The following is a 70,707-nucleotide window of genomic DNA, read 5'->3' as shown; positions in this document are numbered from 1 at the left end:
GGAGCAGAAACTGGAAAGAAATCTATAAGGCTTCCAACACAATGGCCCTTGGGGTGACCTCCTCCGTACCTTGCCTTCCCCTTCCGAACATCCTCCTTATGGCCAGAGTCAAATGGCATCAGGGGCAGAGCCAGACATGGAACAGACCATCCAGAGCGCCAAGCATCAACCTGAAGAGGTAAACAACACAGAGGGGAACGACGGACCAGACGGGTAAAGGGCAGATCCAAGGGGAGGCTACCTGTTAAATTCAAAGATGGGGTGAAACTGGGACATCTTTGCAATGATGTTGATTGGGATTTTTGGTTTGTCGGTTTTGCTTTGTTTTGGAAAGAACACAATCTCTTATTGCTCAGGCTGGCCATGAACCCATTATGCAGTAAAGGCTGGCCTTGAACTCTTGGCCCACCTGCCTCCCCATTCTGAGTGCTTGGATTACACAATGATTACACAATAGCACTACCATGCCCAGCTATTAACTGCTCTAGACCTCAGTAACCTGAGATCGGTGGGGGTCCAGGGAGGTAGTTCAATCAGTAAAGAGCATGCTATACAGACAGGAGCTCTACCTCTAGAACCCATGTTTTAAAAAAAAGATGGGTATAGTGGTGCACACGTGTAATCCCAGCACTGGGGAGGTGGAGATGGGTGGAGATGGGCATTTGCAGCCCACCCAGCCTAGCCTAACTAATAGAATAAGCTCCGCAGGCATGTGCATACACATCTCCCCAAACATGTATACATGCAGACAGGTTGGGGGTGAGGAGATGTCTGAGCTGGACAATGGCATGATGCACATGAGTATCTGAGTTTGTGTCCTCAGCAGCCATGCAAAAACCAGACAGAGTATAGTGTGTGCCTGTAACCCCAGGGTTAAGGGATAGAGTAAGAGAGGTGGGTTCTAGGGACTGGCAAGTAACAGCCAGTCTAGACAGGAGAAAAGCCATGAGCTCCAGGTTCAGTGAGAAATGTCTCAGATATTTTTGGTGGAGGTTTTTGAGTGACTGTCTCCCCAACTCTCTAGCCTACTTGCTTCCTCAGGGGTGCCTTTCTCTTTATTTTTTTAAAAATATTTTTAAATGATTTAGTAATTTTATTTTATGCATGTGACTGTTTTAACTGTGTGAACATCTGTATACCACGTGTGTGCCCATGGCCTGTGGAGGTTGGAAGGTGTCAAATCTGCTGGTATTGGAGTTACAGATGGTTATGAATCACCACGTGATTTCCCAGTTCTCTTCAAGAACAACAAGTGCTCTTTTTCTTTCTTAAGAAACTGTGCCTATAAAATACGGTGGGGGCACTGGAGAGATGGCTCAGTGGTTAAAGTCACGGCTTTCTCTTGGTGGCAGTTAATAACTGTCTGTAATTCCAGTCTCAGGGGATCAGACATTCTTTTCTGGATTCTGTGGGTACTGTATACATATGGTTCACAGACATACACGCACACAGAATCCCCATGCACACACTCACATGCATACAGACTCCACATAAAATTTTATTTATTTTTTCTTTTTTTTTAATATTTTTATTACATATTTTCCTCAATTACATTTCCAATACTATCCCAAAAGTCCCCCATAGTGCCCCCCACTTCCCTACCCACCCATTCCCATTCTTTTGGCCCTGGCATTCCCCTATATTGGGGCATATAAAGTTTGCAAGTCCAATGGGCCTCTCTTTCCATTGATGGCCGACTAGGCCATCTTTCGATACATATGCAGCTAGAGACAAGAGCTCCAGGGTTCTGGTTAGTACATCATGTTGTTCCAACAATAGGGTTGCAGATCCCTTTAGCTCCTTGGGTACTTTCTCTAGCTTCTCCATTGGGAGCCCTGTGATACATCCAATAGCTGACTGTGAACATCCACTCCTGTGTTTGCTAGGCCCCGGCATCGTCTCACAAGAGACAGCTATATTTGGGTCCTTTCAGCAAAATCTTGCTAGTGTATGCAATGGTGTCAGCGTTTAGAAGCTGATTATGGGACGGATCCCTCACATAAAATTTTAAACGAGACATGGTGGCACATGCCTTTAAACCCAGCACTCAGGAGGCAGAGGCGGGTGAATCTCCGTGTGTTCAAAGCCAGCCTGTTCTGCATAGTGAGTTCCAGGTCAGAGCTCTCTAGAGAGACAGTGTCTCAAAAGTAAAGATACAAACATTTTTTTTTTTTTTAAACAATGGGCTTCAATAGAGGAGGACAGAGATGCTGACACTCGGCTTCCATGCATCAGCACATGCACGGGCAAACATGGTGAGCATGCACGCATATAACACACACAAGTCAGGTGAGACACGGCAGGTCTTTCGCTGGAAGCACAGATGGTTTGGGCAAAGGGAAGTTTTCCATGGACAGGGGTGGAGGGCTGTCTCCAAGCACATTTACCTCCTTGCCTCGCTCTTCTAATTTAGCAGGAAACCTTTGGGCCTCTGGGTAAGCGGTATTGAGGCAGTGAGACCTGGTAGGTGGAGCTGCTTGGAAGAGGCGTGCTCTCTTCAGTCCTGGGTGTACAACTAACTAGACTCGATTTCTGTGTCACAAGTCACTGGCTGCAATTTTCCTCTATAAACAGTGGACTAAGCCCTACTTAAGGCTGTAGCATAGTATGATGTTTGTGATAGAATTGCCCTGCTTGATCTCTGGGCTTTGTTTCATTCTCCTTTCTGTTGCTGGGATCAAATGCCCTAGCCAAAAAGCAGGTTAGGGGAGAAAAGGTTTATTTGGACTTACATTTCCAGGGGGGTGGGGGTGGGGGGCCTAGAGTCCACCATGACGGAGAAGGGGAGGTCACGGTGGCAAGAACAGAAAGCTGACCGATCACATTGCATCTAAACAGGAAACAGAGAACAGGAAGTGAAGCCTGGCTATAAAACCTCAAAGCTCTTCCCCCCTCTTCCCACCAAAGTAAAGTACTTTCTCCAACAAGACAGCCTTCTAAAGGTTCCATAGCCTTCCCAAATAGCACCACTAGCCAGGGGCCATGCATTCAAACAAATAAGCCTCTGGGGCATATATTATATATTATCATATATCATATATCAATTATATTCAAGCCACAAAAGACCTCCTTACACAATCTGAAAACCATCTCAAGAATTTCTAGATGATACCAGAGGTCTAGAAAACCCCTTATTCCTCCAAGCTACCTCCTGCTGGAGCTCTCCATTATGATGCTCGTATACCTGTAACAAGTACTGCCCACTGCAGGTGACTAATAATAGATCTAAGCCAGGTCCTTGAGCCAGCAGTCTAGGGTTCATGGAGGTTAATGAATGAACAAGCTACACAGGTGGGATTTTCAAGAAGGAAATGACAAAACCCCATGTCTCCAACAACCTTATTCTTGAGCTGCATCTGTGGCATGGGATCCCTGGATGCTGGCCTGAAAATCACGGCCCGGGTAAGAGAAGCAGATGCCAGGGTTGCAGCCCACATCTAGTGAATCTAAATCTTTGGGATTATCTTGGAAATGCTGCATCTTAATTAAGCGCCGCCCCAAGGAAATCTCCTTTCCTCTGAGTTTGAGCACCATTAGCTACCACCACCCTGCTACCCCTAAAAGTTCCCCATCCTTGAAGAGACGCACCAGAAGTGATGGGGTGATCCAGGTGTTGTCTTCTATGCCTTTAGCATTCTCCCTTTGAAGTTTGTGGAGCTCCAGATCTGGGACGACCAGGAACGCGTCCTACGGTTGAGGACAGTCACCGAGAAAATCTACTATCTGAAGCTCCATCCCGACCATCCTGAGACTGTTTTCCACTTTTGGATCCGCCTGGTTCAAATTCTGCATAAGGGTCTGTCCATCACCACCAAGGACCCTACCATCCTTGTCACTCACTGCCTGGTACCCAAGAGCCTTTGCAGCCCAGGTGGAAAGACTGAGGTAAGAAGTCCCCATTGCTAGTCTTCAGCCAAGATCAGATTTGGAGGAGGGTGACCTCTGAACAGCTGCTGCTGAGTGTCCTGTGTAGGTGCCCTCAGGTTTAACTCTGCTCCACACACAGTAGCACTTATAAGCACAGCACAGCCCTTGCTAAGTACATGTGCTTCCGTAAATATACACAGCCATGCAAACATCAGCTCTGACTACAGTTCAGTGGAAATGGACAAGAGACACGAGCTCTACCTTTGCCTTTGGGGCTTTTTTTTTTTTTTTTGGTTTGGTTTTTTGAGATAGGGTTTCCTATAGTCCAAGCCGGCCTCGAACTCATTATGTAGCCAAAGCTGACCTTGAAATCTTGAGCCTCCTTTTTCCAGCTGCCAAGTACCAGGCCTACAGACAGGTATGTTCTACCAAGCCAGACCAAAAGAGACTTTTCTGGAGTGTGTGTGTGTGTGTGTGTGTGTGTGTGTGTGTGTGTAGTGGTTGTATGCATTGTGAGGAACATGCAGAGGCCAGAGGAGGACTCCACGTATATTCCTCTACTGCTCTTTGCCTTATTCCTCTGAGATAGAGTATTTCGCTGAACCTGGAGCTTTGGGGATTTTTGCTAGGCTTGTAGCCAGCAAACCCCAGCCATCCTCCGGTCTGCTGGCCCACATCCACCCCAGTGCTAGGGTTAGCAGTGTGCCCGGCAGTGATGGCTCTCTTCAAGGATGCTAGGGATCTGAACTCGGATCCTGACTCTTTAACAAGCACATTTAATGGCCCAGCCATCTCCCTACCCATGAGAAGAGTGTTTGGTTTTTTCATTTTCTATTCTTACCTCTTTTCTGTCTCTATAAAGCCATCTTAGACATTCTGTCGTTTGCTTATTGTTGTTTTTGTAACAATGGGGTCTTAGGTAGCCAAAACTGCTTTTAAATCCCCTGCCTCAGGTGGTCTTAGTGTTGGAATCATAGGACCACCTCCCCTTTGTCTGTGTGTCTACGTGTGTGTATGTCTGTGTGTGTACATGTGTGTGTCTGTGTGTGTGTGCATGTGTCTGTGTGTCTGTGTGTCTGTGTGCATGTGTGTGTCTGTTTGTGTGTGTGTGCATGTGTGTGTCTGTGTCTGTGTCTGTGTGCATGTGTGTGTCTGTTTGTGTGTGTGTGTGTGTGCATATGTGTGTCTGTATCTGTGTGTGTCTGTGTGTGCATTGTGTGTGTGTGTCTGTGTCTGTGTGCGTGTGTGTGTGTGTGTCTGTGTGTGTGTGTCTGTGTGCATAAGTGCACACAAGCTTTGGCACACATGTAGTGGTCAGAGCACAACCTCAGGCATGGATCCTCATCATCTACCTTGTTTGAGACAGCGTCCCTTGTTATTCTCTGTGCACCCCAGGCTTTTTGTGCACCCTCAACTTTTGGGGAATTCTCTTGTCTCTGGTTCCCATCTCACCTTAGGAGTTCTGGAATTTCATCCATGAGTTACTGCATCTGATTTTATATGGCTTCTGGGGCATCGAGCACCTTACTTAACACCCTTTTGTTAGATGTATTTCTACATAATCCACTGTTGTTGGTAATTGTAGGAGTTTTGTTGTGAAACATGATCTGACTCTAAAATCCAGGATGGCCAACAACTCCAGATCCTCCTGCATTAGCCTCCAGTGATTAGATTGCAGACACATATTACCATGCGTGGCTTTAGAACTGTGTGAGGTGTTTTGTTTCAGATGCCAAGAAATCAGGCATGTTCAACAATGGAGATTGGCAAACAGCTTAAGAAAGGTTTTGGGGTGTTTGGGGGGGTGGAGTCTTCAGAGAAACCATGAGAAAACCCAAAGTGTTGGGCCATGTACATAGACTTTTGGTATACAAAAAACAAATAAAACAACAACAGATAAACAAGAAAAGAAGAGGTTACACTTTCTGAGGTAGAATTCAGAAAAGTGAGTGTGCGCAACAGTGAAGTTCTGCAAGCAGCTGTGTCAGGAGGGCGCGTCTAGGAAGTAAAGGGACATTATTCATTAGTGGGATAATTATTCTCCCAATCTCCTTTATATGGCTTCAGGTGAATCCAATTTCCTGACAGGTGGATTCCTGGTCAGGGCATTCATAGGCCCCATTGGGGAAGATCCTTAGGACTCACTGTCCAGCAGAATCAATGAGAACCAGGTTCAGTGGGCAAGCCTGTCTTAGAGTATGGAGTAGAAAATGATAGAGGAAAACACTCATGTGTTCTCATGTGTGTGCATGTGGGCCTATGCACACATACACATAAACAGCTACAAATGCTCTACACATCCACAAAGCAACTGCATATAGGGCTTTTCTTAAAGGAATTGGTGTTTTAAACATTAGCTTCTCATAAGGTATATGTTTAAGTATAAAAACAAGTAGCACTCGCTGTTAAAATTCATATTAACAAGGTAAGCATTCTAAATCTACATTGGCAAGTATGCAATGAGGGCCTTACCTCCAACACACCAATGAGTATTTATACCAAATACTGACAAAGAAAACTGCTTCCTTGAGAGACTTGTATGGCTGCCTATTGGGAGAGTTTGGGTCCCAATGTTTTAGAGTCTAGATAAAGCTTGGTGTTAAGAAAATGCAGAGAGCCCAAGGCTTAACCTCCTGTTGTGTTTGTTTGGGTTTTTTTTTTTTTCTCCATATAGTTAGTGCAGAAGAAATCAAAAGGCCTGCAGCCCAGTGAGAGCCTCACACGTCTGATGGCCCAAGTGGAGAGCGAGACCCTCTCCCAGATCTTTTCCGACTTGCATCAGCAGAAACAGTACAGGTACATGATTTAACTCAGGTTAGCCCATACCACCCTTTTCTGTAGCCCAGGAGGTCCCAGAGGTAAGACCCTCAGTGCAAGAGCACGGTTAGGGATGTGATATACTGTCACACAGTACCTGGTGTCATTGCCATAGTCTTTGTCTCCACACAGCAGGCCAGGCGGTCCTGACTCCAGAAGAGTTATAAAGGAAAATACTTCTTCAGTAATGAAAATGAGTAACAGACATGGATGAATGAAAGCTAAATACTAATCCAGTAACTGATTCTATAGAGCAAAACCACATAACCCCGTAACCACGTAACCCCTTAACCACGTAACCCCGTAACCACGTAGCCACATAGCCACATAGCCACATAACCGTGGCTTTAAACCCTGCTGTATACTGGTTTCATTTCCTCTGACTGGGCCTCTGTCTGGACTTTATAAAGATCCTAAGGTTGTTCCTCCTTGGATGCTCAAGGGTTCAGGCCTGTCTTCTCCGTTCCTGAAGAAACATCCTGTGCCTTTGATGATGCACTATGATATGAGAGACAGGAAGCCAGGTGGTGACTCACGTCCGTCATTCCAGCACTGAAGGGTCCGAGACAAGCCGATTGTTTCGAAGTTGAGCATAGCCCAGGCTGCAGAATGGGTTCCAGACTAGCCTGGGCTACATACAGAGAAGGAAAACCAAAAATAAATTAGTAAACGTCACTAGGAGAGAAAAACAAAGTGACAAAAAGAAGTGTCTCTGTTTTGTTTTAGGATAGGTCTCACGTAGCCCAGGCTGGCCTCAAAGTCCCTATGTAGTTAAGAATGATCTTAACTCCTGACCCTTCTGCCTCCACCTCCCAAGTGGAAACATAAGACAGCTTGTGTCACCATTCCAGGCTATGGAAGGGATATACACCGCCCCCCTCCACCCTGACTCCAGTTTACTGGGGATTGATTGTAGGGCTCAACCTTCCTAGATTTTGCCACTCAGCTATAGCTCAACCCAAGAGGAGCGATTTTTGTTCTAACAGGTACCAGTTAGAACAGCACAGGGTAAACTGACTGGGGTAGTACACTGAAAACCAAGAGAGCTCAGAAGCACTCAGGGTGGGGGTTGAAGGCTCAGAGACCAGTGCCTCGGCTTTCAGTTCTATAGTACTTAAAAGATAATAGTACCAGTCTCACCTGGGTACTGTCGGGATTAAACATGGGCTTAGCATGCATTTCGTCAGGTTGGGAAGGAGATGTGAATGGGATCTCAACAGATCTTAGTGTGCATTACTGACTGTCTCAGGAAAGGTTTAACAGCCAAAGATCGTCACTGTATAATAACATACCAGAAAACTGCAATTAAGAAAGGTTTACCACCCATGGAAGGAGTTACAGAGACAAAGTTTGGAGCTGAGACAAAAGGATGGACCATCTAGAGACTGCCATATCCAGGGATCCATCCCATAATTAGCCTCCAAACACTGACACCATTGCATACACTAGCAAGATTTTGCTGAAAGGACCCAGATATAGCTGTCTCTTATGAGACGATGCCGGGGCCTAGCAAACACAGAAGTGGATGCTCACAGTCAGCTATTGGATGGATCACAGGGCCCCCAATGGAGGAGCTAGAGAAAGTATCCAAGGAGCTAAAGAGATCTGCAACCCTGTAGGTGCAACAACATTATGAACTAACCAGTACCCCGGAGCTCTTGTCTCTAGCTGCATATGTATCAAAAGATGGCCTAGTCGGCCATCACTGGAAAGAGAGACCCATTGGACATGCAAACTTTATATGCCCCAGTACAGGGGAACGCCAGGGCGAAAAAGTGGGAATGGGTGGGTAGGGAAGTGGGGGGGAGTGTATTGGGGACTTTTGGGATAGCATTGGAAATGTAATTGAGGAAAATACGTAATAAAAAAATTTTTTTAAAAAAGGAAAAAAAAAGAAAGGTTTACGTAGAATGTCACATTCTGGACTGGTGCTGAGTTCTAACAGAAGAAAGGTATATTGAAATAAGGGTTTGACTGTTTCAAAAAAATCACTGGCTTTGTAGTGCAAGCTGGTCTGAAACCTTAAGTAACTAGAGAGATGACCTTGAACTCTAGATCCCCTTAAATGCTAGAATTACAGGCATGTGGCATAGTACCTGGCTTCTCTGTTTTGTTTTTGAAATAGGGTCTCACCATGTTGGCAATGCTGGCTCAGAATTCAGGAAATCCCTCCCTGCCTGAGACATAACCACAATCCACAGCTAACTTCCTATGTAAAGGACACTGTATTAGCTATATTATCGTTATGATAAAATGCCGTAACCAAGACAATTCATATAAAATGAGGTTTACTTGAGCTTATGGCTGCAGAGGACTAGGAGGCCACCATAGCTGGGAGACACAGCAGCTCGTGGCAGGAACCGGAAGCTGAGAGCTCACACTTCCAAACATAAATACAGAGCAGAATCTAGCCAAATTTCACAGAGCTTTTAACACCAAAGCCTGCACCCTGTGACAAACTTCCTCCTACAAGGTTGTACCATTTAAACCTCTCCAAACAGAGCAACAACTAGTGACTGAGTGTTCAGACACTCATCTGTAGGTGTGTGCGCGCACATGTATATTTCTCATTCAAACCACCACAGACCCTTTCGGATATATCTCATGCTGATTTACTGACTGTAATTCAGTCCCATGGCCCAAAACAGCTGAGAACCACACTCTACTTAAAACACAAGCTCAGACAAAATTAAGTGTTCTCAGTCTGAGATGGAGGTACCTGCCTGTACCCAGCACTCACTCAGGTGACTGGGGCAGGAGGGTTCCTGGGAGTTTGAGGCCAACCTAGGCTAACCTGCCTCAAAACAATACCCCAACAAAATTAGGTGCTATATCCCTAGAGTACGTGTGCAGCAGGGTTACGGGGGAATCTGCCACCAATAGCTGGGTCTGCCACCAATATCTGGCTTTTATTCTGGAAGATTAGAGGGAGCTAAGCCCCATTAGAGAAATGAGATCTAGCCAGAAGGAAGGGGTGGGGTTGCAGAGCCAGGCTGTTTGAAAAAAAAAAACAAATAACTGAGACTTTGCCCAGAGAAGGAAACTTAGGGACGGAGCAAGAAGGCCATTGAGTAAGAGAAAATGTAGAAGCAGGCAGAGGCCAGGCGGAGCAGAGCCTGAGAAGCCACATGGAGGGTTTTAGAATTCTAGTGGAAGGGAGCCTTATTTGCATTTTACATATGAAGGCGCTGTGATCTGATTTACATCTGGAAAAATCACTGCAGCTGTGGCCATGACTGTAGCCTGGAAGGGTAGCAGCAGAGACTCAGAAAGACCAGATGAGCAGCTAAACTGGTCCAGACTGGCATGTGCATCACGCAATGGGTCAGGGAGGTTGGAGTGAAAGAGAGCATCCCTTCTGCTTCCCTGTTCCCCCAGTGGCTGCTTTGCTTGGTTTCCCAACACAAACCCCCATGTGATGATGTTCTCACCCTGGCCCTTTCCAGGCTGGCTGCAGTTATCAGGTTTCGCTCCTTAGCAGCCTCACACCACGGAACAGTAGACTGCACACATGGCTGAGATACAAGGTGCAAGATAAGGCCACACCCCTCCTCAGACAAATCAGCGCCCTGGGCTCTGTTCTCTACCCATCTCCATCACTTCCTCTTTCCCTTTTCTCTTCTGGAAACATAATGTGCATCACATCCAACCAGTGCAGCCACAGCTAGCCAATTTCTATCTGTCTCTAAATCTTCTGCATTGGGAAAAGTTTCTTTTTAAAAAAAGAATTATTTTACGTATATGAATACACTGTATCTGTCTTCAGACACACCAGAAGAAGGCATCAGATCCCATCAGATCCCATTACAGTTGAGAGCTACCATGTGGTGGCTGGGAATTGAACTCAGGACTTTTGGAAGAACATTCAGTGCTCTTAACCACTGAGCCGTCTCTCCAGCCCCCAGGGCAAGTCTTAACTAGGGATAAGCTTTGAAAAATTACTTCAGAGCTGAGCGTGTCGCTCAGTGGATAGAACCCTTGTCCTAATATACACAGAGCCTGGAGTTAATCTCCAGCACTGCATAAAGCAAACATGGTGGTGCATGCTGTAATTCCAGCACTCAGGAGGCAGGAGGGTGAGACATTTAAAGTCATCCATGGCTACATAGTGAGTTTGAGGCCAGCCTCAGATACAAAAGACCATAGCTCCAAAAATGAAGATATAAAAGATTATCAACAACAGCAAACTGAGTTCAGTGTTTTTCTCCTTAACTTTTGATCTTTGTTTCCTTGACCCTGAAATGACTGGAGTTCCAGCAGGAGCGAAAAGATGCACATCAACAAGACCAGCTCAGGTAAGGAAGGATGCAGGGTGTGTGCTGGGAGACATAGCTGCTGTGTCATAGGATTCCCCACAATGCATCCTCTGGCCTTCTGGATGCCACCAGGAGTACCATAATATCTCCATGCCATAGTTGGCATCTCTCTGGGCTTTTTGACCACCAAAGGCAATTTGGTACCAAGTCCCAACCATTTATTTATTTGAGATGTTTCTATACTCTTCATTTCCAGTTCCACAGAATGACCCCAGCCAGACCTTTCCCTTACATTGCAGTATTCATTTGTGGATTCACGGATTTAGTCAAAGGTGATCACTGGAGGTTCTTCAAGTGCCGGTCGTACATACCACCTTTTCTCAAAGGGATGGTCATGTGGGGACAGAGCAAGAGCTCCTTTCTAGGCCCCATTCAAAGTTTATGCTGGAGTGACAGGGGCATATGAATGTCCTTCACTCCTTCTAGGACATTGGCTCAAGAAGGTTGGTGTCTAAGCAGAGCCATCTATGATAGGATCAGGGCAGAGTGTGAGAAAACGAGACGTTCTAGAAGGAGCAGCTGCCAAATTCTAGCGTAGCCCAGGTCCTGTGGATGTGGTCCTTCATCAGCTTCCCATCTCTGTCGCCTCACCTGACCACATGCTCTCTGTCACGTATCTACTCCGGCCACATCGGTTGCAGTCAGATTCCAACCATGCTTTCTCATGCCTTAGCCATCCCTCACTCACTTCCTTCCCCGAGGAGCCCCTCTAAGCCCCCTCTCCATCCTAGACCGCATGCTCCTGCCAAGACTTAACTGTCCCCAATGACCTCTCACACTATACTCTGGTTCTCTTATAGGTTAAGGCTTTTTTCTTAATGAATGCTAAATTGCCTCCAAGTCATCTAGAGAAGCAAACACAGCACTCGGGACACCATGGGAGTTCAATAAATATCTAGATCTAAGACCATTGACAAGTTAATTCTCATTCTGGCTCAGGAGGTAGTCAAATCATGATGGCTAAATACTAATCCAGTATAGGAGGAATAAACAGATAAAGGTCTGAGGTCGGAGGGAACGTGGGGGAGAGGAGTGGTTGACTCTTACTTTATGGAAATTAAACAAATGCTAGCAGGATTGGAGAGATGGTTCACCAGTTAGGAACGCTCGCTGTTCTTGCAAGAGAACCTGGGTTCAATTCCCAACTCATATGACAGCTGACAAATGAATGTGACTCTAGTCCTGGGGGATCTGATGTCCTCTTCTGGCCTCCAGGAGCACCGGGCAAGCATGTGGTACACAGACACACATGTAGGCAAAATAGTTATCACATAAAATATAATAAGAAAATCTAAAAAACTTCTGGCAACTGACCCCGTTTTCAACATTAAAAAGACAATCAAGAGTGGCAGAGACAGCGGCAACAAAAACAGTGGCTATTTTAGTCAAGCTTTGGTTAATTGCTGCCATGTAGGCACAAAGCCTGGTATTACTGGTCTTGATTTTCTTCAAGAGTCATCCCAAATCTGAATTTTTTTTTCGAGACAGGGTTTCTCAGTGGAGCCCTGGCTGTCCTGGAACTCACTCTGTAGACCAGGCTGGCCTTGAACTCAGAAATCCATCTGCCTCTGCCTCCCAAGTGCTGGGATTAAAGGCGTGCGGCACCACGTCCGGCTCCAAATGTGAATTTTCAAATCCACACTGCTCACTTTCTCCCGATCTGTGACTGCTTTCTCACAGGCCTTGATCTTTGACATAATGTCAACAACATTTTCTGGTTTTATGTAACATTCGAGCACGTTCACAAATGCACACGCTTTAAACTATTCCGTGAGGTTAGGGGTGAGGAGAGCCGAATGCTCAAGATTATTCTAATGACTGCTGGGGCTGGAGAGAAAAGCTTTAGAATTTCAGGACAGCCACCCAGGGATGCATAGCTGGCATTCCTAGTACTCAGAGAGCTGAGTTGGGAGAAAGGCCTCAAGTTTGAGGCTGGCTTGGTCTATAGAGCAAGTTACAGGATAGCCCTGGGCTACATCGTAAGATCCTTAACACGAAAAAGAATTTCAGGGTATCTAATGTTGGGATGTTCTTAGATTGATTTTAATGAGCCACACTGGGATGTTCTCTGGATCCTGTTTTCTTCCTGGGTCAAGCACTGGCCTGCAAAGGGAAATGATATGCTAGGCTCTTGGGACTCTTGCTGTCTCCTACTGAAATTCATTGGAATTTCTTGATAGAAGGGAGAGGGGGGAGGTGGAGATAACTCAGTAAAGTTCTTGTCTTGGAAGAATGAGGAGCTGAGTTTGACCTCCAGAACCAGTGGGCGGAAGAGATTGTCTCAGTGGTTAAGACTCGTGGTCCAGAGTCTGTCTGGTCCCAGCATCCTCTTGGGGTAGCTCACAACTACCTGTAACCCCAGCTCCAGAGCCCACGGGAGACCTGATGCCTCTGGTTTCTGAGAACCTTCATTCACACAGGCACAGACACAGACACATATACTCAGACACTCACGGCTAGACATTGTAGTGCATGCCTGTAATCCCAGCTCCTGAGAGGCAAAGACAGGAGGAACTGGGAGCTCAAAATCGACCTAGGCTGTGCAAGAGCTCAGAGCTCGCCTGGGGACGGGGATGGGGGAGGAGGGGGGGATGGGGTGTGTGTGTGTGTGTTCAGTCTAGACAACCAGAGGCTCAAAGCTAACCCATGTGCCCCCGTTATCAGGGACACAAGCTGACCCTTGGTCTTGTTAAGATGTTGCTTCTAATTCATTTGACCTCGGCACAGGGCCTTGAGCACATATATTTCTAATTTGATCCCAATTAATGCCAAGGTTTTGGTTACATTCTGAAAATCAAGGGGCAAAGGGTCTAAGAACAGGCTCTGGCTTTGCTCCTCTGGTTTCAAGGCCATTGTCACTTCAGTTGACTGAGTATCCTTAGGGAGACTTATTCAGGTAACCTGCCCCAACTATGTCATTTCTCCATTTACTGAGACTATTTTGTTCAACATCATGTTGTGTTGTGATCAAGAACATGGGCTCTGGAGCCAGGTTGGTTGGCTTTGCATGTTGACTCTGTCTGTCTCTCCATAATGTGGCCATTGGTAAGTTAGCCAGCCTCTGTGGGTCTCAGAGTCCTTATCTGTAAAATGGGGATTGTGGGACAGTTGCCTTTATTTACACTGTTGATGGCAACGATAAAAGGAGCCTGGCATATAATGGCTTTCTCTGCCAAAACTGTTGGCTATTAGCTTCCAGAGAGTGCTGTGAGCGAGAGTGCAAATAAATTCCTTTTCTTAACTAGAGAAAGCTACTCCCTGTGAAGACAGTATCCCCTGTACGTGTGATCTCAACTGGAGGGATGCATTCATGTTCGGAGAATGGGAAAGAGAGAACCCTTCTGGGCCACAGCCCCTCTCACTCCTCAGTACTCTGGCTGCCTCCAGCAGGCCACGGCTGTCCCTAACTGGAGGTATGGTGGTGATGGGGTTGATCTGGTGGCCTTCCTGGGACAGGCTGGAGTTCAAGTTCAGAATCAGGACCCTGTCCTAGGGTCCTCGGAGTGATTCCAAATGCCAGGGGCAGGGGATGAGGCCACAATGACCTCAGCTCTACTCATCTCCCTTGTCTTTGCCTCCGATGATACTGAGTGAAACTCTGTTGGCGTGGTATCTATAAAAACTCCAGAGTCCCCACAAGTGCACCAAAGGACAGACTGTTAAACTGGTGATCTTGGAATGAGAGCCTGTTTTTCTTGCTGTGTGGGGAGGCATAGGTGGATCCTCCTCGAGTTCTGGAGTTCCCGTGGTCCTTCCCATCCTTCTCCTTCCCTGTAGCTCTTGGTGTCTTTCTAACTGATGGTGGTGGAGTACCAAGATGGAAAGGAGCTATCTGGTTGGGCTGGATAAGGGCAAACTTTCCCAAGGTCCTGGCCTTTCTCTTTCCACGCTCCAAGCCTCCCCATCCTGCATTCATTCAACAAGTATTGTGAAGTACCTTCCATGCACTGTGTCTAACAGACAACTAAGTTGTCCCAAGGAAGGTGGGATAATGTGTGTTTTTCTAATTCATAAAAATAAAAAGATTTATTTATTGTATTTATTTTTTTAAAAGCTTTATTTTTAAAGTAATTTTTAAATGAACATACAAAGCGATGGTTTGTTTTGTTGTGGCATTTTTCTGGTTTTCAGTTAGTAACTGTGCAAGCAGTCACTACGCCATTTCACAGGTAGGTGTCATTACACTTTGTTCTCCTGTACCCCAGCCCCCTGCCCTATTCCCACTGCCCCTTTCTTGCTGGTCCCCTTCTCTTTCCCAAATAGGCGCTATTCTGCTTTTCTGTCCCCTGCATCCCATTGCCTCTGTCCTCTCTCTCCTCAGGATGTCTTCCTGCCTTCCCATGATCTCTTTTTCTACTTTCATGATCTACATCCACCACACACATGATCCCACATGCACGTACACCCACACACAACTAAATAAATGAAAAGTTAACATATAAATAAGCACAAACACCGCCTCCGTGGTTTCTCTAAGGTGTCAGTGAGCCACAGCCAAATACAGTCCAAAAACTAAATGGAGATTCACTATTGGAGAGAGGAATCCCAGCCACATAGCTTTTGTTAGAACACAATTGTTTGTTTAATACCTAGGCACATTGATAATATCATATCATGCCTATGAATTAAACTTTATCTGACTCATATATTAGAAGACATGACATTTATATAGTTTGGAGTTATCTGCAGTTTTTAAAAGCCCTACAGACAAAAGCGCCATTATCGTGTCTATGCATTCACAGAAGAGGTTTTCAGGTAACCTATGTGATATTGACTACTTTTCTCTCTGGCACTCACAGGAAACTCTATATGATGCTTCCTTCCCCATTGGGGAGAGTTTATGCGGCCCGCACCAGCACTTCTCTTCAGCATTCAGTTTCTGGGGGGCTCTATTTGAACAAAGGAGAGCAGGAAGTTGCTACTAGGAGCAAACCAGAGTTATCTCAGCAGCACTGACAAGAGCGCCTCCTCATCCCGTGTGTTCTCACCACCGCCTCAGAATACAGCAACCTGCACCCTTGGCCCGGGCGATCAGTCAGGTCGATTGGGGTGCACTGTCCAAAAGTCTGGAGCCTGGAGAAGAGCGATGCAATGCGGCGGCGAGGGAAAGCAAGCCCGGAGGAGCAGGGATACGGAAGCTGGTGGAGGGAGTTGGAGAAGACAGGCAGAAAGAAAAGAAGTAACACAAGGAAACAGAAGAGACCTGGGAGAAAAGCTGAAGAGAACTAGACAGGAAGTACATCTCTGAGAGATGCCCCGCCAAGCGTCTATTTATCTAATTTAAAAAGTAAAGCCATAAACCAAGGAGAGAAGTGTGGTTTCTTCTCTGCTCACATCGCTCTGGTACAACTTCATTCTTCCTCTGCCTGGCTCCCAGTTCAGGCTCTTCAACCTCGCCCTGGGTTGGAAGCTGAGGAACTATCTCTTGTTTGGGTTTTGAAATAGGGGCTCACATATCCCACCTCATGGATGCTGGGGTTACAGGCATTTTCAACCACTTCCGGTTTCTGTGGCGCTGGGGACCAAACGCAGGGCCTCATGCATACTAGGCAAACACTCACCGGCTGAGTTATATCACCAGCCCCACTTAGGAACAATTATTATAGGAACCCGGAAGATGAAGAATTAAGGTAGGGAGACTTTTCCTTTTGTTGTTCAAACTAACTAGGTTTGCGACTGTCTTCATCGTACAAACCTTTTGGGTTGACAGCCCCTGAAACATGGACACACGTGGTTGATGAGCTGCTCATTAAATTAGCCAGTCGGCGTCAAACTCATTGTTATCTCAGCATCCTCGCTACAGTAAAATACTGAATTTTACTTCTCCTTGCTTTTAAAAATCTTGTCTGTCTAACCTGCTCCTTCAGATCCAAATGTAAGCACTGTGACAGAATTTAAACCCCTTTGCTTACGGCCGCATTCACAGTGCCCAGAGCAGTGCCTGGTACACAGAAAACACTTCATCTATTTGTGGAGGGTGTAATTGTACCGCAGAGTAAGGACACATCAGCCTTTGCAGTTCAGAGCACCGTGCCCGCCCACAGCAGACCCTAAGCTCTGTTTTCAGAAGTAGAATCGACTGGTATGTCCTGAGTGTAGTTGGTGGCATCATTGCTTAAGGGTGTCACTCCTAAGCCTACTTTCTGATTCCGGGCTTCTTGTTGGCCCCAACTTTGCTTCTCAGAATGCATTTCTGTTCTCCATAAGCTGCCTCCTGGACAGACTCCTAAGTGTCTTCTCCAGCCTATGAATTCTTTCTGCCGCCTTTACTCAGGTACCATGCTCTACTCCTCTCCCTACTCCTCAGGCATCAGGACCATTGGGAGATTTTATGCTGCTGTACTGAATAGTGAGCTCGGGGCCTTGTGTGTGCTAGGCAAGCACTCTACCACTGAGCTACACAGAGCCACAGCCCAGATATTTGAGTGTCGCCTTAATTTTTTCATTGCTAACTCTAAAACATTTAATTTTTTATTTGCTCGCTCTCTCTTTCTCTCCCTCTCCCTTCCTCCCTCTCCCTTTTTCTCTATCTCCCTCTCCCCTCCCCCATGTGTGTGTGTGTGTGTGTGTGTGTGTGTACTTGTGCATGTTACAGCACATAAGCACTTGCAGACACTGTTTCTCTTCTTCCTTATGTGAATTCCAGAGACTGAACTCCAGTCATCAGGCTTGGCAGAAAACACCTCTACCCATTGAACCATCTTGTCAACCCTCTATTTTTTAAATTATATATGAAATTGTATATATGTATATAGTTTTAAGTGATATGTACAGGTTGTGTTCCTTTTTATTATTTGTTTTTGAGAAAGGGTGTTATGTATCTCAGTTTGGCTTCAGACTTGCTATATAGCAGAGAATGATCTTGATTTCTGAGCCTCCTGCCTCTACACACAGGCATGTGCCTTCACACCTGATTTGTACATCACTAGGGCTTGAACCCAGGGTTTTGTGGATGCTAGATGTGTTCTGCTGACTAAGCTGTATCTCCTTCCCGTTGTTCTTACTTTGAAAACCTCTCTCATATGCACGGTTTATTTTCATTTTCTTTCTCTTCCTAGGTCGGGCCATTATTCACAGGGAATCTCCAGTATTCACTATCTCTCCAGCTTTCATTGACATACTTCCAGGGTATGATTCCCTCCCCCACCTGGAAGTCTTTCCATTCACCCCAGATAGGGCAACAGCACACCAAAGAACCAAAGAATTGGGTCCACCCAAATCTAGCTTGGTGAACCATTGGATTTTTTGAGGTTACTCACAGGAACATGAGTGAGGGGTTACCACAACACAGACCACTAATACTGGTGATCACACCACAAAGGAGTCCCCAACCCCCAGCAAACCATAACTTTGTGTCTGGATGTCTTAGAGGTTTACTGCTATGAACAGACACCATGACCAAGGCAACTCTTTTTTTTTTTTTTTTTTTTTAAATTTTTCGAGACAGGGTTTCTCTGTGTAGCCCTGGCTGTCCTGGCACCCACTTCGTAGACCAGGCTGCCTCTGCCTCCCGAGTGCTGGGATTAAAGGCATGCGCCACCACGCCCGGCTGACCAAGGCAACTCTTATAAGGACATTTAATTGGGGCTGGCTTACGGGTTCAGAGGTTCAGTCCATTATCATCAAGGCGCAAACATGGCAGCATCCAGGCAGGCATGGTGCAGGAAGAGCTGAGAGTCCTACATCTTCATCTGAAGACTGATAACAGAAAACTTGCTCCCAGGCAACTGAGACAAGGGTATTAAAGACCACACCCACAAGGCCACGCCCACTCCAACAAGGCCACACCTCCCAACAGTGCTGCTTCCTGCACCAAGCATATACAAACCATCACACTGGGTGTTGAAATGTGAGCCCTTCCTTCTGCAAGGGAATGTTAGTGGACCCAACATGGGAGGGTCTTCCAGGAGTAATAGCAGCTATTCTGGCTTCTGGTATCATGTCCAGAAGACAGAATTCCACAGCATATCTTTACTCTGGGCTGCAGTTTCTTGAGATTGGGGTGATGTCCTACTCGTTTTGGGTTTAACAGTACCTCATACTGTGCCTCTCCTCAAGAAGGCGTTCTTTAGGATTTTGAAATAGCATGTCCTGTGGTAGCGTGCTTGCAGTTGGCCTTTATGTGAAAATGTGTTCCTTTCAATTTCACTCTGCCCTTCATGGCGGCACACTTCCTGCTACCTTCAGCTCAGATTCCTCAGGTGAAGAATTTCCAATCCTTATCCAAACTTGTCAGCCATGATTTCCCCGAGTGTCTGCCATCTTGCCCTTCTCTCCCTACTTGGCCTCCTCCACATGTACCTTCTGCTGTCCCCACACCCAAGACTCTTCTATCGCTTACGACCTCCTTAGTCTAGCCCGAGTCTCATCCCAGGAAGCTCTCCCTCAGAGATGGCCAATACCCTTTTCTTTTGCCATCAAAACTTCCCAGAAGGAAGCTGCCCTCTTCAAACTGAACCTTCTACACAGCTGATTAACCCATTAGAATATCACGTATAATTGCAAGTCCAGAAATAAGTTATTTTGGGCCAGTTTTAGCCTTTTTAATAGCCATTCATTTAGTGGTGGCTTGCTGCTCTCCTGTATACCCGACCTAACGGCTTCCTGGTCATTAGGTAAACCATATGGACTGTAGAAACCTCACTAGTTTCCTTTGGAATATAGTAACTTAGCAGACCTCTAGCTTTCACAAAACAAAAGCCGAGAGCATCATCAGATGGCATCTGAGACCTACAACAGAGGTTTCCCTCCCTGTTCAACAGTATCCCCTGTTCCTGAAAAGGAAGGAAGAAATGTCCTCAAAAAGCCACGTGTAAGGGTTTCATTACCCAGTGTCTTGAGCACAGACCCATTTCTGTAAACCCTGAGATAATCTGGGGTAACCCTGAGCTACAGAGGGAAAACATAGTCTCAGGGTAAAATGTGAGAAAATTAATCCCCAAAGCAGAGCATAACCCTAATCCAAAACACACATCCCTGAGCTAGCACACCAAGGTTTGAGACTTTGCAGGGGAAGCAATGTTTCCAATAAGAAGGAAGCGCTGCAAGCTCACCCACCATCCAACACTGCAGCAAGCTTTATGTGCAATCATTACAAACTTTCAACTACCGAATGTTAGGAAAACTTGGGAGAGCTAACCAACAATAATTAGCTTTACAGGTCTCTCGATGAGAAACATTTAATACTATACATGTATTTTTGCAATAAAAACCAAAGACGACAACAGATATAACAAGATATAGTCAACAAGAGATAATGAGTGGGAAGCCTGCTTTAATTGGATCAATTTCTATCCTAGATTACCTGTTGCTAGGATAAACACTGACCAAACCAACTTGGGGGAGAAAGGGGCTTATTTGACTAGAAGTTACAGTCTATCATGGCATGAAACCAAGGCAGGAACTCAAGGCAGGAACCTGGGGACAGGAACTGAAGCAGAGAGACGGCGGAACACTGCTCACAAAGTTTGCTCAGCTACATAAACTGCTCAGGTTCACCTGCCTAGGGGAGACTTGGGTTCTCCTACATCAATTACCAGCTTAAAAAATCCTACATACATTCCCAAAGGCCAGTTTGGTGGCGGCAATATCTTACCTTGTGCCCAAGTGACTCTGGATTGTGTCAAGTTGATAGCTGAAGCTAACTCTGACACCATACATATGCTCTCTGTATTTTAGATACAGCCTCCTGTGTTTTTATTGAAAATTATCTGATTTTAAATTGTTCTCTAAATTTAATTAAAATACCAAAATAATAGGATGAGTACAAATATATTCAGTGAGAGAAGGAGGTATAACAGTTATAAGTAAGAGATGATACACTTTTGAGCCAATGGGTTTTAAAAATGCTTTGGTTGAGAGTGAACTTTGTATGGTCAGATAAAGATTGCCCAAAAATGGAAATGAAGGAGAATAATTTTAGAAGGTTGAATTATATTGTAGAAATATTGTGAAAATAAAACTTAAAGTGGAGATGACTATAACTAAGTTGAGTATAATATAAAGTTTACTAAAAATTTAAGGTCAAAATTCAATGACCTGAGATAAATTAATGCTGGACTCTGTTTGCAACAGCAAGGTTTCCTTAAGTATTGATGCAATCTTACTAATGTTTTTTTTAAATGCCTTCAAAAAGCAAGGACTGTGTTTTTATTGTTTTACTAAATGATTAGATCTTACTTTTATGTCTTTAGCTTTCCTACTGGACAAAGCCTTTGCTAGTTAGATAGCCATCACCTTAACAGTTACTTGGGGCATTCCTACTAACCTATATCATAAACATAGAAGTCATTTTAAGGCGAGATGGTTGACAAGGTGGCTCAGTGGGTAAGAGCACTGACTGCTCTTCCGAAGGTCCTGAGTTCAAATCCCACATGATAGTTCACAACCACCAGTAATGAGATCTGACGCCCTCTTCTGGTGGGTCTGAAGACAGCTACAGTGAATTTATTTATAATAATAAATACATCTTTGGGCCTGAGGGAGCGAGCCAACTGGAGCTAGTAGAAGTCCTAAACTCAATTCCCAACAACCACATAATGGTTCACAACCATCTGTACAGCTACTCATATACATAAAATAAATAATAAATCTTTCTTAAAAAGAATTAATTTTAACAAACAAATATTTAAATTTATTTATAAAACCTGGTTTATTAGATTAAAAATAGCACCAGAAAACTATCAAAAATTAAAGTTTTGACTTTCTCCTAAAGATTTACCCATTTTAGAAAACATTTCTTATAAAATAATTACTTGGTTTCAACAAAATGGCTGTCTAGGCAAGACCTAAACAGTGACACCAGTTTATATGCCAACATGGGGCTCCATCCCTAGATGAAGAACTGCCAGCAAATGACAATTGCCTTTAGAGGGAAGATTGGTCTTCCCCAGGAATTAACTACCAAAATAATAATCCAAAGCCAAGTGGTAATCCCTAAAAATACACATACAAGCAACATTAAACAGCCTTAGGTAGTGTTCTTAGGAAATAGCTGTGTCTTAAAACTTTATGATTTATACCAAAGGAATCGTAAAGATCAAGACAATGTCATGTGTCTTTTTCTAATTGTGGATGTCAGCCTTGGATTTTCAGATATGTATGTTTCATTTGGAATACCCTTAGAAATCAGTGCATCTTTTAACACTTGTCGGACAGGCTTCTATTTGCAATAGATGCTGATAATAGAGACCCACAGCTGGCCAGGGTGCTAAGAATAAGAGACTGACGAATTCTCAGCCCTAAAGAGAATATATATATATATATATATATATATATATATATATATATATCCTCCACCCACTTCCATAGTTCAGGAATCATTTCAGAACAGGGTGGAAAGAGTGTGAGAGCTACAGGCAGAAGGCAACTACAGGGAAACAGGGTTTTCTGGACACACCAGGGAAGCTGCATTTATGAGCTCCCAGAGGTTGCTCCCAACAGGCATACAACCTGTGCAAACCCAATCCAGGCCAACTCCCAATATGGAGACAGTTTTCTCTAAGAGCATAGCCCCTGATAAGTTGACCATGAGCCAGTGAAGACTGCACATTCAAGATATTTAGGCAGCACAAATGGGTCTTGAGAGGGTCTAAAAGAACTCAAATTCCAGTGGGCAGGGAAGGAGGAGGTTTGGGAAGAGTTAAAGGTGGAGGTTAAACATGATTAAAACATACAGAACTCTCAAAGGACTAATGAAAAGTGTTTAAAGTACTTGACATTCTATTAAAAAAATAAGTAAAAAGTATTTGATCCATCTCTATTAAAGAAAAGTGTCTTAGTTAGGGTTTCTATTCCTGCACAAACATCATGACCAAGAAGTAAGTTGGGGAGGAAAGGGTTTATTCGGCTTACACTTCCATACTGCTGTTAATCACCAAAGGAAGTCAGGACTGGAACTCAAGCAGGTCAGAAAGCAGGAGCTGATGCAGAGGCCATGGAGGGATGTTCTTTACTGGCTTGCTTCCCCTGGCTTGCTCAGCCTGCTCTCTTATAGAACCCAAGACTGCCAGCCCAGAGATGGTCCCACCCACAAGGGGCCTTTCCCCCTTGATCACTAATTGAGAAATTGCCTTACAGCTGGATCTCATGGAGGCATTTCCTCAACTGAAGCTCCTTTCTCTGTGATAACTCTAGCTGTGTCAAGTTGACACAAAACTAGCCAGTACAAAAAGCATATACTTTTTTAAAATAAAGAACCTTTAACCATGGTAGCCAAAAATTCAAAATTAGTTACAGAGTCTTCCTCAGAGAATAAGGAAACAAGATGATTCATCAACTGAAAGAAAGAAAAAAAAATCACAGCAAAGACTATATTCTGACGGGCGGAGGAAACATGTACCCAGGCGTATCTACAACCTCAACAGCTAGCCCAGAAGGCATGAATTTTGGGTTACATTTCTAAGATGAAACATGTTAAACTTCATCTGAGAACACGTCTGTATGGGCTTCAGAAATGCTGGATAACCCTCCTCTTTAAGTCCAGTGACAACTGAGTATCTATCTTAAGTAACTTTTCTCTTTTTGTTTCTTAAATCCTTTTATAATTAGGTATTTTCAGAAATTGTCTATGATACTTAATATTTTGCTTGGTATACAACTAAATAATAAATAGTGTTAATTTTGGTTTTAGTGAACTTACAAAATCATTATTAATCTTTTTGTATTGGTTTATTTGAATCCCCACCTTACTCAAAACTAGTTTTCATGTTTAAAAAAAATCAAGTGTGGCCTGGAGAGCTGGCTTGGTGGTTAAGAGCATTTCTTCTTGCAGAAAATTAACTGAGTCCAACCAATTAAACTCTGTAAAAGGCTATAATATGCTCAGAAGTTGAACAAAGTAACTTTACCTCCATTTACTTTAGCTAGAGGCAATTGAAGATGTGGTTAACTCTTTCCATTCATTTATACAGCAGACATACACCTCTAATAACTACAACATCCTTTAAGTTTATGCCTTAAGTGCTGAAGTCTCTTCATTAAATGAGTCTCTAAAGTATTCTACATTACAATAAGCTGGGCTTTTTAAATTAAATGATATTTATATTTTGCTAATAAAAAGGAAATAGACAAAACTACAGCGACTTCTTATAGAGTCTCATTTCCATTTCTGCCATTAAAATAAAAAGTAAGATTTAGTTACGCCTACAAGGACCTTAACATTCTGATTTCTTTTGGGGGAATGGGAGTAGGCTTAACATTGAACCCCGGGCCTTCATTTTACTATTGTGCTACACCCGCTGGTTAAAATTGTGATTTCTAACAAGTTTAGTCTCTTCTATCATTGTTGTTAATATTTTGTACATAAAACATATAATCTTATTAAGAGAAAATTTATAGGAATATTATATTGTTAACTAATTTATTTTACAACGTGGCTTTCTACTTACTTTCCCCAACTAAATCTGGTTTAATACCAATATAATACAACAGATCTGGCCAATAGCCAGATAAGAGCTATGATAAATTAAATGTTGATGATCAGTCTTTCCTAGAGTTAGAGTTAGCCACTATATATAATCGAAATTATAGTTATAAAGTCAAGCTGGCCAAAACCAAAACAAACAATTAAAAAATAATAGATTTGTTTTAAAACTCCAATTATAAATAATACGGTTCACAGGATACAAGTAACTGTAAACACAGGGATAAATATATAGTCAATCTAGGGTTGGTTGATCTTTTGTTTTTTGTTTTTAATTTTTGGTTGTTTAAATGCCCATTTCCTTCACTAGCTACTTTTATGCCACTGGGCCAGACAATGTTCTTGATTATTATGTGTGTGTGTGTGTTACTCTTAATATATGTCACATTGCGACAAATACAGAGGACTTAAAAATAGATCTGGGATATAATGGCCAGTAGATTTTGATGATATGATCCAGAAGTTGTTGTCTTAACAGCTTTAGCAGGCTATTTCCCTCTCTTGAAGATTGCCCTCAGCCTCATCTACACCAGATGCTTGGAAGTGTTTCCTAGCAACATGGAACATTAATAATATTCAGTAAAGTACTATGTGTCCCTGCACCATGCACAAAATACAGTGCTTGGTCGACAGGGAAACAGTGGATGAGGATGCAAAGAAAGCAGCTGCACTTTCAAACTGAACCTTCTTCAAGTCTTACTGGCTGATTAGACCCTCAGTGATGTGGTAAAGTCAGAACATTGCTAGTACATAGCCAAAATATTTCGGAACACATTTAACCTACTTAATGTTGATTTATTTAAGAACCTTTTACTTCTCTGTAACTGACCTAACAGCTTTATTAGGCAAGTCATGTGGACTGTAGAAACAAAACACTAATTTCCTTTGGAATGTATGGTTTAGCAGACTACTAGCTTTCACAACTCAAGAGCTAAGCATCATCAGATAATTTACCTGAGGGTTATAAGGAAGGTTTTTTTCACTTTGCTATAACCCATTCTCTGATGTTCCCACCAATGTATTTGAAAAGTAATTTTCTTTGTTCTATTACTATAAAAACTTCATCAAACTGTTACTACATTGGTACATGAAATCTGGGTTCCTAGTCATGGTCACTCACATTTGGCTCCATAATAAACTTTCTTTGAGATGAGAGTTGTATTTTGAGTTGGTGGTTTGGATGTCCCAAACAATAGTTGCACACTTTCCTTATCTTAGGGCAAACTTATTTGCTTTATTGTCTTTCATGAACTTAGTATTTGTTTTGACTGGACTTAAACTCTAGAGGCTTTGCGTGCTATTCATTTCATACATGTTGAAAATAAAGTAGCTCTCAATGAATACATGCTTTAATTTCATGGCATTGAGTAGGTGATGGGTCTAAGGTTATATAGTTCAGTGGTAGAATGGACAACTAGAATCCTGCACAGAGTCTGGGTTCAAATTCCCCTGTCCCCGGCCCCCTCCAAAAACAAAACAAAACAAAAACACCAAATCGCTAATTTCCTATGTTTCTTTTAAATCAAGGGCCTTCAACGCAACGGGTTTCTTCTATTCAGTTCACTTAGTATTGCTGAGAATTACCTTGGACCTGGACTGTAAGCTGGGAGCTCCTGATATGTAAGTCAGGCAGATCCTATTTTGGCACTTGGTCTAATCGAAGACATAAGGACAAGCACCGTTATTTAACAATATCTGGCTGCGTACTGAAAATGCAAACTGCCAGGAAAGCAAATATGTATTATCAGTTTACTGACCAGGAAAGATTCCTAGAACTAACACCTTAACTGAGCACTGGCAACTTCACGACTACAGCTTCCACTAAGACATTCCAGGATATGTTTCATGACTGATGGCTTTCAGTAGCTGAAAAATCCAGAAAACATACTTCAGGCAGAGGAAGCCGCTTTGTGGACAAAGACCACATGGGTGTGAAATGTAAGGCTGTTAGGGGAAGGCCGGGATCATGATGGTTTGGGCAGAGATGCGAAAGAGCATGGTGGGTGAGAATCGAAGCTGAAAGGTGCGTGTTGGCGGGGCGGAGAGCTGCTCAGTAGATCTGACTCTCTAGAGCCAGAAGTTGGGCTCGTTCACGGTGGGTGGTGACGTTACAACGGGATTATTCCGGCTCCAGGGGCTTGGTGGCAGGAAGAAAACCATCGGAATTACACTTGAAGCCTAGGGAATCAGGGTTGCCTGCCTAAAATGAGGTCGTGGTGGTCAGTGGGCCAAGGTCAGCAAGGCGCGCCCACACACCCAAGAGCAAGGAGCAGGGACTCAGCGTCCCCACGGGCTGGGCAACCCGAGCTGGGCGGGAATCCGGTCCACGCAACTCGGCGCGCTCGCGGGGACGTGGCGATTTCCAGCCAATCCCGGCCACTCGATTGTGAGACCAATGGTCGCACGAAGAAGCCATACGTCAGCAGTGATCGTGCCTGGGATTGGTGTGAAGACCCCCGACAAGTCGGATGGGGGCGGGGCCACTAACCACTTCCGGTTGGGCGGTGCTTGTGCGCGGGAGCTCACTCCCTGGGTGAGCCGCGGCCACGGTATCCTGCGGCGTGGAGCTCCCGGGAAAGGTAAGTTCTATGGTGCTGGGTGGGTCCTGGTTCGCTCTTATTCTGTCCGTCGGCCCTGTTCCCCATTCGTAGTGGGTGTCCTCACTCCGGTCTCAGTGCACCCTGATGGGCCCGAGGCTCCACTCTGGCCCTCAGAGTGCGGTCCCCGACTTGCTGTCCCGCAGCTCTGCGGAAAGGGTTGTAGCTCCCGGGCCCTGCGCCCTCCTGGGCACCGTTTTTGTGCCTGGTTTCGCGCGTCCTTGTTCTCCTCCCGGGTTCCCTCCACTCAGTGTCCCTGTGACCAGAGGGTCACTTTTGTTTGTTTCCTGAAGGTCGGAGAGAATTGGGTAGAGAGTTTTAGTATCCGCTCCCTGCCACCTCGCCCGACTCTTTGGAGATGCCACCCCGCCCCAAGGCCACATCCCGAGAATTGAGTTACAAGTGCCAAGAAAGAAAGAGTTAGCTGTCTTACAGGGTGTAGGAACATGGAGAACAAAACGATTGAAAACATAATGTCATTATTTTTAAAACTTCTTGTTAATTAGAAAGGAACGTCGCAGTTTTCTATGTTTGGCTGAATATTGTCATTAATGGAAATAGTTTTCACGTGTTAATTAGGGAGTTAATTACCTTTAAATAATCACGGGTTTTTTGCTTGTCATTCCCAAGTGTTCTGATTTTTGACATGCTGTATGCATTTTGTAAAGTTCCTTTGGCATGAGTGGGAAAGATCAGTGGATCTGCTAAAACTTTTGGTTCTTTGATCGAAATTCCTAAGCGTTCACAGCCTTGGAACAGGATTTTTTGAGAATTGCATTCACTTCCTGTCATGAACCATCAAGTCAACATTAATAAGTTGGGAATGATAGTGCTCCAGTTTAATTTAACTTGAAGGTAGAGGAACCTGGAGTGGCTGATAAATTATTCTTTGCTATACCTGAAAGCTGACCCAGGAGAAGTATTATATTTGACCTCATTCAGTTAGATTTAAGTATCGAGCAATAGTCACTGCTAAAGAACTTGTGTTCTTCCGTCCAAATGTGGGACCAGAGAGAACCTATTACTTGTGTGTAAGATACCTATTACTATGTCTGTCTAGTCCTACTATGAGTTTGACAGTGTTTCAGGGGTCTCCAACAGGATATTTTGAAGATTCAAAAGGAATCATGAGCTCACAAAAAATATAAAGTATGTGTGTATTCTTCTCGATGTCATTCTCATTGTTGGGCGCCATTCATATAGTGATATGTTAATTGATGTGTTATATCATTGCTTCAGTACAGGAGACTAATATGTTAGTATTAGCTCAATTTTTTTTGTAACATAGTTGTGCCAGGGATGTTTCGGGAATAGCCAGGAATAGTCATGGGAAATGCTTGATTAAGATCCTGGATTCTTTCTAAGTTCGAGGCCAGCCTGGTCTACAGAGTGAGTTCCAGGACAGCCAGGGCTATACAGAGAAACCCTGTCTCGAAAAACCAAAAAAAAAAAAAAAAAAAAAAAATCCTGGATTCTTGCCAGGCATGGTGGCACACGCCTTTAATCCCCAGCACTTGGGAGGCAGAAGCAGTCGAATCTCTGAGTTCAAGGCCAGCCTGGTCTACAGAGTGAGTTCCAGGACAGCCAGGGATACACAAGAGAAACTCTGTCTCGAAAAATCAAAAAAAAAAAAAAAAAAGGATCCTGGATTCTTTCTATATAAACTTGTTTTTTCTCCCTGTGGCTTTGATGTTGTTTTGCATGTGAGAAAGTCTCACTGGATATCCTTGGCTGACCTGGAACTCATTATATAGAGCAGACTGGCCTCAAACTCACAGGAGATCAGCCCATCTCTACCTCCTATATACTGAGAAGATTAAAGGAATGCACCACCACACCCAGCTTTTCTATGAACTTTAAATATAAATGCCGTTAGGCTGTAACACATTAGAATTAAACAGATGAAATAACATTTATTTATGGGGACAGGTAAGCCCTACCTTGGCATGCTTGTGGAAGTCAGAGAGATGGTTCGTGAAAGTTCATTCTCACATTCCACCATATAGATTCTTGGGTCCAACTCAAGTTGTTGAGTTTGGTGGCAAATGCCTTTACTGGCTGAACCATCTTGCAAGCCCCTAAAATACATATTTGCCTATACCTGGCTTTTGGCCAGATCCAGTAATAAAATTGGAAGTTGGAAAGCACATCAAAGCCAAATTGCTGCCACTTATCCCCCAATTGATCCAATAAAATGTGTTGGTTTCTAAAAAGTAGAAGACTTTACCTTAGGAGCTATAGAGAGACATTTTTTTTTTATGTACATGAGTACACTGTAGCTGCCTTCAGATATACCAGAAGAGGGCATTGGATCCCATTACAGATGATTGTGAGACACCATGTGGTTGCTGGGAATTGAACTCAGGACCTTTGGAAGAGCAGCAGTCAGTGCTCTTAACTGCTGAGCCATCTCTCCAGCCCTAGGGAGATAATTTATTTAACTTATGTAGCAATTGTTTCAGAACTGCAGAATCTGGTGGGTGTGGTAGCTCGTGCCTGGAATGCTAGCATTTAGAAAGCCCACTTGGGAGAACTGACTTGAGGCAGAGGTCATTGAGCAGCACTTGGAGTTCTGGGCCACTATGAGCCTCAGTGAGACCCTCTGCCTCCACTCCACCCCACCCGCACAAACCCGGGAAAGGGAAATGTCTTAGCCACTGAGGGTGTTTGCTGCCAAGCTTGACAGCCTGGATTTCAGATTCAGGGCATAAATGGTGCAAGGTGAGAGTTGTTCTCTGAAGGCAGAGGCAGGTGGAGTTTGAGGCCAGCCTGGTCTACAAAGTGAGTTCCAGGATAGCCAGGCTATACAGAGAAACCCTGTCTCGAACCCCCCCCCCCCCAAAAAAAAAAAAAAAAAAAAAAAGAAAAGAAAGGAAAGGAAGGAAGGAAGAAAATCAGTGCAAACTTCTTCCAACTGGCGTTATCAACCATGGTAGCTAGGTCTTTTCATCCAAGATCTTGTTTGATTGCTTCCCCCCCCCCAAGATATTAAAATGATTTAGGCTTCTGACACTGAAGGAAGATTGGGCTAAAATAATTACACATTCTCTTATGCATATTAAACATACATATACAGCAGAATCCAATACTAGACACCAAAGCTTTTTTATCCCTGATGTTTTGCTAGAATAAGTTGGCCAGTGAGTCATATACTAAAATTTCATCCCAGAGAACCTTTCCTACACACACAATTTCTAGAACCTTTTTCTTGTAGTTTTTTTTTTTCTTGAGGTGTTATTGTTTGAGATTTGTTTTTATTTTATATTTATGGGTATTTTGCCTGCATATGTCTGTGCACCATATATTGCAGTTCCTAAAGAGGACAGAAGAGGGCATGGTTTCTTCTGGAACTGGACTTCCAGATAGTTATTAGCCACCTTGTGGGTACTGAGAATGGAAGCCAGAGCCTCTGAAAGAGCAGTCAGTTCACTTAAACACTGGCCCATCCCTCCAGCCCCATAAGTAGGTTGATTGTATGGCTAGAGATTTTTAGTTTGTATTTAATTGCTTTGGTTGTAGGACTGATGATACTCAGCCCTCTTGTATTTCTTCCACTTGATTTATTAGAATGTATTGGTAAACTAGAGTTTACCAAATTGACTGCACTAGACAAGTGCGAAATGATTTGTCATCATCATGCCTTTCAAGACCTGGAGAATGATTTGACTTGTGTGTGACAGTCTATCAGTGGTTCTTCTACTAACGGCTGCACTTGAAGAATGCCAGTAACAAGGCCACCTTTATTTCTAGATTTTACATCCCAAGTCTCAGTGTAGTTAAGATAATGCTATCAAGTTATTACCCTTGATTTCCATTAAATAAAGTAGACCTTTAAGCACAGAGTCCTCTGCTCCAGGCTGGAGAAGTGCCTTTCTGCTGGGTGTCCTAACTCAGAAAACTGGAATTTTACCACCACACCCATTTCTCCCACTTGCTAGCATTGAGCAATGGGTCTTTGATCAACCAGAGTCATTGTGGAATCTCTTAGAATCAATATTTCTGAAGGGACGAATTTAATATAGCGTCTAAGTTGTCAGAAAGGATGGGTGAGGTCAAGGAAACTTTTTTTTTTTTGAAACAGGGTGTATATAGTCACCTATATGAAATGTAACACTTCCAATCATGTCTTAGTTTCTACTAACCACATTTTAAATGTTTATTAGTCCATGTAGCAAGTGGTCACCATACTAGCTAGACCTTTTGGGTTTGTTTCAGGGCTTAATCTTAGCCAAAGCCCAGGCTTGCCTAGAGGGTATGATTTAACTGGTTTTTTTGTTGTTGTTGTTGTTTGGTTGGTTGGGTTTTTTTGTTGTTGTTTGTTTTTTGTTTTTTGTAACTCTGGCCCTTTCCACCTCCTTGTTCCTTTTGAGGCAGGCTCATTGACTGAACCTGCAGAAACCCCACCCATTCTCCTGTCTTCACTTCCCACAGTGCTGGGCTTTTGAGATGGTAGAGATTTTAGCTCAGGCCCACATGCTGACCCTGCAGGCATCCTTGCCCGCTAAGCCATCTTCCTTATAGAACTTTTAACAAACAAACAAACATTATTCGGAGTACAAGTTTCTTGTCTATTGCCGAGAAGACTGGGTAGGGCCCTTGGCTTTGCCAGTTGGCTGGTCCTGGTTAGGAGCTTTATTTAGTGATAAGACAGAAAACCAGATTTCAAAGCGGCTACAGATGGTGAGGAAACAGAATCCGGCAGCTGTACAGAGAATGTGGGTGAAGATAAGCCTGAAGTCATGGCTGTCTGGGGAAAGACTGGTTAGTGTTTGGGAAAGTCAGAAGAGAGTGTCATATTCCTTGGGATTGGAGTTACAGACCAAGGTAGCCACCCTGTGGGTACCGAGGATGAAACCTTCCTCCTCTAGAAGAGCAGCAAGTGCTCTTAACTCCAGTCTTTCCTTGTTCTTTTAGGGTTGGTTGGTTGGTTTGGGGTTTTCAATTTGTTTGGGGGTTTTGTTTGTTTTTGGTTTGGGTTTTTGTTGTTTGGTTTGTTTTGGTTTTTTGTTGTTGTTTGTTTTTTTGAGACTGGGTAGCCCTGGCTATCTTGGAATTCACTATATAGACCATGCTAGCCTCAAACTCTCAGAGATCCTCTTCTCTCTGCCTCCCCAGTGCTAGGATTTAAAGCATGTGCACCATGCCTGGCCACTTCTTTTATTTTTAAGGACTTTTATATAAGCATGGTCACCATTGGCTGTGCTAAACATTTTCTTAGTTTTTGTAATCCAGGGGGGACTCTATAAAGCCAAATTAATGGTTTAAATTCATTAAGCTACTATTTGAGGATGGGGGAAAATGGACATATTGAGGCTTATAATACATTGACATTTAGTTTCCACATCCCTAACACAGCTCTCTTCCTTTGTTCTCTTCCCAAAACTTTGAAGCAGATCCAGATAGAGGTGTTTTGGGGGTGCAATTTGATTAACAGCTTCTCAATTAAATGCTTTGCTGAGAGAATTTTCTGGTTGGATAAGTATTTGCATATACATGTGAATGCTTAGACTAGTTAGTTTCACTAGTGATGTCCCTAGGAAAGGAAAACCATTTGTTGCTGAGGTTTAATCTTTAGATTTGGACAGAATGGGCTGGAGAGATGGCTCCGTGGTTAAGAGCACTGACTGCTCTTCCAGAGGTCCTGAGTTCAATTCCCAGCAACTACTTGGTGGCTCACAACCATCTGTAGTAAGATCTGATGCCCTCTTCTGATGTGTTTGAAGACAGCTACAGTGTATTTATATATAATAAATAAATAGATCCTAAAAAAAAGATTAGGGCAGAGTGATAGATTTAGCCTTCAGAAGATGTAGTGACCCTGACTACTGTAACTTGCGGATGTAGTAACAAATTGCAACAAACCAAGTGGTAGTTTGGTTTTGTTTTAATTACTACTTGTGTGAGTAATATGGGTATGAACTTGTGCAGGTCAGAGGACAGCTTCGTGTGGAGTCAGTTCTTTCTCTCACCTTAAAGTGGGTTCTGGGGATCAGATTCCAGGCTTTAAACAAGAGTCACTTACAAGATGGCTCAGCGGGTAAGAGCACTGACTGCTCTTCCAAAGGTCCTAAGTTCAAATCCCAGCAACCACATGGTGGCTCACAACCACCCATAATAAGATCTAAAGCCTTCTTCTGGTGCATCTGAAGAGAGCTACAGTGTACCTGTTTATAATAATAAATCTTTAAAAAAGAAAAAAAAAAAGAGGCACTTTACCCTTGAGCCATCTCACCTGTCCCTGACTGGTTTTTTTAAACTGAAATTTATATCCTCTGGCAGTTGAGAAGGCTAAAAGTTCGGCACAGATATTGGTCGGGCCATCTTCTCTTTGAAAGGTCTTCCCTTTCTCCTCAAGTCCGGTAGCTGTCAACAGTGTTTGGCAGTCCCTGGCTCACACATGTATCACTTCAATCTCTGCCTGTCACAGCACAGCCTTCTAATTCTGCGTCCAGATTTCCTGTTTTGTAGGACACCCATCTTTGGACCCGCACTAAAGAGTATGACTTCATTTTATCTTGATTACATCTACAAGGACTATATTTCCAAATAAAGGCACATTCAGAGATACCAGGGATTAGGCATAATAGAGGAAGAATAAGAAGTATTGTGAAATTGCTAAAAAAAACTTATGTTCCCTGATAGAATGGGAGCAGACATTCAGCATTTCCACAATGAAAAGATTAATTAAAATATGAAAGCTCAGGGCTGGAGAGATGACTCAGTGGTTAAAAGCCCTGACTGTTCTTCCAGAGGTCCTGGGTTCAATTCCCAGCAACCACATGACAACTCACACTGTCTTTAACTCTAGTTCCAGGGGACCCCACACCCACACACAGACATGCATGCAAGCAGAATACCAATGCATATGTTAGATGTATAATAAATGTAATAAAAAGTATGAAAGCCCAGGAAAATTATTCCTTTTGTTTAATGTTAAGATTTTGCTGTTGGGCTGGTGAGATGGCTCAGCGGGTAAGAGCACCCGACTGCTCTTCTGAAGGTCCAGAGTTCAAATCCCAGCAACCACATGGTGGCTCACAACCATCCGTAACGAGATCTGGCGCCCTCTTCTTCTGGAGTGTCTGAAGACAGCTACAGTGTACTTACATATAAAAAATAAATAAATCTTTAAAAAAAAAAAAAAAAGATTTTGCTGTTGTTCCTTGAGACTTTAGCCTCTCTAGTAATAGTATAAGTTATTTATAAAGTATATGAAATTGGTTTTTGTTATTTTTATTTTGTCTTGGTTTTCAAGACAGGGTTTCTCTGTGTTACAGCCCTGGCTGTCTTGGAACTCACTCTGTAGACCAGGTTGGCCTGAACTCACAGAGATCCACCTGCCTCTGCCTCCCAAATGCTAAGTTAAAGGCATTTGCTACCATGCCTGGCATGAAACAGGTTTTTAACTGTTAACACAGAGACTTTGTCTCTGGGATTTACCCATTTTTCAGTAGTGTTCCAGCCTTGTGCTTATTAGATTCACCTGTGATTATGATCTGAGAATCAGGTGGGGATGGGAGTTGGGGGGTCAGGTCTGTGTTCATGGCAACACACAGACACATGTAACACATAGCCCGGGAATCTGAACTTTGTATAGTGCCTGGGGTCCTTGTGCCTGAGCAGGTCTGGGAGCTGCAACTGTGCAGATAGATAATGTTGTTGTTACTTGTGAATGGACATTCAGATGGGTTGGTGACTCAAGATTAGGCTATATGAGAGACCTGGTGCTATGGGGCAAGGCAGCCACTGTGAATGTGAGTGGTTCCTGCTCCAGTGGTTCTGAGTCACCAGAGAAGCTTTGGAAGCCACCAAAGCCTGGATTCAACTGGAGAGATTCTGGAGGGGTGGGACTCTTAACTCTTCTAGGTGATATTCTAATATTCAGCTGTTTGAAGACCAGATCACTGACAAAAGTACAAAAGCAAAGGGCCTACATCTTGTCCTTTCAGTTTTGTTGGCATTTTGAATACAAAGATCAAATTTTTTTAGTGTTCCTTGAAGAAAAACACTAAAGTTGTTATTTGAACTATAACTTTGTAATTAGCCCAGAGTCGTAAAGGAAACAGTCCCTCTACAGTAACTGGAGGTCTGATGACCTACTGTGCTTACCTTATGGATTCAGTAATGTACTTGGGTAACATAAAAGACTTAGATATAAAGACATCAAGTTAATAATTTAATGGAGACATTTTTTGGTTTCTTCCATGTTATCAGGCATACTGCGTTCTTCGTTAACTACCTCTCCTTTTCCTTTATGGTAGGTTATCATGGACCTGCGTCAGTTTCTTATGTGCCTGTCCCTGTGCACAGCCTTTGCTTTGAGCAAGCCTACAGAAAAGAAGGACCGAGTACACCATGAGCCTCAGCTCAGCGATAAAGTTCACAATGATGCTCAGAATTTTGACTATGACCATGATGCCTTCTTGGGTGCAGAAGAGGCAAAGAGTTTTGATCAGCTGACACCAGAAGAGAGCAAGGAAAGGCTTGGGTAAGATGTCTGTTCTTGACCAAGGAAGGGGTCCAGAGGGTTGAGAAACATCAAAAAACTTTTTTTTTTCTTTTCCTTTCTGGTTCAGTCACTAATAAATCTGTGCCGAGCTCTGTCTTCTGAGTACTAACAACAGAATTGCCGCCACTAAAATCTAATAAAATTCCTGCTTTCATAGACTTCTCCACTGAATAACAATTGCACCTCATTCTTCTACAAAGCAAAATTATCTTCATAAAAGTACCCAGTGGGGCACATACTGCTCTTTCATAGGACCCAGATTCACTATCTAGCGCTCAAGTCAAGAGTTACCCATCCATCTGTAACTCAAGTTTTAGGTTATCTGATGCCTTCTAGACTCTAAGGACACCTGCACTCAGGTGCAAATGACAACACAGACACACATGTACACATAATTTTAAAATAATAATATATTTTCCCTAAAGTACCAGTAGTACTATATCCAGTTTAAGCTTATCATCTTAATTCCAGAACATTATATGGCAGTTCTTAGTGCTGCTGCTGCTGCTGCTGCTGCTAATTTGGAAAAACCTTCTGTAACTTATTCATTGAGCCCAGGCCAAGTAATGTTTAAGTACCTAATAAACTAAAAATTGGATTTCTGTAAGGTTGGTGTTCTTTAATAAAAGTCAAGCCAACCATTTTAACAGGGGTGTCCAACCTTTTGACGATGTTGTCTTCTACAACAAAGCTAAGGTTGGGAGGATACTTAATGGAGGTGCACTTTCCTGTACTCGATCCCAGTACCTAAGAAAACAAAACAGTAACAAGTAAAGACACAAAGGACTTACCAAACAAGGCCTTATTTTCAGAATCGGAATGGTTTTCAGTGACCCTGTCCCAGTCAAGTTTTGGGGACCTAAGTAGTTTCTTACCTAAAGACTCACTAGAGGGGCTGGAGAGATGGCTCAGTCCCCAGCACTCCTACTGCAGCTCAAAACCATCTGTAACTTGAATTCCAGGGGCTTCCGTCCATGTGCCCTTCTGGCCCCCGTGGGTGCTGCATATGTGTGGTGCACAGATAACACCTGCAGGTGAAACACATTCTCACATAACTTTTTCTCTCCTTCTTAAACCTACACTTAGTAGAATCCTACCTCACTGTTTCTGGAGTTCTAAACATGTCTTTTTTTGGCTCTTTCAAAACTCTGATTTTTAAGAAAATGCAGGTCGATTCTGTGAAAATATTCTCCTGAATGAGATCATTGTTTGGCTTTCTACACTATTTTCAAGAGATTTGTGTCGCAGTGGTGCTACACTGCTACTCTTTGCCATTGCGTGTAATGCTGTAATTATAAGATACTATTTTAAAGTTTACTTTGATGGAAACTTAAACATCAATTTATTCTTTGTGTTACTGAAACTGTAGCTAAAGTGTATACTGTTTTATTCTAAGCACTGATGTAGTTAGTAAAATGATTTTGCTCTGTAGAATGAACTGAACAGAAACATACATCAGAAAGGCCAATTTTCTGTTAGGTTGCTTCTCTGTTTTTGAGAAATTGCTTGCTTTTAGCTTTAAGCTTCTAACTGTGCTAACATTTTAGGCTGAAAAGAGCAGTAGATGAAGGTGCTCTCAGGCCTATATGTTATACCTATTAATATTCTATATGCCCAGCCTACATTTTGGTCTGAACTGCAGAATTACTCTTTTTTTTTTTTTTAATTTATTATATGTAAGTACACTGTAGCTATTTTCAGACACTCCAGAAGAGGGAGCCAGATCTCATTATGGGTGGTTGTGAGCCACCATGTGGTTGCTGGGATTTGAACTCCGGACCTTCCAAAGAGCAGTCGGGTGCTCTTACCCACTGAGCCATCTCACCAGCCCAGAATTACTCTTAAACAATGAAGGGTGGCCTTTAGGTTTGGAGTCACTTAGCGTATTTAGGGCTTAGTGAGCCTTCTCTGGCTTTGCAGGTGGTAGAGTAGCTTTGCTAGCAGTTTTCAGTAGAGAAAGTGTTCATTTTTATCAGTAACTATCAAAAGTTCTGCACATTGAGCAGGCTGTATACTATTAGAAAAACCTGATGAAGCCATGTTTTTAATACAATTTATAAATGAAGTAAATTGTTTGTTTTTCCCAAATTTTAGAGATAGTGACAGACATCCTTCATTGATGCAATGAGTACCTTGGAAGCAAGAATCTTAGGTGAAGCCAGGGCAGCACACACTGGTACTTGGGGAGGCTAAGGAAAAAGGATTGCTAGTTCAATCCTGGATTACATAGTGTGATTCTCTTCCCCCAAGAGAAAAGAATCCCAGATATTCTACTGTGGCATTTTAAAACATTGATTTGGTAGCTAACTGTTCATCAAAAATTGTAAATCACAGAGTCACCCCTTCCCCCCGTCATTCTATAATAGTAATTATTAAGGAGAAAATCATTGTTTATATATCATTACAAAATCAAAACTATTTTTGAAATATTTAATAAGCATTTTCAGGACAAGTTTGGTACATAATTTTCAGTATGTTTTTCTTTTAATGTTGACAAGTAGAACTTTTTTGTGCTTGTATTAGCTTGGGTTTTTTGGCCTTTTGAGATAAGATCTCACTGCATGGAGCAAGATGGCCTCCTCCTTGGCGCTATTTGTCCACTTTTGCCTCCCAGTTCTAAGATTACAGGGCATATCTCCTGGGTGCTAGGATTTTTCTTTCTTTTATTTGTTTGTTTTTGTTTTTTTGAGACAGGGTCTCATTGTATAGCCTGGCTGGTCTGGAACTCAAAGACTCACCTGTCTCTGCCACCCTGAGTTTAAAGGAATGTTCCAGCATGCTTACTTAGCTCAGTGCTAGAATTTTTAGACGCGTGCTATTATATCAGCTTTTTTCTACTTTGTTTTATTTAAAAGGTGAAATGGTATTATGATCTCCATGATGCTAGGTGAACCAACTGAGCTACAGTCCCTTTAGATCTACTTTATGTGCATGAGTGTCTTGCCGGCATATATATGTGTGCACCATAGGTATGCCTGTGTCTGTAGAGGTCAGAAGAAAGCATCCGATCCCTGGGACTGGAGCTACAGATGGCTGTGAGCCATGATGTGGGTTTTGGGAACTGAGCCTGCAGCCTCTGTGCTTACCACTGAGCCATCTCTCCAACCCTTACTTTCTCTCAGAAGGTTGTTTGTGTATACACATACAACAGGCTATATGTGGCTTGTGAAGTAAAAATATTTACTCTTTCCAAAAAGGGTTTGCCAACCCCTGGATTAACCCATTTGGTGTGTTTATATGAAACAGAATGCTGCTCGGCCTTAACCTTTGTTAAGAGACGCTCATCCTGAACAGTCATATGCCTGTTTTATCTGGGCAGTCCTTCAGGATACTTATTTATAATACCTTAAAAATATCTTCTGGGGTTGGAAGGGGTTCTGATACTTCACCCATGTTTTTTTCTTAGTAGTGGTGCCATTGGTAGCAAGTACCATATAGATAATGCAGAAGTTTTCTTAATCTGCTGATGTTATTAAAATTCTCTGATAAAATTTACCCTGTGTCCATGCAGGTGGGGGGAGTGTTTAGGCGATGCCATCTTGCTACATTCCCTTTTCTGTCAGTGCTGTAGGGCTGAGGTTAGAAGAGCGCACATTGTTGAGGGAGAGTGCTAGCTAGAGTGTAGTTAGGTAAGGGAGCTAAGGTTATATCAGTATGAATCTGTCCTAGGTTATAGTCTTGCTAGGAAGAACTCAGATTTATAATCACTTTCTTGTGCTCTAATCATGAGGCAAACAAGAGCTAAGAAAGTGCATTGGTTACCCACATGTACAGTTTCCCGTCAGGCATTGCTGATTGTTGACTTCCTGGAGGAGCTGATACAGTTTCCATTTTAAACTGCACTGCTTATTGTGTGACTCTGCGTAGACCGCCGAGCCCTCTATAAATAGGAAGTTACATCTTTGGAGTTTTTATATCATGAGCATTTACTTAGTGGTGCTAGAGGTCAAACTCAGGTCCTCACAGATGACAGGCAAGCACTCTACCCCTGAGCCGCACTCAAAGCACAGTGACTTACTTTTAAATCCTTAATTAAAATGACATATATAGAAGAAAGGTTATAAAGGAAGTAGATCCATTCTTTATTTAGCTTTGTTGCTTTGCTTTATAATCTGCTTACTAATAATCCTCTCAGCTTATTAACAGTCTTATACCCAGGAATGTATATTCTTTCCATATCATTTCTTCAGAGTACTGTTTTCATGGATGGAGATACATAACACACACACACACACCAATTTGATGTAACTCATAAAAGCTACTGTTATTTTGAAAATTAGTGCCTCTATATTTGTTTTTTTTTACAGTTATGCCATAAAATATCTGTAATCTGTGGATTTTTTTTGAGACAGGATCTTACAAGAGAGCTTTAAAAAAAGATATCTATATGTTTTAACAAAAATATAGCTCTTTTCTAAAAGCAACTAACTTTTTAAAGTCTAGTTTAGATATCTTAACTTCTAAGGAAGTCATTATAGTGCTTGTGATTGTTCACCAAGAGGTATACCTGCTCTAGTAAACATAGTGAAGAAAAACATAAAGATTTACATCATGCTTGATGCAAAAGTGAGAGCTGGTGGAGCAGGTGTTCAGATCAGACTCACCTAACTATAGAGAGAGGCTGGATCACTGGCCGTGATCTGTTCACCTTTTCCAGATGGCTTATTCAAGCCAGGAACAGGCCAACAAAGCGCACAGTATTCCATTGTAGACCTGGGCGACACTCCTGGCTATGTCCAGAGACCTGTGGTTTTTTAACCTCTTGCTGGATTTCTCTGCATTTTCTACAGAAAGATTGTAAGTAAAATAGATGACGACAAGGATGGGTTTGTCACTGTGGATGAACTCAAAGGCTGGATTAAGTTTGCACAAAAGCGCTGGATTCACGAGGATGTAGAGCGGCAATGGAAGGGGCACGACCTCAATGAGGATGGCCTCGTTTCCTGGGAGGAGTATAAAAATGCCACCTACGGCTACGTTTTAGGTAGGTCCCTACTATCTGGGGGAAAAAGCTTTGTGGACCTGGCCCTTGAAACACAACTGTTTTGTCTTGTAGAATGATTGTAGATAAAATAGACGCGGATAAAGATGGGTTTGTGACGGAGGGGGAGCTGAAATCCTGGATTAAGCACGCCCAGAAGAAATACATTTATGACAATGTTGAAAACCAGTGGCAGGAGTTTGATATGAATCAAGACGGCTTAATCTCCTGGGATGAGTACAGAAACGTGACTTATGGCACTTACTTGGGTAAGGGGCGAGACGTTAGGTTGGCCGAGACTGTGTGGTCTTGAGTCAAAGAAACAAATGGGTCAGACAGGAAAGAGGGGGCACTGCTGGACTTCAATAGTGTGACTCTGAGTTGACTCCCCTTTGGTTCATTGTTTTAAAATTTGTATATTATATGTTTTAAATTTTAATTTTGGCCCTCTGAAGTCTTGAGCACTGCAAATGTATTTGCCATTTTTTTCTATAAAGATATATATATATATACCTACCTACCTCTTTAGAGTAAGTTTCATGTAAAAGACTGTATTGGTCCAGCAGTGCAGAGCAAGAGGCCTTGCTTTGAGGTTTTTTTTTTTTTACCATGGCACTATTCAAATTTTGGGCCTGAAATTCAAATCAAATTAGATTCTTTTGTAACTGGTGAGAATACGAGGAAACTACTGGTAATGAATGAAACAAAACTCAAATAAGATACGTATCAGTATATTATGCTTACTGACGCTTACAATGAAAATCTCCCATTTGTTTTCTCTGGCACGTGAGTTTATATGAGCCTGCTTTGCCAATGCTTCAAGGCAGATGTTGCTTTGATTGCTTTGTTATTGATTTGGTAGCCTTTTTGTTGTGGGGGGCCACTGGTTAATAAGTTTTTCTTTGGCTTGGATGCTTTTCTGCTTGCCTGCTGCTGAACTCCAGGTGGCAGTCTTACTGAGCCAATGAGCAGGGCACTTGTATTAATCGAGACTCCTGCGTTGTAAATAGTTTCAACTTGAGACATGAATATATAAACGGTACCTTTTTTGTACTTTAATTCTAGAATTAGGCAAATTAGAATTTCAGGAAACTGAGTAACAAGGAGCGTGTAAAGGTCCATTTCCCTACCAGATAGCCAGCTGTCTATGTTAATTACAGGACCGAATGCATTTCTGGTGAAGAGACTTATTTCTGTATTGGGCCTGTTCTCATTCCTAAGACTAAAGTGGCAGTCTCTCGGGGCTTGACATTTAGCCAAGAACCAAACATACCCACCTAATTAAGAACATGTGTATTAAGAACCCAGCACAGATGGAGAGCATTCCATATTTCTTGCCCTCCGGCTGAAACCCAACACCCTTCTGAGTCAATCAGAATTAATTATAAATATGAAGCAAAGGATAGACTAGACTATCCGTGATCTCAACAAAATGGTTTGCTAATAAATCTATGCTCAGGCTTAGGTACTCTCTTGCTGTCCAGAATTCTGCTCCAACTGTGTATAATTATGTGCATACAAGTCTGTTGAGAGCTTTCTTGCATCACAGGGCTGATGATTCAATGCAGTGGGTATTTCTACAGCCTGAGACAAAGCACAAGGCGAGGCACTGGCTGAAGAAGTAATGTCTTTATAAGGCCTCTTTCCCAGGAGGGCTGTGGGGCAAACAAGTCGGCTTTAGAAAGTGCTGAGGAGTTTTGTGAGAATGTGTTATTGATTCAATTTGAGTTTGTGTATAAATCATCTCAGCTTTTAAAGGCTATTCAGTGATTCCACTTTCCACAAAAGGAGCGTTTGTACTGTATGCACTGTCTTTCTAATAAGTAAAATAAAAGATACCAAGATTGGCCAGAGGCTGTAAGCAAGGCCAGCAGGGACTGTAAACCGGTGCTTGAGAAAGTAGTGTGCCTTCCGTTTCTGTTCTTTTATAGGAGTGTGTTGCTGTCAGGCTACTTGACTCTAGTCTCCATGTTTTACTGCAAGGAAGGGGACAGAGGGCTCTTAAAAAGGAGGTCCAGTCTGAATGCATAAGTTGAGTTATATCACATAATTTTACTGAAACTGGTATTTGTTTTAAAACTACAACTTAGTATTTAAGAAAAATGTTACTTTCTTTCCATCCTCCATCCCTAACATATTATGGTTTTGAGTTTACATTATGCAGAGTCCCACGGCCTCGTGTGATTCAATACTAGCGCTCTTTACTAAATTTTTGACAATCAACAAAAGCCACTTAGTTTTCAGGATAGGACAGTTTTTTATTTGGGTTGTTTGTTTGTTTGTTTGTTTGTTTCTCCAATAACTTGGGTGTTTGCTTGTTGTAGGGGGAGTCTGTTTTGTTTTTTTGAGACAGGGTCTCACTATGTACCTTAGATGGCCTGGCACTTACTATATAGACCAGGCTGGCCTTGAACTCACAGAGATTTGCCTGCCTTTACCACATAGCCTCTGGAATGCTAGGGTGAAAGGCTTGAGTCACTATGCCATTTGTTTGTTTGTTTATTTCCTTGTTTAAGTGTGTTTAAAATACAGAAAGAGTGGCCTCTAATATCAAGTCAACATTATGGTATCATTGTTAAAAGAGGCCAGTGAGCTTTTTGATAAGTAGTACCATGCCTTTTTATTTAGCGTTTCAGGAGCAATAACTTCTTACCTTTAATGTGTATTCTCTACTTCTCAAACCATCTTCACACCTCTGAGATCCTTTATATGTTTTCAGTGTACAGAAATTAAATTTTAGTCTCCTAGATACTTCTGTGGAAACCAGCTGCTGCTTGTATAACTTAGATTGTATAACAGTTAGATTGTTCTATGTCCCACTTGGTTATATTTTGATTCTTTTTTTAAGTATGTATGTATGTGTGTGTGTTTCTGTGTATGGGTATGTGCCAGAGGAGGCCAGAAGAGGGTGTTGGATCCCCTGGAGCTGGAGTTACAGATAGTTATGAGCTGTCATGTGGGTGTTGGGAATTGAACCCAGGTCCTCTGGGAAAGTAACAAGAGCTCTTAACCACTGAGCCATATGTCTAGTTCCATATTTCAGTATTTATTTTCTAATAAAAGCTTGATCAAAGTATAATTGACACCTAAAATGTATCTATCATTTCCCAAAAATTTCTTGTGTCTTCACTTTCCCTCTGCCTTCGTTCCTAATCCATCATTGACCCGTAACTGCATCATCTTTGACTTACTTGTAATTTCCAGTACATTTTGGCGGGGGTGGTGTTAGTTGGACCATTCAAAATGGTGATGTTCTTTTTGCTTGAGTCTTAAGTGTCCTTAAAATGAAATGGGTCAAAAGACCTTTGGTACCTAGAGTCTTAGTGGAAGTTTAACATGTGATAAAATGGCAACAGCTGATAGTTACTGGGGGCCAGCTATATATACCAGGTGTTGCTCGAGTCTTTAGTTTGTTTGCTTCCCTCCCCTCCCCTCCCCTCCCCTCCCCTCCCCTCCCCTCCTCTCCCCTCCCCAGGGTTTCTCTGTATAGCCCTGTAGCCCTGGCTGTCCTGGAACTCACTCTGTAGACCAGGCTGGCCTCGAACTCAGAAATCCGCCTGCCTCTGCCTCCCGAGTGCTGGGATTAAAGGCGTGCGCCACCACGCCCAGCTCAGTTTTTTGTTTCTTATTTAAAGTTTTTATAACCACCAGTAAGGCAGGTGAAATCTCATTTTACAGATGAGGAGACTGAAATACAGTTAAGTTTCTTGCCCAAGAACTGGAGAGTTGGCTAGGCAATTAAGAGCACTTGTTGCTCTGGGTTCAATTCCCAACAACCCCGTGGTGACTCACAGCCATTTGTAACTCCAGATTATAAGCCTAAGGCACTTAAGAAAAGGAGCTCTGATGTCCTTTTCTGACCTGCAAGCAGTAGGCACATACATGATGCAGTGTTTTGCAGGCAAAACACTCATGCACATAAAGTAATCAAAAAAGAAAGAAAAAATGCCCCTTGTCCAAGGCCATACAGCTAGAAGTGCTAATTCACACCCAGACAATGTAACTTAGAGTCTCCACTGCCTCCCAGATAGACGCAAGACATTCCAGTCTTCTACTGACCTTAGCACCAGTAGTGCTGAGACGGCGCATTCTGGGTTAGGTAGTCAGGAGCCAGTTCCGTGTTGAGTGGCAGCCCTTTACCTTCAGCTTGGACCTGATTTGAAGGTGTGATCACCGAAGCTTTAGTTCAAAACAAAGCGTCTTTCAACTGCTGCTTCTGAAATCAAACACCATTTCTTCATGCTTGGTTTAACTTCACCTGGATATTCATTGTTTGATTTATCGTTTTTGAGATCTGTCTGTTCCCTTTACTTTTTTGTGTTTTCTGGAAGTTTTTTAAGATTTTACATAATTTTTGTTTTCTAGATGATCCAGATCCTGATGATGGATTTAATTATAAACAGATGATGGTTAGAGATGAGCGGAGGTTTAAAATGGCAGACAAGGATGGAGACCTAATTGCCACAAAGGAAGAGTTTACAGCTTTCCTGCACCCTGAGGAATATGACTACATGAAAGACATAGTCGTCCAGGTGGGCGGGGCAAGGGTCCCAGCAGCTATGGCTGCAGCCCAGCTTCTCCTCCTGTGCCGATGCGCTTACTCTGCTCTGTGCTTGCAGTGCTTACCGTGCCTGGCTGTGCAGTGGCCGCACACTGAAGCTAAGGAGCATTGCTGCTTTTCTTCAGTGCCCTAGGTTTATCATAACACTGTCTATCAAATAATGTATTTTTCCACTTCATTGCTATGTCATAAAGTTAAAAATTCGAGGAAATCTTGTTCCAAATACCCTGTGATTGGTGTTCAGAGGCCAAGTAAGGACACGACACTCGGGAGTTCTCCCAGAAGGCAGAGTCATCTCCCTCATTAGCAAGAGTTCAGCATGACTAGGGCCACAGTCTTTGCCATTTGGTACTGTCCTCCAAAGGACTCAGCTGTTATAGGTAGAAGTAAAAGAAATTGCTAGTATCTACCTATTTTCTAACTAGAAGAATATGGGTTTCCCTCCCTCCTTTCCTTCATTTCTTCCTTCCTTTGATTTTTGTTTTTGTGTGCATTTTTGGCTGCAGTGTAGGCTGGTTTACCTGCAGCTGGGAATGAGCACTGGTCCTCTTTGAACCTCCTGTCTCTGACCTCCCCAAAGTCTGGGATTACAGGGGTTTGTTGTCTTCTCTGGTTTTAATCATACACACCATACTGTCTTCTGGGCAGTTCAATTAAAAACTTCTTGTTCTTTCTACTTAGGAAACCATGGAGGATATAGACAAGAATGCTGATGGTTTCATTGATCTAGAGGAGTACATTGGTAAGTCTCCTGTTTCTAGTGTCCTTAAATACCAAAATGCTTTGGAAGTTGTAATCATCAATAGAAATGGTTTACCTCATGGGTCAACTTTTTTTTTTTTAATGGTTTTTCGGGACAGGGTTTCTCTGTAAAGCCCTGGCTGTCCTGGAACTCACTTTGTAGACCAGGCTGGCCTCAAACTCAGAAATCCGCCTGCCTCTGCCTCCCGAGGGCTGGGATTAAAGGCGTGCGCCACCACGCCCGGCTATGGGTCAACTCTTAACACATGGTTCAGATAGACTGATGTGGCAAATAGTATAACTTGAGCTGGATATTTTAGATTAGTTCATCTCAGTTTTAACCAGAGGTCCTGAGTTTGATTTCCAGCACCCATACTGGGTGTCTCGTAACTGCCTCTAACTCCCACTCCAGAGAATCTGATGCCTTCTGGCCTCCATAGCCGCCTGCACTTATACATGCACACACCTTACAAGTATGCACAGATGCATATATACACACATAGTTTTAAATAATTTAGAAAGAAAGTCTATCAGATAGACTGATGGGAAAGCCAAATGCGTGGTGATGCATTTGTCAGGAGCTGCAAGAAGAGGAGGAGTCCAAGGCCACTGAATACAAGAAACAGAAAGGCCGAGAGGATGGATGACCACCCAGCAGCCTGCTCACTGTGTTGTGCACATTTTCTGAGTCCTCTGAGAAGTTTCCATTTTATTAGGGTATTTATTTTGGCCATTTTCTGTTTTAGTTGTCACTTAAGGGAGCAGGAGATGAGGGTTACAAATGAAACTTGAGAGGAGATTGAAATGTTTTTTTATTTTTTGAAATTTTATCTCTACAATGTATCATAATCATGTCTACTCCCTGGTTACTTGTTTGTATTATCCTTAATTAAAATTGCTTTATAATTATTTTGTTACAAGTGGCATTCTATTTTGAAGCATACTTTTTTTTTTCTAATACACATCTTTTGGTATATTGAGAACAGGGGCTAGCCACGAATTCCTAACCGTTTGAATTGTTCTAGTCTGTTCCTAGTTTTAATCCCTTATCAGCTGAGTAGTTTGTGGCCACTGTCTCCCGTCCTGCTGGTTGTCTCTTCTCTCTATTGATTGCCTCCTTTACTGAGCAGAAACTTTGTAGTTTGTATGATTTCAACACACTTAGTTGCCTGTGTTGATGAAGTGCCTCCTGTTACTCTACTGATCTTACAGTTTAGGGCTTTCTATCTGATCTATTTGGTCTTCTATAGATGGACACCCAGCTTTTTAAGTACCATTTGCTGAAGAGGTTATCCTTTATTGAAAACCTTGTGGCTATGGATATATAGATTTATTCTGGATTCTTGGTTCTGTTGCACTCTACATTGGACAGTAGCTTTTCTCATGAACTTTCTGCTTTTGTTTGTCAATGTCTGATCATCATCTCGGGTATTAACTATTAAGCCTGAAAGAGAGTCCTGTGCTTACATCTGTTGCCGTCGTGAATGCTGAGCAGTGTCACTCCCTGCTGGAGAAGCAGGGTGGCCGGGGAGAGCCGGAGAGTCTCCATGACAGGCTCTTGTGTTCTTAACCCAAGTTGATGTTTACCACATTGTCTACTTCTAAGTACTTTATCTTTTTATTCTTGGCTTTGGCATTTTGTTGCCAAAAACAAAATTGTTGCCATTTGAAACTTCTAAAGCAGAGAAATTCAGGCTTATCACAGTTACTTGCCAAGCACTGGGGCCAGATAAGCAGATACAGGTTTTCTTCTGCATCCTCCAGATTCAAGGGCCAGAGAAATTATATTGCCAACCTGTAAAACTACCAAAAATGTGTGTGGTTTTCTTTTGCAAGTCAGTAACTATTGCAAGCTTGTGCAGCAGGTACTGGGGTTTATAGACCCATATTTTCTCCCCAACAGTGTCTTCCAGCTTGTACACATGCACCGGTTTCTGCCCTGTTAGAAAGGTGAAGAGATATCTGTCCGGTCCCCTTTACTCCCTTTCTTATTTGGCCCAGATCTGAGTCACCTTCCCATCTTATCTGTAAGCAGTACATTATATAGCTCCATAGTATGTTTATATTTCAAGACTTTTTGAAGATAGTCTGAACCAACAAATTCATTCCTTAGTCTTATCTGGTAGATTGAATACTTTTAGAATAAGCTAAAATATTTTTTTGATATCTTTCCTCATATACCTTTAAAATGGACTTATATGATATAGTTTAGCTTCTGTTTTTGTTTTTATTCTTTGGGACATTGAGACAGCACTACTATCCCAGATCTAAAAGAAATCTCAGCAAATACCATTCACTTACATATTTTAAAGTTGTCTGTAAAATATTTAATTCGACTTCTAAAAAACTAATAAAGTGAGGCTGGAGAGATGACTCATCAGTTAACAGCACTGACTGCTCTTCCAGTGGTTCTGAGTTCAATTCCCAGCAACCACATGGTGGCTCACAACCATCTGTAGTGAGAACTGATGACCTCTTCTAGGGTGTCTGAAGACAGCTACAGCATACTCATATATTAAATAAATAAATATTACAAAGTGGGTGTGGCAGCCCCTGCTTGTTATCACAACACTTAGGCTGAGGCAGGAGGATTCTGTGAGGTTGAAATACACCAGCTCTTAAAAGGTAATTCAGAAGTTTAAACCTGGAATGGATATTAGATGATGCACAGGATTGGCTTTATAAACTGTGGTAATAGCATCATGGTTATGTAAGAAATGCCCTTCATTTGTAAAGCTATATTCAAAAGGACATGGAGATATGTGGTTAGAATTTGCCCTAAAATAATTCATTGGGGCGAGGGTGTCACACGAACATATGGCAGAAACTGGCAGCTATTGAGTTGATGATGGCTAAGTGGTGGGTCTGTGAACTTTCTTTCCTACTTCTGTAGGAAAGTTTTCATAGTGAAAACAAAAGTGGTAAGTAGGATGCTGGTCTCAATGCCTGCATACGTGAGCGCTCAGTAAGTGTTAATGGCTGGGTTTTGAGGCAGGGTGCCACTATGCAGCTCTGGCTGTCCCCAGACTCACTATGTAGACTCGCTATGTAGACCAGGCTGACCTCAAACTGAGATCTCAACATGCCTCTGCCTCCTGCCATCTTATTAAAGATGTGCATCATCACATCCAGCTGTTATTTTTGCATTCATTAGTTGTTAAAGGGAGAATAGTACTTTGAGTTATAGATGCGTGCATAAAGGCAAGTATGTAAAATATATACATATTTTTCCTTCATTAAACTGGAAACACATTTATTTTTGTTGATGTGTGTGTGTTAGGTACTGGAGGTCAGGCCCAGGGCTTTGACTCGTTAGGTAGGGTCTCTGCCACTCAGCTCTAGTCCAGCCCTATGTCATTCTTTGTTTTGTTTTTTGTTTTTTTAAGATTTATTTATTATATGTAAGTACACTGTAGCTGTCTTCAGACACACCAGAAGAAGGTGTCAGATCTCATTACAGATGGTTAAGAGCCACTGTAGTTGGTGGGATTTGAACTGAGGACTTATAGAAGAGCAGTCAGTGCTCCTAACCACTGAGCCATCTCTCCAGCCCCCTCTATATATAATTTCAAATGCTAATATTTGGTTGGCAACATTTAACCATCCCTTGATTGCAGTTGATTTTTGTTTAATTTTGTAGGGATGTTCATTCTGTTTACCAGTCAAAATATAGACAGAAATAGTGTTGTCTTGAGAAAATGAAAATATAATCTATTCTCTACTATTTGGATTTTATTTATTTTTACTTTTCACAAACATATTTGTGGCTTTTCTTGATTTGTTTTATATTGGAAGCTTTAATTGTTCTGACATAATTACTTGCAAGTTTATCGTGTATCTAAATTAAAATATTGTTTTTCAGAGTTAAGCTTAGTGTTTTAAATGTCTGACAGATCAAATTAAATTGTTAATACAGAGTGAGGCAGGAGGAATGTCTCCAGTTTAAGGCCTTTCTAGACTAAAACCCTGCCTCATAACCAATGGAACAAAATAGCACTACTGTACACATGTCACCATAAAAAAACCAAAAATACATCTGTTAATTTTTTCCAGCTAGCTTTCTATTTGTAAATAGCATTCTATGTGCTTACCCTGAAGCGAGGGCTCAGGGTTAAAGCTGCTCTCACAGAGGATCCAAAATTGGTTCCCAGCACCAACTTCAGATAGCTCACTACCAAACTACCACTGAAACTCTAGCTCCAGGGCATCAGACACTGCCTTCTGAACTCTGTAGGCGCCTGCTGTCCCACACATGCAGGCGCACACACACAATTAAAATAAGAGAAACCACAGAAGCCCTGTCTGTAGAGTGGAGATGTGTGGCAGCCATGCTTTGTTCTCCTAGTGTCTTTAGTTATGTGCCAAAATTTATGATGTAATTCATCACCAAAATTGTTTTTAATGATCTCATAGCTAAAATTTAGACTGTTTTTGTTTTATTTACACACAAAAAATTAGAAGTCTCTTGACATGTGAAAGTTTTTGTTAACAATTTTCCTGCCTGTCTGCCTTCTAAAGACCAACGCCACTGTTTTTAATCATCTCTAGAGCTTCTTATACTCTATTAGGTTTCATTACAAGTGAAGAAGGGGGATGGATATTCTAAGAAGGGAAACCGAGTAGAAGCCATGCCACACTGTAAGAGTGCTGAAGTTGAGAATCAGGGATTGGATTCTTGGACGCTTGTCCCTTCTCAGTGTACTCTGGGGTGTTCTCTCTGGTTGTCCTGATGAAGGCCACTGGCTTAGTGCACTTAGGTAGGCGCTGGTTGGTAAGTGCAGTTTCCTGCCTCCTTAAACCAGTGCTCCAGTGTGCTTAGTCACTGGGGTGAGATGCAGTGCAGTAAGAAAGGAACTCTTACTTGGTACCCGTCAACTTAATTACTTTTTATTTGGAGACAAGTTCTCATGTAGCCCAAGCTAGCTCTGAACCCTGCCTCAGCCTCTCAACGTGCTCAGCTTCACCACCAGGAATGCAGAGGTACAGGCTCTGCTTTCCTGTCACTCAGTCAGCAGCTGGGAAGACTATTGTTGAAAGATGAACAGGAAACACACCTTGCTTTCTAAAGCCTCTCTGGCCTGAGAAAACTCTGGCTGCTACCGGGTGCCAAGAAGGACTAAGCCAGATTGACAGAGGCAGCCTTTGGACCAAACCTGATTCCTCTGTTGTGTGTCTCTGTGCACAGGTGACATGTACAGTCACGATGGGAATGCTGATGAGCCAGAGTGGGTGAAGACAGAGCGAGAACAGTTCGTGGAGTTTCGAGATAAGAACCGGGATGGGAAGATGGACAAGGAAGAGACCAAAGACTGGATCCTCCCCTCAGACTATGACCATGCAGAGGCAGAAGCCAGGCATCTAGTCTATGAGTCAGACCAAAACAAGGTGAGTTGTTCCAGGCCCAAGCAGTCTAGCAGCGTCCAAAGGCTTTTCTAGGGGGTTGCCTTCAACAGATTTCATTAAAATATACAGAGTATTTTTAGAGTCTTAATTACTGTATGTCTGCAAGGACCTAGATTTAATGACCAGAAGTCTACGGGTAGCACTAACTGTCTGGCCTCATTTTGGAAATCTTTTGCTCTGTGCTCATAGTGTTGGCAGTGTTGGAGAACCCTGAACTTCAGCAGAGAGCATTGATATAGAAAGTCTGACCCAGAGCACATCATCTCTAAGGGTCGAATCCCCAGGAGATTTTCTTTTTAAAAAATGTTATTTCCTGCATTCTTTTACCTACTACAGGCTCAGTCTTTAGTGCCATCTTACATCAAATACACACACACATGTATATAATATTTTAGAACAAGACAGGCAGACAGACTGACTGACTGACTGAGACTCTCAATATAAAGCCCTTGCTGCTGTCCTGAAACTCAGTGTAAACCAGCCTCGCCTCCACTCACTTGCCTGTGGCTCTTCAATGCTGAGATGAAAGGTGTGTGCCACCACTCCCAGCAGCAAATAGATTCTTAACATTTATGCCGCCGGGCGTGGTGGCGCACGCCTTTAATCCCAGCACTCGGGAGGCAGAGGCAGGCGGATTTCTGAGTTTGAGGCCAGCCTGGTCTACAAAGTGAGTTCCAGGACAGCCAGGACTATACAGAGAAACCCTGTCTCGAAAAAACCAAAAAAAAAAACAAAAAAAAAAACAAAAAAAACAAAAAAAAACATTTATGCCCTTTTCATGGGGTTATAAGCTGGCTTTTTGCTGGACTCTGTTAAAATTGAAAATTGTGTGAAGTGCTTAGGTCATCAAATCTTCACTAAGCTCTGTCACCTTTCCAGAGAGCTGCATATTGAAGACCAGAATTTTTGCTGTTTTGAACATTCTTTAAGCTTCAGGTGCTGTTTCTTAGAACCTTTTTAAAGGGTGGATCAGTTCTGAGTTCTTGCTCAGCATCACTTCAGCAGCCAGCTGTCAGACCCTGAATTGTGAGGAGTGAGCAGTCTTCTCTGAAGAGTCTTGGTGCTGACTGAGAGGAGCAACTGAGCCTTCTCTGGGTGTGGCTCATCTAGTTACAGTGGAGGGGAGATAAGGTTTGGCCCTGGAGAATTCACTGTTCCTGCTACACCTTGGTATTACAAGGTGTAATTATTATTGGGCTCCCTGAAGTATGAGCCCAGTGCTAGTGGCCATTTCCCACCCATACCTAGCAGCTGCCCCACAGGTGCCTTCAAAGAGAGCAAATCCGCAACTCTGTCCTCAAGTTGTTGAGTACATTTGGCCTGCCATTTCACTTTTGGCTTTTTTTTTTCTTTTCCTTTGAGATAGAATCTCCCTCTGTAGCCCAAGCTGGTTTTGAACAATCCTTCCTTCTGTCTTTACAAGTTCAGGGGTCAAATCCAGGACCTCAGTCTTGTAAGGCAAACACTTTACACAGAACCATATCCTCAGCTCACTAATGACTTCCTTGATGGCGTGTGTGTGTGTGTGTGTGTGTGTGTGTGTGTGTGTGTGTGTGTGTGTGTGTAGAAGGGATAGGGGATAGCATGTTTACACACATAGAGGGAACTAAAACCTTAAGTTATTACAGTCTCTACTATTTTATAGCAGTCTTTGTGAATCTGGAATGGCAAGTATATGGCCTCAATTCACTGTTCACTCTGGTTTCAGGATGGCAAGCTCACCAAGGAGGAGATTGTCGACAAGTATGATTTATTTGTGGGCAGCCAGGCCACAGATTTCGGGGAGGCCTTAGTACGACATGATGAGTTCTGAGCTGCAGACAGAAGAGCCTACATTTCTTCAAAAGTAATTTATTTTTACAGCTCTGGTTTCACATAAAATTGTTTGCGCTACTGAGACTGTTATTACAAACTTTTTAAGACGTGAAAAGGCATATTGAGATAGTGAAATCACCCGTCCCCACTCCTCCTCCCTCTGAGGGGCTGGAGGGAACCCGAGCTTCCGAGGAACAACTCTGATTAGTACACTTGTGTCTGTAGGTTTCCACTTTGTATAATGTATAACATGGTGTGTTTATTTTTGTATTGTTCTCTAGTTGGGGCTATACTATGAAGGATCGAGGTCCTCCACCCACACTTGTAGGCAGACGTTAGCATTTACACGTTCTCAGTCCTTTACCATAGTTTTTATAATTCTCACTTAACTAATTTTTTTAAAGCCTGAGATCAATAAGAAATGTTCAGGAGAGAAAAAGCAAAAGGAAAACCATGTGCATCAGGATCGATGCTTAGAGAGAGAATGCTTTCTCTTGCCTGTTGAAAAGTCTCATTGCACGAGTAGCTGCTCGGTTGTCATAGGCCCAGCCACCGAGCCTGCCATTGTCTGGGCAAGGATAGAGTCCTGTGCTGTAAGACAGCTTGACACAACTCGATGTCATTCTTTTCCCCTTTAGGACTAGCTGTTTTCTAATTTTGTCAGACACAGCTGTGCAAGGAAGAATTAGGGCCAGTGTCTTGAAAAATCAACCAAGTAGTGTGTATGATGTCTTCACGGGGCTATTTCTAGCTCTTTATAGAGCTGTTTCCAACTAGAAACAGCTGGAAAACAAGAAGAACAAAGTGTATGCAGGGCATGCATCTTACTCTTACTTGAAATCACTGTAAGGCCCCATCCAGCCCCTTTCTAAGAATTAACCTTGGTTTTACTGCAGTTAAAGTTGATTCTTTTCCAATCATGACATTGAAAGTGCCTTTAACAGGAAAAATGATCACTGACTGGGAATTGGACTAAGATAAACAATTTGGGCACCTTCCATGAAAGCATGAACTTCCTGATACAGTGGGTTCCCCCTTTTCTCTTGAGAACAGGAGCTAAATGCAGTATTAGTTACACGCTAGCCTGCAGTGTTCTTACCTTGTGGGCCGGTTCCTAACCTCGCGCTGCTGATGGGAGCAGGGATCCTCATACCTCAGAAGGCAAACCACTCGTCTCCCGGGCCTCTGGTCACCAGGGCTCGAGCTTTGCCTCAAGGATGGAAGGATGTACAGAGGGGGCTCTTTGGTTTGAGGACCACTGCTCACCCTTCCTGATGTTAACCCATACACCCCGTTTTCTCATCTCCCTTTCTCTCTGACACAAAAAGGTGGGGTAGCTAGGAGGGTTGTAGATCATCATGTTGCCATCCTTATTAAAAATAATAATCATCATCTGTTGCCAAGTCCATTCAGCTATGTTTTGGTCTCGAGTTGATGGGCCTCTTAAGAGTTATTGTATCCCAAGCCTTTAACCCTCAGGTTACTAAGATGAATACACATCTGTATAATCTTTATTACTTCCTGTATCTCTGAACAATACATTCAGGTGGTGCTGGGTGATGCCATATCTGAACCTAGACTTCCCTTTGGTCTTCCACAGTCCAGTTGAGGTGGGCGGCCTGGTGTGGTAAAAGCCCAGTGTGACTTTACCTTAGCCATTGCATCGAGCTCTTGATAGCAGATACACTCTTAAGTTTTTAACCCCAGGATAGGAGTAATGAACATCACTGCCTTCCAGGTCCTCAACTGTATTGTTAAGGAGACCAGAGATAATGAATGCCACCAACCCTGGCTTAGAAAGGGCATGTCACACACTGTGTGGCAAGAGGGCATTACAGCTCATTAGGTGCACAGAGCCTAATGCTAGCGTGAAAGTCACACACTTATCCAGCAAGCTGAGTCTGCTAGGACGGCATCTTCTGGACCTTTTTACTCAGCAGCAAAAACTGTGCTCTAATGTCTATGAGCCCTGCATGGTGTTGGGGTTTGGGTGTGGGTTTCTGGTTTAAATCAAGTCTGAGGCAGTGAGCAGTGGTCTCATGTCTATAGAGTGTGCCCTGTGAATGCTAAGCTCTCTTGAATTTGAGTATTGGTTCTTTTTTTTATAGAGTGTAAACCAAGTTTTATATTCTGTAATGCAAACAGGTACCTATCTGTTTCTGAATAAAACTGTTTACATTCATCAGGGGCTTGTGTGTCTTTTATTCTCTTGGAAATGTGATTATATTCCAGGTCAGCCAAGGCTGCATAGAGAGACCCTGTCTCAAGAAACCAAGAAGGGGCTGAAGAGATGGCTCAGCATTTAAGAGCACTGTTTGCTCTTCCTCAGGACCTGGGTTCAATTTCAGCACCCACATAGCAGCTTACAACTGTCTGTAACTCCAGTGTCAGGGGATCCAACACTCACATAGTCACACACGCTGGCAGAACGCTGATGCACATGAAATCAGTAAAAAGAAAGAACCAAGAAAGAAAGACATGGAATTGTAGTTTAGGGTACTGTGATAAAATGTCAGAAAAGGAATTTGCCCAACTCCATTTACCTAGCTCTTTATCAATGGGCCTCTTTAAGAATTACTGCATTCCAGCCTTTAACCCTCAGGTTACTAAGATAAATATACATCTCTGTGATCTTTATCACTTCTGTTTCTCCCTCACACTTAGTCCTTTGCTATTCCTGAGGTTTCTGGCTCCTTCTCACAGCTACAGCCTTCCTACCTTCCAGTGCCTGATGTCAGTACCCAGCATTCCTTGCATATAACTCAACACGCACTTCTTCATTTCGAGTGCTCCTTTTCCAGGAGCAGCAGGTGTAAGGAGGGTATAAAGTAAGATGTTTTTAGCACTTGGGCTTGACTTATAAATGCCACTGAAACATGCAAATTCATTTTGAGGACATCAAGAGATTAAGACACTAACTTTAATCAACGCATAGCTTTAAATGGATACATTTAGCCAAATGAAGGGGAGAGCACCTAGAATAACTGTGTCAGATGAATGAGGTGGGGCCGTTCTGATGGTGGCAGCCATAGCCCAGACTGCAGCAACTGGGAGAGGCCACATAAGGAAGCTCTTCGATTCACTGCAGGTGCCCGGTGTCTGCTGCCTTTTCTTGGCACTGCCCCATGCCAAGCTTATTCTAATACTGGATATATCATCTCGGGTCCCCAGCAGGGAGGGGAAAAAAAAAAAAAAGACCAAAAAAGGTAGTGTTACCCATACACTAGAAACGCAGCCCTTCTCTCACAGTTCTCCAGAGGTGAGGGTGCCACTTAGAAACTGTGACTGTTGAAATGGCCCATGTGGCCCTGCTACAGGCAGAGAGTAACAGGAAAATGAAGGTGACTCACCAGAGTGCCACCACTCCCCATCTTTCCCCTGTTAATGGTTAGGATTCTAGTGGAGATGTAGATACTTAAATGTGGCGTTGTGTTTGCTGCTAGCAGGCCAGCTGAGGGGCCTCAGTGAGGGCCAACTTTGCTAGAAGAGACAGTAGAAACTTCTGTTTTCTGAGAGCCAGACATGTCAGATTCATCTGCCATGGGCTTCCTGCACACCATCTCCAGAATGCAAGCCCGGAACTGGAAAGAGAAGTGTTTATTATCCTTATCCTGAAGACTACCTAAACTCCACCTTTAACTCCTTGCTCCTGCAGGCTAAACTTTAAAAGGACTGGATTCAAGGTTTGCAGAAGGCTGGACTTATGTGGAGGTACACATCTTTTGACCCCAGCACTCGGGATAGGAGGCAGGCCCATCTCTTGAGTTCAAGGACAGCCTGGTTTCCATATGAGTTCCAGGACAGCTAGTGTTACTCAGACCCTATCTTTAAAAAAGAAAGAAAAAAAAAAAAAAAAGCTAGACATCTGTTACTGTTGATGTTATTTTTCACCAAGACAGACAGAGTAGGAATGATGTATAACTCAGTGATATGGATATTTGCCTAGCATGTGAAATGCCCTTTGCTCCATTTCTGCCATTGCTAAATGAAGTGTGTGGGGGCATTTCCCATCCCTTCCCACTCTTTCAATTTGATTTTTCTGGCTCAAGGTCTAGCCTCCCCTTGTTCCAGTATTTTAGGAACCATACTCTGGGTTGTTGTGCCTTCCAAGAGCATCCTGGCCTGCTTGGACTACTCTGGCTTTCCTCATCTATAAGCCCTGTGTAGAGGCCAGGGCGCTGAGTCACAAAGACATCAATAGGGGAAGAACCAGGGTCTAATGGACCAGAACCTCGTGGGAATGTAGATAGACTGCTTTACCTGCTTATTCATGAAGCAATAGATGATGGGGTTGTAGACACAGGAGCTCTTGGAAAAGAAGGCAGGGATGGTGACAAGCCGTAAGTCCAGCCCATGGTTCCGATTGTTGACCATGTACATGGCCAGGGCAGCATAGGGCACGTAGCAGAGACAGAAGGATCCCACCATCACCACCACCATATGACTCACCTCCCGTTCAGCCTTTTGTGTTGTAGCAGACTCTTGCTGCTGAGCTGCCACCTGGAATTGAGCACAAGGGTCAAAGCCCTGGCTGAGTTTGGCTTTCCCTTGAGGGAGGCATCATGAAGGGTGTCCTCAGCTCTGACACTAGAAAAGATCCCATCCTTGCCCCCTCCTCTCTCTGGTCTTTTACTCCTTCGCCCACTACTTCTTGTGCAGAAGATGGAACCCAGTACCTTACTAGGTAAGTGCTCTACCAATGAGTTGTAACTGCGTTTTCACTCCCCCTTCCCCAGTACTCCTATCTGACCACGGATATTCTATACGTGTCCTGAGGAAGACATATACTGTCTCTCCTGGGGCCTCCTGAGTTACTCCTACCTGCCCCTCTCAAAACTCACTCACAGCTCTGAGAGTCCTCAGCAACTGGGAGTAGGAGAAGCAGATGAGGGAAAGAGGAATGATGAAACAGAAGATGAAGAGGAACCAGGTATAGTACTCGCTTCGATACTTGGTGCCCACAGTGTACCAGTCTGGACCACAGGAGCACTGCAGGCCCTCAGGGATGAACCTGAAAAGGACCAAACATTGATTCTGAGAACTGGAAGAGTGGGGTTAGCTTCTGGATTGGCTTCTCCAGTTGGAAGAATGCAAGAAGACACTACAGTAATTATAACGGCAGAGTAACCATTGATGTCTCCAGCTGCCCCCTTTCCTCCTTACTCTACCAACTCAGGGCAAAGAATAAAAGGTTATACCCAATCTCTCGTCCCACATCAGAGCACTGCCCTATCCTCTCACCTGCTCCAGCCAAAGAAGGGTGGGATGGACACCCCGACACCAATAGTCCAAGTAGCCAGGACCACCATCAGTGCATGCTTGGAGTTGAAGCGGATGTTGCCGAAGGGTTTACAGATGACAACGTAGCGTTCAAAAGCCAGGAAAGCCAATGACCATCCTGTCACTAGACCTGTGGCAAATGTGAAAAGAATGGGGTAGACAGACTCCCTGAGCCCGGAGTGGAACATAGGTGTAATTGAGCAAGTCCAGAGAGTTTTGGAATGGATTTTAATGCTCATACAGCCCATTGTTAGAGGTCCAACTGTTCAGGATAATCAAGGGCCCTCTCTCTAGCCCAGGTTGCCTTCAGTACCTGCTACAGAGCCCAAGAAGGCCTCCAGAGCACAAACATGGCGACCAAAGAGGAAGTATCCGTGACAGCTGGCGATGAAGACTGTGAAGACAGAGAAGACGCAGAAGAGGAAGCCCCCGAGGGATACATTGACCAGAATGTAGTTGAGGGGCTGTCGCAACTTTTTGTAATGCAGTGTGGCCACCAGCACTGTGGCATTGAGTGGGGTCCCCACAAAGAAGACAAATCCCATGAAGGCTGCCTGGAGGTGGAAGGCCCAGACAGGAGCAAGGTGGTACTGAGGCCCATCCCAGGGCCCCACCGAGGAGATATTTTGAAACAGGTAAAACTCGTCCTCTCCCGACATCTCCCGCTTGGGATGTCCTCACTACCACCTCCGGTCCCTCTTATAGAGGATTCTTCTGCTATCACCCTTCCCTACAGCGCCCTCCTTTAAAGATACAGTTGCGACTCTGAACTATCCTAAGCCTCCCAAAGACAAAGTCCCAGATTAGAGATCTCTTAGTTCTCACCTAAACCTTTCATGAGCCCAAAGCTGATTGATTGTGTTCTTCAGAGGATAAGAGATTGAGGTCAGAAACCTGGATAGCAAGGCTGGGTGCTCTGGGGTCAGTATTGGTTTCCGTGGCCTGGAGGATGCTGACCTATATTCTTTGGAGATGCTGCCATGCCTCATTCCCACCTCTGCCTTGGCTTCCCTCCTCTGCATCTCACCTGGCCCATATCACCTGGCCCTTTGTGAAGGATGCTCATCTGACTGAGTGTCCCTATCCAGAGACCTGGGAATCTGCCTGGGAAAACAGGAAGAGGATGAGTAGGGAGGCCCCCTTGGGAGCATTTTAAGTAGCCACTGTGGGACAGTACAGAAGCAACTGCATCCTGCCTTAGGTCCCGGGGTATGCCTAAGCCACTACTATGTGTTTGGCCTCTGCAGGGAGGCCTTCTTATGTAGGTAGACCTGCAGTCAGCCAGGTTAGATTTATTTATTCATTATATGTAAGTACACTGTAGCTGTCTTCAGACACTCCAGAAGAGGGCGCCAGATCTCGTTACGGATGGTTGTGAGCCACCATGTGGTTGCTGGGATTTGAACTCTGGACCTTCGGAAGAGCAGTCGGGTGCTCTTACCCACTGAGCCATCTCACCAGCCCTAGGCTGCTTCTTAGACTAGGCTTCCTTTACATTAGAGCAGATGAGAATGAAACTCTCCTCAATAGTCTGGGTTCACTGTTAGGGAAGGACACCAAGAGTTAGTCTCTCGTCAGCATCATCACACCCAGCCTCAAATAGAAAGCCGAGAGGAGTGGATGTGGGTAAAGCTACAAGCTCTTAAAGCTGGCCCCTCATGACACACTTCCTTCAGCAGTGCTCTACATCCTAAAAGTCCCATTACCTCCCCAGTCATCAACGGTGGACCAAGTACTCCTCATATACAGAAGCCTATGGGGGGGGGGGGGCGTTTCTCATTCAAGCCATCACAGCAAATTAAAACATGAGGGCCAGAAAGACGGCTCTGTGATTAAGAGCACGCACTGCTCTTACATAGGACCCAGGTTTGGCTCCCAACATCCACACGGTGGCTTCCAACTGACTAACTCTAATTCCAAGGAGATCCAGCATACTTTTCTGGCCTCCGCAGGCACCAGACATGCACCCAGTGTTTATACACACACACACACACACAAGCAAAGCACTCATACACATAATTTTCAAAAGAAAGTTAAAAATATGATCTTTTAGAAGACTATGTGGGTTATTAAGTGAACACCCCAGTACCAGGCATGAGATATCTCCATACAAGTTACCAGTCAGGGAGGTCCCAGGGGTCCCAGAAACAACACAAGCTACGGCCACTGCTCCTGCTTGCCCTCCGTAACTAGATGGTAAGACCTTATTGCTGAACACTGTGGTGTAAGAGAAATCAAGCTGGAACTTACTGAACACTTCTACAGGCTAGCTTATATAGTGCCAGCAGGGGGCCTCTAGGCCATGGCGGGGTGGGGGCAGAGAAGTGTCAGTTTTATCCAGTAGTGAACCCTAACACCATAATATCCATAAGCCAGGTGAGATGTGTCCGCCAGTACTATAACAGCATGGAGGTTGTGGGGTAACTTCCTGCTTGGATTATACGCCTGGTCCACAGGAGGGGCATCCATACCTGGTACTGTAAATATTTTTAAAAGCGCAGAACTTGGAGAGGTCATGAGCTCTAGCCAAAATTACTATTGTTTTACTGAATTGTACTTGTTGTCAAACTGCCTTTTAAATATTTATATTTATACATGTAGATTAGCACTGCTCCCAACCTTAGCCCAGGAGATTTCCTTCTGCAATGCGAAGCGGTTATCGAAGAGGCTCATCTGGTCAAATGGGCTGAGAACAGGGACTATGAAGTGTTCAGCTCTGAATGGAGCTTCTCTCTCTGTGTCTCTCTGTCTCTGTCTCTGTCTGTCTCTCTTTCTCTCTGTCTGTCTCTCTGTCTCTCTCTGCCTCTCTCTGTCTCTGTCTCTCTGTCTCTGTTTCTCTGTCTCTCTCTCTCTCTCACACGCACACACACACATACACATACACACACACACACACACACACATACACACACACACAGACACACACAGTCAAGGCAAAGCTCAGGGACCATTACAGAAGAGAGAACAGAAAGAATGTAGAAGTCAGAGGGTCAAGGGGAGTGTGCTGTGAAATGCATCTTCCAGACATGACCTGGACATGAGCTCATTGCTGCCATGGTTACCTGCACAGGATCAAGCCAATAAGATCATCTGCACTCAGCAGGCAGCAGTAAGAGAACCCAGTGGGTTATGAAAACTCAAAAGGGGGCTGGTGAGATGGCTCAGTGGGTAAGAGCACCCGACTGCTCCTCCAACGGTCCAGAGTTCAAATCCCAGCAACCACATGGTGGCTCACAACCATCTGCAACGAGACCTGGCGCCCTCTTCTGGAGTGTCTGAAGACAGCTACAGTGTACTTACATATAATAAATAAATAAATCTTTAAAAAAAAAAAAAAGAAAACTCAAAAGGAATAGCTGTAAAGGTGGGAGGGGACATGCTGAAAGGTGGGGATTGTGGGAGAGGAGGCTGGGCCCTGGGATCTGAATTCAGGTCCTCATTCATGCCTGTAGAGCATCCACCCCTGCCACTGGGCCATCTTTTCAGCCACCTTTGCCTTTTCCTAGACTTAGAGAAGTCTAAAAGCGGAAGTGTGTGTCCCATCCAGTAAGCAAACCTGTGTGAGTTGGTTCTCATAGGCCTGACTCTATCTCTGTCTGTGTGTGTGTGTGTGTTTTAAGCCAGAGATGGAGAGATGGCAATGCCCTCTTTTGGCCTCTGCAGACACTTGTGCACACAACTCTCTCTCTCTCTCTCTCTCTCTCTCTCTCTCTCTCTCTCTCTCTCTCTCTCTCTCTCTCTCACACACACACACACACACACACACACATTACCCAACACAAATGTTCACCCACAGGTAGGATGCTACAGAGATTGCTAAAAAAAAAATAAATAAAATAAAATAAAATAAAATAAAATAAAATAAAATTCATCTGAGGGTCCAGAAACCACCTGGGCAGGGCTTGAGGATAGAGCCAAAGGCCACATGGCATGTGTCAACTCAACAAGCATTGCACAAGTCAGCCTCAGCTACTTCCTGTGGCTCCTGACTGTCATGGATTCAAGACACCTGGGGCTCTCTTACTCCTTATGCAAGGCTGAGTAGTAGCCACCTCTTTAGCCTCACAGATGCCCAGATACCTGCTCAGACAGTCCCCTTCCATATCAGAGGGCTTGGGATAAAAGAATGGACCCAAATTGGAAGGAACCTAGACCCAGTTAAGATGTGCCAGAGGACCCAGTGAGGTTGAAGCCAACGAGTATCACCAAAGCACACATTCTCACCAACACCAGGCGGAAGGTCACCTCTCCGGTGACCTTGAATCCATGCAGTAGGGGACAGATGGGAGGTTCTGAGAATAAGGCATGGGCAAAAGAGGAAGAAAAGACCATGACCCTAAATTGGAGGCACTCTCTTTGACTTCTTCCTCAGCTCACTAGCCCACTCTCGTTCTTGGGAATGCTTTTCCTTTCTTTAAAAAAAAAATATAAGTATGTATGTGTGTATAAGTGTGCACATGACCATGTGGGTCTAAGCAGAGGCCAGAAGAGTATGTCAGAGTCCTCTGCAGCTGCAGCTACAGAGCGCTGGCTGTGAGCTGCCCATTGTGGGTGCTAGGAATGGTCCGGTCCTTTATCAGAGCAGCAAACTCTAAACTGCTGAACCCCTACTTTTCCGTTCTTGACACTGCCTGCATTTTTATTTCTAAATATATTCTCCCTGACAGACTGAGCTTTCTCAGTTTCTCTGACCTTCATGGCCAACTGCTCCTCCCTAAAGAAAAGAGGCCCCCTCCCCTCCGTTTGTGAACAACTGATTTAACTGTACATTATAAATGTTCTGCATCCTGGGACAGGGGGATGTTTCCTTAACCGACTTAGGGGTTTTTCTTCTATTCTCATCAAGGGGTCACAGTCTCTTACTCCCAAACAGATGACAGTAGATTCGGAGGAATCCATGAATGAACAGCAGAGCAGAAGAAAAGCGGCAGCACCAAGCTAAAAGTCTGAAAGTGAAAGATGATCAGAGTCACAGAGTTAGCTTCATGCACTCCAGAAGGAACTCCTTCACAGAGTGACGAGTGGGAGAGTCTATGCAAGGGATAATGCAAACTACCCACTCTCAGGGTCATGACAGGTAAGAATGCCTCTCTGGGGGACTTCACAGGCAAGACATTGGTGGGACACAATAAACAATGTCCTCAATAGCAGACACAAGAAGTCATCACTATTTCACTGACTCAAGATGGACTCACAGCAGAAGCCAGAAGCACTGGGTGAGGCAGAATTCCGGAAATCCATGGGCTCCTCCAGTCCGGGGAAAGTCTGGTATCTGGAGGTTTGAGATGTGTTTTCCTTGTCCTAATCATTTTTCTTCTCTGCTCAGTATTTATAAATTTCAACAAATTACCAAAAGAATATACAGGCTCCACCTACTCAGTTAACCCTTTCAGAGACAACTAGGATTAGCTCATGCCCTGGAACACATGCAGAGGTCAGAGGACAACTTGTGGGAGTTGGTTCTCTCCTTCCACCATCTGGGTCCATCAGCCTTGACAACAGTCACCCTCACATACTGGGCCATCTTGCCAGCCAGCTTTTGATACACAGGTGACAATGAGCTTGACTTGTGTTGTGACAGTTCTGCTGGGTACTGACCCACAAGATTCTCCAGACATGGGCTGGCGAGATGGCTCAGCAGGTAAGAGCACTGACTGCTCTTCTGAAGGTCCTGAGTTCAAATCCCAGCCATCACATGGTGGCTCACAACCACCCATAATGATATCTGACACCATCTTCGGGTGTGTCTGAAGACAGCAACAGTGTACTTAATAAATAAATCTTTGGAGCGGGACTGACCAGAGTGAACAGAGGTCCTAAATACAATTCCCAACAACCACATGAAGGCTCACAACCATCTGTACAGCTACAGTGTGCTCATATGCATTAAATAAATAAATAAATAAATCCTTTTAAAAAGATTCTCCAGACACGTGATTGGAATCAGGACGGTCTGACACGCTTTACTGGATATGAGGGGGGTCCCCAAGCCCTCCTCAAGCTTGGGAGAAAATGCGGGAGCTCCAGGGGTACATCCAGGAGCCTCTCTAGAAAATTCTGTTTGATGTAGAAACACGTGAACCATGACGGGCCTGGAATCTAACAGCATGAACCCAGGGCACAGCCATTTAAGTCTGGCACTAAACCGAAGGCAGGTGCTGGTGGACTTCCTCTACCAGGACGCTCTCTCCCGGCTCCCCTTCCCTTCCTCCTGTGCAGGAGGCATTTGAAAGCATGGGAAACTGCAGAGATGAGATGGCCAGCATTCAGTGAACAGTATGATGCTCCAGAAAGGCCACACAGAGAAGAACAAGCCTGCCCCAAATCCAGAGCCCTCCCCCACCTAAAAGCACCGCCTGAGACCTAAGTGGAGTTTCAGCTCTGAAACATCTTCAGCAAAGACCCCCCCTCACCCACCAAGGAGAACAATTTCAAGAATGTGCGCTGAGGTCATGGGGTGACACGTTGAGTAGAGTTGTATTTATAAGCCAGTTGAAGCGCTGGAACAGCTACAGGAAGAAGCCCCTCGGGTTTGAGAATAAAAGAGCCCTTCTGCCCTACCACTCCCCACAGTGACTAGTGGACAGAGTTCCCTGTATGGTACAGAAGCTCCTGAGTGGCCATAATAAAACTTTAACAACCTCGGAGCAAAGGAAAGCTGGCTAGTCCACTCACAGAAGTGAGGCCAGTTCGCATTCTTCAAAGGTATCACTTCCCAGGGTGGGCTCTACTCAGGACTTCCCTGAACATCTGTTTCCACTTGGAGTTTCTTTTGTGTGTGCACGTGCCTGGGACTTTCATTCATTCCATAGACCTCTGCTAAGTGGCAACTGCAGGCACAGTGACATGGAGAATTCAGTAAGGTTGGTCCTGCCACGTGCTTAAGCAGACCAGGCATACAGATCTGCTGAGAGCCACTGGCACCATCGGGCTTGCCAAAGGCCAGGTACAGCTTAGACTCAAAGACCACTAAGACAGACCTCTGCCCCCACGGAGCTCCCCGCTCATAGGAGCCCCTGCCAAAAGCAAGCAAGGGTTCTATGTGTGTTAGGTGTGAAATAGGCCGGGCTAAGACCACTGCTTCTCCTACAGGGCCCTCACATTTGAACCATGATCTCACCTCTTTGGGGATCCTTCCCACCTGTCAGGCCCCTCCATGTACCCTTAGGCTGTGGGTAGATCATCATCCTGTGAATGGAAGTTCTCAGAAAAAAGCTATGCCTATGTTAAAGGTTCTATGAGACTGACTGACTGGTCAGAACTTCGTGACTGTGCCAGCTGCCACAGCAGCTCAGTTGGAAGGACGTTGGACTGAAGACTTTAATAACTGTGGAATATTGGAATGTTGCTGATCTGAAGCTAATTATCTTGGGCTGTCTTGATCCACATTAATAGCCATTCATTGCCCACCTCTATGTCCGACCTAGAATCCTTATGACTATCACTTGAAACATTTGAGATGTATTAACAGACCACTAGCTTCCACCATCCATAGACTAAGACTGCCATCAGATAGCAGCTGAAACCCCAGCAGAGATGTCCCCCACTCTGTTCTAACCTATCTACCTTATATTGCCATCAGTGCATTTGAAAGGGACTCAGATTGCTGCTTACATTCTTGTTCTATAACTATAAAAGCTTCATGAAACTGCCACCACTCTAGAAAATGATATTTAAGGCAACCTGATTCTACATTCTTGGGTCGTGGTCTCTCATATTTGGCTCTAGAACAAACTATCTCCTCCTCCTCCTCTTCTTGAGATAGGGTCTCACCATGCAGCCCCCCCCCCGGGGGGGGCCTGAAATGTGCTACATAATCCCTGCTGACATCGGCCTTCTCTCTGGAGCCTCAGTTGAAAGGCTGTGCCACAGCCTGGCCTCAAACCCCATCTCCTGTCATCTCTGAAGTAAGAACTGATTTTGGAGTTAACACTTGGCAGCTTCCCTGCCTCCACCCCCGCCCCCAGCAGGGGCTGTCTGGTGTGGGAAGAGCAGTGGAGGTGTGTGAGGACAGACTCCTGTCTCCAGTTTTCTAGAAAGTCCGAGAAGCTGTGTGTCCTGCATTTAAAGCGGCTTCAGATGCAGATGGCAGCAGAGGCTGAAGCTAGGCAAGAGGAAGCATTCTTGTAACAGGTGGGCACATGGCAAGTGCAGGCGAGTGTCCTTGTCTTACAGCAAGGAACATGGGCCAAAATTAAGAGACTGGTAAAGCACACAGCACATGCCCGGCCCGCAGCAGGCAGTAAGGCTTCTCTTCTGTTAGGTACTCCTCTACCCCGCCCATCTCCGCCCATCCCCCAACCCCTCCCACCTCCAGCTCCACCCCCGATCCCTACAATCCCACCCCCTCCCGTCTTAGGTTACCACAATCACCCGTTTCTGTTGTAGAGCATTTTATACGCTCCATCACCTAGTCCTCACCATCACCCTTAAGGGAGACAGGGCAGGACCTGCCTTTCCAGATGGAAGGAGATGCAGTAGGTTAGCCAAGGTGGCCTAAACAAGGGTGTGCCAGGTCGGGCGTCTGGGCTGGCGCCCAAGAGTTTACCAGGTATGAAGCATCTTTTCCTGGTGGTCTAACCAGGAGCTAAGAAAGAAGAGCAGCTTGGAATTGACAGCAAGAACCCCTAAGAGAACGAAGTATCTGCTGGGGCCTGCCTGGCCCTCTCTTCCCTTCTTCCAACAGTGAGTTTGGAAGTATGAGCTCTGGGTGAAGTCCTAGGCAGAGGAGTGGCCTGCTGGAGCACTGCCTGCCTGGGCTGGGAGCCAGCCTGAGAGGAGCAGCAGAGAAACCGGTCCTAGGAACCACAACTGCTGCAGTTAATGTTGATGATGTGGTAGAGAGGATACATCTGGCCAGGAGTAGTTGCCAGCGGCTCGTTGGTCTAGGGGTATGATTCTCGCTTAGGGTGCGAGAGGTCCCGGGTTCAAATCCCGGACGAGCCCTGTTTATCTCGTTTTTTCCCTCCCCCTTGGCCAACTTCCGCATGCACAGCCTGCTCTTGCCAGAGATCTGGTTAAAGGATCTTGATGGCCAACTGTCGGTCACCTCGGAGTCTTAGTCTATATATGTGGTTGTTTCCACGTGGTCAAACAGGACAAGCATGGTTTTAAAGCATCCACTGGGCTTCCTGTGTGAGGGAGGGGGACTTTGGATCATCTACAGGAGGCTGGAGCCTCACAAAAGCACATGAAAGCCAGGTTCCTGAACCTTGAAATTCCTACAAATACCACACAAATGAAAGAAAGAGTCTTACAGCGGTGTTTCAGTAAACCAGTGTATGTGAGGGAATTTCGCCAAAGAAAGAAAGATGAAAGAAAGAGATAAAAAAAAGGAAAGAGGGCAGGGCGTGGTGGCACACGCCTTTAATTCCAGCACTCAGGAGGCAGAGGCAGGCATCTGAGTTTGAGGCCAGCCTGGTCTACAGAGTGAGTTCCAGGACAGCCAGGGCTACTCAGAGAAACCATGTCTCAAAAGAACAAAAAAAAAAAAAAAGGGAGAGGGAGAGAAAGGGGTGGAGAGAGTGAGTACAAGAGAGTGATCTACTGAAGAATCAACACAATACTATGATTTGTGTAGGATTTCCCAGCTTTTCCTACTGTTTCTAAACAGGAAGTACAAGATGCATTGGTAACTCTGTGATGCGACCGACCATCCATGTGTTTCTCCGACGGACTTGATCAACCATCCCGGGCATGGATACAAGCGTTTAGGTGCTTGCTCAGAACACTGCGGGTCCCCTGGCCCCACACCTAGCTGGGGAGCTATTGGCAGTTGGTAGCTGCTGGGGAAGGGAGAGTCAGTCGCGTTCTGGCTTGGAGCCCCTGGTAGGCTGCCTGTGCTCCAGTGCAGAGCGCCACACCCATGCACACACTGGTGACACAAATACAGCTCAATGAGTTATTTAAAAAAGACGGAAGTGGGGACACACTGGGGCAGAGGCTGTGGGGAGTGGGGAGTAGGTATGATCAGGACATATTGGATACACGTATGAAATTATTAAACAAATGAATTAGAAATATAATGGAAAAGTCAGATAACCAAACGCCAAACCCACCCTCACTGAAGCCACTTCTTAAACCATAAACTCTGTGCCCCACCTCCTTACCGCGGCCACACCCAGGCAAAATATTCCTCCTTCAGCATCTGTCCCGAGGGTAATCCTGAGGGCAGCCTACTTTGCACGTGTGCCCCTCTAATCAATGCTTTGGATTCATCAGCCAAGGAGAGCTGCTCTCCTTAGGATCCCTACTGGAAAAAAAATAAAGTAAAAATAAAAAGCTGGGTGCTGGTGGCACCACACATCTTTAACCCAGCACTCCGGAGGCAGAGGAGAGTGGATCTATGAGTTTGAAGCTAGCCTGGTCTACAGAATGAGTTCCAGGAAAGTCAGGGCTACACAGAGAAACCCTGTCTTCAAAACAAAACAAAACAAAACAAGACAAGAATCCCTACCGGTCTATCCTTTATATGGCTCCACCAGTAGTACCCTGTCACCATCTTTGGGGCGGCTCCCAGATGGGGTAAAATTATTCCATGGGATTCCTCCTAAGGAGAATAGATAGAACCTAGCAAACAAGAATGCTCTGAGAGCTGGGGTGACACAATATGAAAACTACTACAGAGTAAGCACACATCAAATAGGAAAGATCAAGGCAAGAAAGTCATGAAAATAGGGCACAATAAGTAGAAAGAGATTGTTGAGAGAATAAAATAAAACATTAAAAAGTGAAAAGCAGGGGACTGGGAAGATGGTCAGTGGTCAGAGATCTTGGGTTTGATTCCCAGCATCCACATGGCAGCTTGCAACTGTCTATAACCATAGAGGGTCCTACACCATTTTTTTTCCTTCCTCGGGAACCAGGCACACACAAATGGTGCACAGACCACATAAAATAGAAATAATCTTTTAAAGGGTTGGTAATGAAGCACAGAGTGCTTGCCTAGCACACACAAAGCCACAGTGGATGCGGATCTGTAATCTCAGGCACCAGGGAGTGGAAAGAAAAGGATCGGACCTTCAAGGTCGTCATCAGCTATACAGGAGTTTCAGGACTGCCTGAGATATAAGACCCTGTCAAGAAACAGCAGGGGTGGGGTGTGGGGTGGGGGCAGCAACAAGGATGCACCAAACAGATTAGACTCAGAGAGAAGTAGTGACCGGAAGATAGAACGAATACAAACCATCCAGAAATGTGGACAATAGGAAAATCACCTGAGACAGAATAGTTAAAAGGCTACGGGCGAGACTGAGGCACGCTAAGAGGCTGAGCAAGTACAAGAAATGTACTGTTAAAAACAAACAAACAAAAAAAAAGGTTCTGAGAGCTTACCAGTCTCAAAACACAGGCATAAGTCCTCAGTTTGAAGAACCCTGAGCTCACTTGGGTGGGAAAACTATAAAAATGAAGAGAAAGAAAGACCTTAAACTCACCCAGAAAGAAAAGTATCTAGTTGTTGTTGGTAGCTCTCTCTCTCTCTCTCTCTCTCTCTGTGTGTTATATAAGAGCCTGTCTCAAAAAAAGAAAGAGAGAGAGAGAGAGAGAGAGAGAGAGAGAGAGAGAGAGAGAGAGAGAGAAAGGGAGAGAGAGAGAGGAAGAAAAGAAAGAGAGAGAGAGAGAAAGAGAGAAAAGAAAGAAAGGAAAAAAGGAAGGAAGGAAGGAAAGAAGGAAGGAAGGAAGGAAAGGGAGAAGGAAAAGAAAGAAAAGAGAAAAGAAAGGAAAACAAAAAAACGGAGTGACTCTAAACCAATAGTATCCAGAAGGTGATGCTAGCAGACCACAGATAATGATGATGGTGATGAATCTGAGTGGGGTTAGAAACAAAGCTGAAACCAAAATACCAGCTTGAAATGTGGAGGACAGGGAAAGAAGAGCGTTGGCATGTTCTAAGCTGCTTCTCTTTACTAGAAAAGCATGATGACTTAAAGATCAAGGGAAATGGGTGCACAGCGGTGGCACCAACCTCTAATCCCAGCACTTGGGAGGCAGAGACAGCTTGGTCTACATAGTGGGCTCTAGGCTAACCAATGAGCTACACAGCTGCTTAGCTATACAGTGAGACCCTGTCTCCAAAGAGCGAGGGTGAAGAAAAATGTACAAGGAGACTACTAGCATACGCGGCTCTTGCACCACTGGGAGACGGGAAATAAAGAAGATAAATAAATCCACAATCAGTGGCATTTAAATTGGCTCATCTACTTTACAGACTAACTTAGCAATAATTAGTAAAATCTAGAGGCACCTATTCCTTGACCCAGAAATTCCCCTCTAGTTACTTGCCCTTGGAATGTCTGTCACATGGGCCGGGAAGGCATATATAGAATTGCCAGTTGTAGCATTTACTTTGTTATAGAAAACTGCAAGGAGTCCAGATGCTCACTAGAGGATGAACAGA

General features: G+C 43.9%; 3 protein-coding genes and 1 non-coding gene across 10 annotated transcripts in view; 3 read left to right on the top strand and 1 right to left on the bottom strand.

Annotated features, from left to right (window-relative positions):
* Positions 1 to 16,301, top strand: part of Garin1b (golgi associated RAB2 interactor 1B) — a 23,376-nt gene extending 7,075 nt beyond the window's left edge. For 3 of the 6 annotated variants that reach the window (XM_085839741.1, XM_021164818.2, XM_021164822.2), the window contains 6 exons: positions 1 to 178; positions 3,633 to 3,885; positions 6,542 to 6,663; positions 10,936 to 10,979; positions 14,246 to 14,413; positions 15,800 to 16,301. The exon at positions 1 to 178 is cut by the window's left edge. In XM_085839741.1, coding sequence (XP_085695867.1) covers positions 1 to 178; positions 3,633 to 3,885; positions 6,542 to 6,663; positions 10,936 to 10,979; positions 14,246 to 14,413; positions 15,800 to 15,813 — 779 coding nt within the window. In that variant the 3' untranslated portion in view covers positions 15,814 to 16,301. The remainder of the gene's footprint in view (positions 179 to 3,632; positions 3,886 to 6,541; positions 6,664 to 10,935; positions 10,980 to 14,245; positions 14,414 to 15,799) is intronic. The other 3 variants (XM_021164820.2, XM_021164819.2, XM_085839740.1) reach the window with 3 other exon arrangements.
* Positions 16,302 to 26,916: 10,615 nt separating this feature from the next.
* Calu (calumenin) lies at positions 26,917 to 55,213 on the top strand. 2 transcript variants are annotated; one of them, XM_021164742.2, is made up of 7 exons: positions 26,917 to 27,002; positions 35,282 to 35,508; positions 40,586 to 40,779; positions 44,876 to 45,042; positions 45,753 to 45,813; positions 50,998 to 51,197; positions 52,924 to 55,213. In XM_021164742.2, the coding sequence occupies exons 2-7, from the start codon at positions 35,288 to 35,290 to the stop codon at positions 53,026 to 53,028; spliced, it is 948 nt and encodes a 315-aa protein (XP_021020401.1). In that variant the 5' UTR covers positions 26,917 to 27,002; positions 35,282 to 35,287; the 3' UTR covers positions 53,029 to 55,213. The 2 variants fall into 2 exon arrangements, with proteins under 2 accessions (XP_021020401.1, XP_021020400.1); XM_021164741.2 differs by lacking the exon at positions 40,586 to 40,779 and adding an exon at positions 40,320 to 40,513.
* A 1,278-nt stretch (positions 55,214 to 56,491) lies between these two features.
* Positions 56,492 to 58,969, bottom strand: Opn1sw (opsin 1, short wave sensitive). The gene is made up of 5 exons (XM_021164739.2): positions 58,624 to 58,969; positions 58,272 to 58,440; positions 57,876 to 58,041; positions 57,291 to 57,530; positions 56,492 to 56,611 (listed from the first exon to the last, which is right to left on the bottom strand). The coding sequence occupies exons 1-5, from the start codon at positions 58,967 to 58,969 to the stop codon at positions 56,492 to 56,494; spliced, it is 1,041 nt and encodes a 346-aa protein (XP_021020398.1).
* An 8,215-nt stretch (positions 58,970 to 67,184) lies between these two features.
* On the top strand, positions 67,185 to 67,256 carry Trnap-agg (transfer RNA proline (anticodon AGG)). The gene has a single exon. It is a non-coding gene; the product is annotated as a tRNA-Pro (tRNA).
* Positions 67,257 to 70,707: the final 3,451 nt, after the last annotated feature.

Source organism: Mus caroli, unplaced genomic scaffold, assembly GCF_978045245.1.
Source record: "Mus caroli unplaced genomic scaffold, Mus_caroli_1 scaffold_7, whole genome shotgun sequence".
In the NCBI taxonomy this organism is placed as follows: Eukaryota; Metazoa; Chordata; class Mammalia; order Rodentia; family Muridae; genus Mus; species Mus caroli.
This window is presented reverse-complemented; position numbering and strand designations above follow the sequence as displayed.

What these genes read in the sequence shown, in the direction of transcription:
- Opn1sw (XM_021164739.2), bottom strand. Translation starts at nt 58,969, where the DNA reads ATGTCGGGAGAGGACGAGTTTTACCTGTTTCAAAATATCTCCTCGGTG. An exon ending in TGCTGAGGACTCTCAGAGCT is followed by an intron (nt 57,531 to 57,875) that starts GTGAGTGAGTTT and finishes GCTCAATTCCAG; the next exon opens with GTGGCAGCTCAGCAGCAAGA. An exon ending in ATTGCTTCATGAATAAGCAG is followed by an intron (nt 56,612 to 57,290) that starts GTAAAGCAGTCT and finishes TTCTCTTTCCAG; the next exon opens with TTCCGGGCTTGCATTCTGGA.
- Calu (XM_021164742.2), top strand. Translation starts at nt 35,288, where the DNA reads ATGGACCTGCGTCAGTTTCTTATGTGCCTGTCCCTGTGCACAGCCTTT. An exon ending in GAGAGCAAGGAAAGGCTTGG is followed by an intron (nt 35,509 to 40,585) that starts GTAAGATGTCTG and finishes TTTGTCTTGTAG; the next exon opens with AATGATTGTAGATAAAATAG. An exon ending in TGATCTAGAGGAGTACATTG is followed by an intron (nt 45,814 to 50,997) that starts GTAAGTCTCCTG and finishes CTCTGTGCACAG; the next exon opens with GTGACATGTACAGTCACGAT.